Source organism: Bactrocera neohumeralis, unplaced genomic scaffold (genome assembly GCF_024586455.1).
Source record: "Bactrocera neohumeralis isolate Rockhampton unplaced genomic scaffold, APGP_CSIRO_Bneo_wtdbg2-racon-allhic-juicebox.fasta_v2 ctg1420, whole genome shotgun sequence".
Classification (NCBI taxonomy): Eukaryota; Metazoa; Arthropoda; class Insecta; order Diptera; family Tephritidae; genus Bactrocera; species Bactrocera neohumeralis.
In genome coordinates this window covers 70723-135245 of record NW_026089717.1, presented here as the reverse complement: position 1 = coordinate 135245, position 64523 = coordinate 70723, and the positions used below count along the sequence as shown (strand labels likewise).

At 38.9% G+C, this 64523-nt stretch overlaps 2 pseudogenes; one reads left to right on the top strand and one right to left on the bottom strand.

Annotated features, from left to right (window-relative positions):
- The first annotated feature begins 4211 nt into the window (after positions 1-4211).
- On the top strand, positions 4212-4879 carry LOC126766498 (uncharacterized; annotated as a pseudogene).
- A 10771-nt stretch (positions 4880-15650) lies between these two features.
- On the bottom strand, positions 15651-30223 carry LOC126766497 (uncharacterized; annotated as a pseudogene).
- Between the last annotated feature and the right edge of the window lie 34300 nt (positions 30224-64523).

The window sequence follows — 64523 nt, the reverse complement described above, 5'->3', positions numbered from 1 at the left end:
AAAAGAAATTAAATTAAAAAACTTAAAAAAATATAATTTTTTCATCGCATGCCAGTCTCTTACATTTCGAGCTCATTTTGTAAAGCTCACTATTTTTTAATTGATTTATCAATTGCTGAATTTGTTTTGTTTCTAATTTTTAATACTTTTGATTAATAACATGTCTTCAACTTATTTCCAAATAAAAAATTTCTATACCGCTATAAAGTGTAGTCAAATATGCACAATACTTGAAAATTTTTAGTGGTAAGGTTTGCGTGGTCACGGGTGTAGATACTTCCGCATTAAACAAGAGGATGGATATTTAAACTTCTAACTGATAGATGCGGTTGTTTCACAGGATAGCGTGTTCGGGCCAATGCCTAATTTGCTTTTTACCAATGACCTCCCATCTGACTCAAGTTATATAACAATGAGATTTGCGGATGACACAGCTTTGTTAGCAGCTGGAGAGTCAACTTCAGTATCTACTCGACGAGTGCAGACAGCAGTCAACGCAATTACTAGGTGGGCATCTAAGTGTCGCATCAAATTAAACGACACCAAGTCAATTCATTCCACTTTATCTCGAAAAAGTCGACATATCGTCCGATTTATATAAATAGTATTCCTATACCATTTCATAACAGTGCTAAGTACCTAGTTATCACCTTATATGCTAAGCTACGCTGGAAAGAGATGTCAAAAAAAGAGTGAGCTTGATACTTTACCAAGTTGGCAGGAAATCCACTCTATCAATTCAAAACAAACTGTTGGTATACAATCAAGTTTTTTAGCCAGTTTGGGCCTACGGAACTCAACTACGGGGTTGCTCAAGTCAAAGCTGTATTGTCAGCATTCAGCGCTTTCAAAGTAAGGTACTAAGGACTTTAGTTAATGCTCCTTAGTACGTTAGATCTGCTGACCTGTGTACTGGGTGTGAATTCTGTGGTAAATGAAATCTCCAAAATTGCAAAATCTCACGAACTGAGGCTTAGACAGCACGTTAATGAGGAAGCCTCCAGACTCATCGAAATTGCTGGAAGAGAAGCCGGTTGAAACGAAAGAAACCTTCCGACCTAGTAAGACAACAGTAGCAGCAAATGTTTATCTTAACATTTAGCTTTTAAGTATTTCTCCTAATTAATAAGAATAGAATTGTTTGTTAGTATTTTTTTAAATACTAGGTACAATTGTAAAGTAATAAAAAAAAATTGATGCCCAGGACTCAAGTATTGTGCCCGACAGGAACTTTTCAGAATACATAAATTTTGTGCAGCTCTATAAAATATAAGTGTTCGTTGTGGCTGCTTTTGGTTGAGAAATCGAAAAATATCATAACGTAGACTTTCTTTATCTAGTTTTCGAATTCTCATTCATTATAGTCTGTATAAGTTCAATAGATTCCAGACTTGAAGGGTTTTTAATTTTACTATTACGGGTCTAATGTTTCTTGGTCGTAACAGTTATTTTCAACCGCAAAGTATTTAGTTCGATAATCATTTTATTTAAAACAAGATATGTAATACTCGTAATTAATGAATGTTTTGTGTGTAAAAAATAAGGCGTAAAACATATTAGGGGTATTTTCTTGCTCTTGCAAAACCCTTGCACGGTGCACGAATTGCAGAATTTTCCACTTGGTGCAACGGCACAACAACAAGCACACGCAGACCAAAACCCATGTTTATTTTCGTGCAATGACACGTAAAAATATAATTGCAACCCTGTGCTAGCTGTAATTTTACCTAAAAACATGTTATGCCGTTAAATTGTTGAGGAAGGTAAGTTTAAAATAGGTTTTATAATTCCTATTTATATTATAAAGATTTGTTACAGCATTTTGTTAAGAATGAATGCAGAATGTGCGCCAATTCACAATAGTCATTGACAATAAATTGACGAATCAGCCGTTCATATTCTTATCACTAGATTCTGCAATGGGTGCTCTCGTGCCCTTGCATATTTCGGTATAGGATTTTTGCAGTTTGTGTTATCGTGTAATCTTCCAAGAGAATCCCACTATTGATATTGAATATACATATCCTGATAGTTTAGGAAATTCCTTAGGCCTTGAATATATTAATACCGCGTATTTAATAAATGCTGATTAATTAGGGCATTCCAATATGCAAATACTTTATTTTAAAACGTTTGTATTGTGAGAGTTCAATTTTGCGTCTAATATTCTTTATTGAATGTTCTTCTTTTTCTAATTAAAATTTTTTAACTCTGTATATACGTGGCTACATGCACATTTTTAATTGAGTTCATTAATATCAGTTTATTTAAGGGTTAAGATATCCTACATTCTACTTTCCGCCGCAGTTACACGTTCAAGAAGTTGATTACAACAACAAATTTAGAAAACTGACTTAATTGACAGCTGGCTGCACGCAAATTGATAATCAATAATAGTTGCAAGAATCCATCGTCAAGGAAGCCGATTAAAATTCTTCACAAAAATTTTACGAAATTAATAAGTTATTGATTGATATACTTATATTTTAATATTAACCCATAAATATAACGAAATTTTATTAATCCCGACATTTGCATGTCCTTCGTTTCAAAAATTATTTGGCCAGCTGCTTTAGCTTGATTATCAGCTTGTCACACAACTTGTATCGAAAAATTTATTTCAAGGTGCTTCAAGTTCAAAAAGTAAAAGTATTATACGAAAAAACTGTGATTTCAACTTGAAAACCTCACAACTGGTTTGCGATTCACCACATACAAATTATAAGTGTGTTTCATGAGAGGACTCATAGCAGAATATAGCAGTTTCAGTGCTAAAGTAGAAAAATAATGATAATCACAGTGTTTCGAAATGTTCGCTTACAGATTCGCTTAATTACTATGCGCAAATGACTCTGCATTTAATTTATAGATGATGGGTATATATTTGGAACCACAGCATATACTTAAGTATACATACATGTCTGTTAAAATTGGCAAATTTTATGATGATTTCGTAGAACCATTTAAAATATATTACAAAGTAATTTTCGTATTATTACCTTAATTGAAATTAATATAAGCTTATAGTAATTAGCTATTAATTTATACATTTTAAAGTTTTGATATCATCTTAAAAGACCAAGTGGTCGCACATATGCTCATATATAATTATTTGTGAATGTAAACAAATATGTTGGTAGAAAATCCGAGCTGTGTCGAAAAAATAAGCCAACGATCGCCGATTGTCACCGCTTCCCTTGCTTCCCTAACAGCTTTTCCGCCAAACCATTGTTAATATGTATGCTTATGTATGAACTTGTATATATATCGACGCAGATTTTTGCGAGCCGCTGAAAAATATTTTAAAATTGACAAATATTTGAGATGAACAAGGACTATGTTGCCACTTTTCTTACTTCTATCTGTGTTTTGCGAGTTTGCGGGGTTGTCAGTTTTCCGTTCTAGAAGAAACATCAGAAAGTTGTTCAATTTATGATTTTTATCATTTTCCGTCGCCACGAAAAAACGCTTGAGACAAAGGCATGCTCGGCTCGGCGACGTTGACTTTTTTATGAATGAATGATTTACTATAACTTTGGTCTTCGGATATTTGGCTGCCATATTGAGTAGTGACGCCACTGATGCTATTTTGGACAATGGTTGTAGTTTTCACTGGAGACATATTTACATGTGTATGTAGGTTTATGTTTGCATTATTTGTGCGCCAATGCCATACGCACATATTTATGTACATATTAGCAGCGCGCACATGTATTATTATATTGTAGTGATAATATAATTTCAATTCGCGAAAGCGAACATAAACGCATATGGTCATGATATACGTGAATATAATACCATCTTCAGACCGACACTTAATCTGTTGAATGGATTATCCCACTAATCTTTAAATTTATCAAGATTTCGCCATACAAAAATGACAGTTCGAAATCACTTCATCAGAATGATTTGAAACTGATTTTGCGCCATCTGTTGGTCAAATTTGTTTAATCGCAGCTGATTTTGACACTATAAACTGTCAGAATTTAAAACTAACAGACAAAGAAGACAAAAAAATAAAACCAAAAATTGTCGTTGATTACAAATCAAAGTACAAAATAAAAAAAAATATGGAAAAAACTCAAAAAATGAAACGAGTTATGTGGAGTGAGGCTGCCGAGACCGACCTAATAGAGGTATGGCAACAAAAAATGCCAGAGCTGCGATCAACGCGAAAAAATAACCACATATACGAGGAAATGTCGTGTACGATGCTTTTGGCTGGACACGAATATACGTCCACTGAGATTAAAATTAAAGTGCACAATTTTACCAACAAATACCGGTAAGTAATATATTATGAGGTCAACATATAAATTAAATATTTTTTTTTATTTTTAGACAAGAAAAGCAGAAAATTGGCCCATCGGGTGGCTCCCCTAGTCGGTGGAAATATTATGAGGCGTGCATCAAGCAGTAGGCGGTTTCAAAAGTTTTTTTTCCGCCGAACTTGCGGAGGATAGCATTGTTGGTAAGTTTTAAGCGCATTGGAATAGATCCCAATATTCATAATAAAATGAAAAGCGGTTATGGAATGTTTCTTTATACTTTTATTTGTTTCTTCTATTTTCAGTTGACATGGAACCAATTTACGTAGATGCCGATACCGAAGGAGAGTCGCCGCTCCCAAGCCCAGGCGATGGACCTTCTACGTCACGTGGTTGCGCTCGGCCATCATCAAGCGATGCTGTAAAAAAGAAAAAATCAGGGTTAACAATAATGGAGGAAATTAAGGATGACTTATTAAAGGCGACTAAGGCGATGAAGGAAGCCGATGAAAAGGGTCTTTCTCTCCTACAAGAATACATAAACGATTCAAAAGAAGTAACAAGAAGAAGATTTAAAATTTTTTTTAAGTCTTAGTTTAAGATAAATGATGTTTCCATTCATGAATTTAAATATGTAAATGAAAATAAAAATATACATGTAATGTATAAAATATATATATAAATGAATACGAAAATATATATGTAACATATATAAAATATAGAAATATCTGTTTTTTTTGTACTGGAATTGCATTATGAGAAATGTAAGTATAGATCGGGTGAGATTTAATAATATTTCAAAGTTGAATGTAATAACGCACCGAAATAAGAAACGAACGCTTGTCTTATTTCCTCTGCTCTTGGGTTGACATTTCTACAAATGTTAGAGACGTGTTCTGGCAACTGCCGAGATTCGTTTGGCTGTGTTGTGCTGCAATCCACTTTTCATTGATTTCATCATTTTCCTCATTTAAAAAGTTGTGCAAAACGCAACACGCTTTTATGACGATTTTCGTGTTGGCCATGTGGTTATCCAACCCATCTACACCTTCCCTTTAAGTGACCGACCACCACTATTCGGCATTCGGTACATAGTTGATTTTTTTTTTATCCAAAGGTTGGTTTACACAAAATGGGTACGGTTTCATCAAATGTTCATCAAATTTGAACGCAGAGTCGCCCAACAAAACGACTGGAACATTAACTGACGATATTTGTCTACTCATGTCTTTAAATATAGTAGATTGCGCCAACTCGCTTTTTAAAGATGATCTCTCAAATATTAAAGAGTCATTTCAATGGCCTGGACTACCAACGTTGATGTACATATATTTAGCGACATCTATAACATTAAAGAAATACATTAGGTGTTTAAACGAGCTTCATGAAAAAAAATTACCTTGCATCTACTAAAACCAAAAGAACTGCCAGCCTTTGTAATTGTAGTAGTCAACAGTATCTTCTGCAGCTGGACGAACTTCTATATGACAACCATCTAAAACTTAAAAATATATAAAAACTCTAGTGTAAAAACTTTAACTTATTACCTATAGCTCCTAACACTTGAGGGAAACCCAATGACTCAAAACCATTTAAATACTCGCGCAATTAAATTTCTTTCATTTGGAATTTCTTCAAATACAAAGGCCACAAACAACGCCAGACTTTATGACAGAAATCAATTAGAATGGAGCAGACAGTGCTTTTACCAATTCCGAACATATTTCCAATTGTTCGGTATTCTGCAGAAGAGCCAAGCGCATATAAAGCAATAGCAATGCGTTTCTCTAATTGAATTGCTTTGCGGTAGTTAGTGTTTTTCTTCTCCAAACCTTTCAACATAATACATAATTTTATGAAAGAATTGCGCTTCATTCGGAAGTTGTTTTTAAAAAATGCGTCTGAATTCACCTGGCAGTCGACTTCCCAAAACATTTGGCCACGAGTCTGAATTATATACACATTATAATTAAACGAAGTTATAATATCAATATTTATAATGTACTTGCCTTTATCCAAATAGACCTTATTGAATTTGCTCCATATAGACTACACATTTTTAGTGCTACATGTTCATACAGCAAACGTTTCATTGCTAAGCGGTTAGAATCAAACAATTCCCAAATTATTTCCATTGAGCGGAGATAATTTAGAAAAAAGAAGAAAATTTTTATAACAAGCTACGATATTACAATGTTTTCCTTTAATAAATACTTTGATGTTTATGGCTGAATGTCAAAAACATCTGATTTATAAATCACTAACGGCAGTAAGAACACTGTTGGGTTATAAAATGCTTAAATGTAATCTAATCTTTTAAATTTTCGGTCTGAACATGGTATAAGTTTTGAATGATAAAACATCCGATTTACATACATTTATCACTATTGTAATATATTTATTTTTATACTCTCGCAACAATGTTGCTAAGGAGAGTATTATAGTTTTGTTCACATAACGGTTGTTTGTAAGTCCTAAAACTAAAAGAGTCAGATATAGGGTTATATATACCAAAGTGATCAGGGTGACGAGTAGAGTCGAAATCCGGATGTCTGTCTGTCCGGCCGTCCGTCTGTCCGTCCGTCCGTGCAAGCTGTAACTTGAGTAAAAATTGAGATATCATGATGAAACTTGGTACACGTATTTCTTGGCTCCATAAGACGGTTAAGTTCGAAGATGGGCAAAATCGGCCTACTGCCACGCCCACAAAATGGCGGAAACCGAAAACTTATAAAGTGTTTTAACTAAGCCATAAATAAAGATATTAAAGTTAAATTTGGCGCTAAGGATTGCATTAGGGAGGGGCATATTTGGACGTAATGTTTTTGGAAAAGTGGGCGTGGCCCCGCCCCCTACTAAGTTTTTTGTACGTATCTCGGAAACTACTATAGCTATGTCAACCAAACTCTACAGAGTCGTTTTCTTCAGGCATTTCAATATACAGTTCAAAAATAGAAGAAATCGGATAATAACCACGCCCACCTCCCATACAAAGGTTATGTTGAAAATCACTAAAAGTGCGTTAACGGACTAACAAAAAACGTCAGAAACACTAAATTTTTCGGAAGAAATTGCAGAAGGAAGCTGCACCCAGACTTTTTTTAAAAATTGAAAATGGGCGCGGCCTCGCCCACTTATGGACCAAAAACCATATCTCAGGAACTACTAGACCGATTTCAATGAAATTCGGTATATAATATTTTCTTAACACCCTGATGACATGTACGAAATATAGATGAAATCGGTTCACAACCACGCCTTCTTCCAATATAACGCTATTTTGAATTCCATCTGATGCCTTCTCTGTATAATATATAGTACATTAGGAACCAATGATGATAGCGGAATAAAACTTTACAAAAATACGGTATTTGAAAAATATGTAAATTACGTATAATGAAATCTCGATTATCTCCTTATAATGCGAGAGTATAAAATGTTCGGTGACACCCGAACTTAGCCCTTCCTTACTTGTTTTTAATATATTATGATAATTTGTTATATATGTACATATATAAGGTAGCATAGAAGGCGAAACATCCCCTACATAGGGTTGTGAGCTGGGTTTGGGACCCGCCACGTAAAAATCAGTACCAATGAAAAAGAAAAAACAGCCTCGGATGAGAGACCCCCCTTTTGATGACGACCATGGCAAACGAAATAAGGACTACGATTTGAGGGCATGCACCTGGAATGTCCGGACCCTTAATTGGGAAGGTGCCGCTGCCCAGCTGGTTGATGTCCTCGCTAAAATAAAGGCTGACATCACCGCCGTCCAAGAAATGCGATGGACGGGACAAGGACAGAGACGAGGAGGTCCTTGTGACATTTACTACAGTGGCCATATAAAGGAGCGCAAGTTTGGTGTTGGATTCGTGGCGGGAGAGAGACTCCGTCGTCGAGTACTATCATTCAATGCGGTGAATGAACGTCTAGCCACAATCCGCATCAAAGCGAGGTTCTTCAACATATCGCTAATTTGCGCCCACCTCCCGACGGAAGAGAAGGACGATGTGACCAAAGATGTCTTTTATGAGTGCTTGGAGCGCACTATGAGTGCTTGGCGACTTTAACGCCAGGGTGGGTATGGAAGGTATCTTTGGCACTACGGTCGGTCGGTACATCCAGCCTCCACGACGAAACATCCCCAAATGGGTTGAGGCTGATCGACTTCGCCGGGGCCCGAAGTATGGTTATCTGTAGTACTAGATTCCAGCATAAAAAGATTCATCAAGCTACCTGGCTGTATCCGGATCGAAAAACTACCAACCAGATCGATCATGTTGAGATAGACGGAAGACTCGTCTCCAGTGTTTTAGATGTGCATGCGCTCCGAGGTCCTAACATCGACTCGGACCACTATCTTGTTGCAGCCAAGATTCGCACCCGCCTCTGTGCAGCAAAAAACGTACGCCAACAAACACAAGGAAGGTTCGACGTCGAGAAGCTGCAGTCACAACAGACAGCCGAACGATTTTCTACTCGGCTTGCACTCCTGCTCTCTGAGAGCACTCGTCAACAACTCGGTATAAGGGAACTGTGGGACGGCACTTCAAATTGCTTACGTACAGCTGCAACCGAAACCATTGGTTTTCGGAAAGTGCTAAAGAACAGCTGGTACGACGAGGAGTGCCGCGTCGTAGCGGAGAGAAAACAGGCTGCCTACCTCGCAACGTTACGATCGACCACTACACGTGCGGGATGGGATAGATACCGAGAGTTGAAGAGGGAAGCGAGACGCATTTGTAGACAGAAGAAGAAAGTGGCCGAAATGCGTGAGTATGAAGAGCTTGATAAGCTGGCCGACAGGGGTAATGCTCGAAAATTCTACGAAAAAATGCGGCGGCTTACAGAAAGTTTCAAGACCGGAGCATACTCTTGTAGAACCTCCAAAGGTGATCTAGTGACCGATGCCCAGAGCATACTTAAATTATGGAGGGAACACTTCTCCAGCCTGCTGAATGGCAATGAACGCACAACGCTAGGGGAAGGCGAACCAGAGTCCCCAATCGACGACGATGAGCAGACGTTCCATTGCCCGACCATGAAGAAGTTCGAATAGCAATTGCCCGCCTGAAGAACACAAAATGGTAGGGGCCGACGGATTGCTGGCCGAACTATTCAAACACGGCGGCGAAGAACTGATAAGGAGCATGCATCAGCTTCTTTGTAAAATATGGTCGGACGAAAGCATGCCCACCGATTGGAATTTAAGTGTGCTATGCCCAATCCATAAAAAAGGAGACCCTACAATCTGCGCCAACTACCGTGGGATTAGCCTCCTCAACATCGCATATAAGGTTCTATCGAGCGTACTGCGTCAACAAACTGATTGCACCTTATCAGTGTGGCTTCAGCCCTGGAAAATCAACAACCGACCAGATATTCACCATGCGCCAAATCTTGGAAAAGACCCGTGAAGGAAGAATCGACACACACCACCTCTTCGTCGATTTCAAAGCTGCTTTCGACAGCACGAAAAGGAGCTGCCTTTATGCCGCGATGTCTGAATTTGGTATCCCCGCAAAACTAATATGGCTGTGTAAACTGACGTTGAGTAACACCAAATGCTCCGTAGGATCGGGAAGGACCTCTTCGAGCCGTTCGATACCAAACGAGGTTTCAGACAAGGCGACTCCTAATAGTACGACTTCTTCAACCTGCTTCTGGAGAAAATAGTTCGAGCTGCAGAACTAAATAGAGAAGGTACTATCTTCTATAAGAGTGTACAGCTGCTGGCGTATGCCGATGATATTAATATAATCAGCCTCAACACCCGCGCCGTTAGTTCTGCTTTCTCCAGGCTGGACAAGGAAGCACAAAAAATGGGTCTGGCAGTGAACGAGGGCAAAACGAAATATCTCCTGTCATTAAACAAACAGTCGTCGCACTCGCGACTTGGCTCTCACGTCACTGTTGACAGTCATAACTTTGAAGTTGTAGATAATTTCGTCTATTTAGGAACCAGCATTAACGCCACCAACAATGTCAGCATGGAAAACCAACGCATAATTGCTCTTGCCAACAGGTGCTACTTCGGACTGAGTAGGCAATTGAAAAGTAAAGTCCTCTCTCGACGAACAAAAGCTAAACTCTATAAGTCGCTCATAATTCCCGTCCTGCTGTATGGTGCATAGGCTTGGGCGATGACAACCACCGATGAGTCGACGTTACGAGTTTTCGAGAGAAAAAATCTGCGAAAGATTTATGGTCCTTTGCGCATTGGCCACGGCATATATCGCATTCGATGGAACGATGAGCTGTACGAGATATACGACGACATCGACATAGTTCAGCGAATTAAAAGACAGCGGCTACGCTGGCTAGGTCATGTTGTCCGGATGGTTGAAAACACTCCAGCTCTGAAAGTATTCGACGCAGTACCCGCCGGCGGAAGCAGAGGAAGAAGAAGACCTCCACTCCGTTGGAAGGACCAATTGGAGAAGGACCTGGCTTCGCTTGGAATATCCAATTGGCATGTAGTGAAAAGAAGAAACGACTGGCGCGCTGTTGTTAACTCGGCTATAATCGCATAAGCGGTGTCTACGCCAAATAAGAAGAAGAAGGTAGAATAGACATAAGTATGTATGTATATATCAATTATAGGAAATAATTAAAATTATTTTTACATTAACTACAAATATTGCTTTGAAAAAGTAAATTAATTAAATTGTATTCAATTGCACTTGTAATCATAAATATGCACAAAACTAATTTATTTGAATACGTACACCCTGTCAAGAAAGTATCGGAAATTATGCATTCGCCCCTTTCATTTCGCGCTTATATGGAATACAGGTAAATTTATTTTTCTTGGTTGGGAAAAGTGTCCTTAATTATGATGCCTAAAACTAGCGCGATCTGTAAAACCAGTGTGTTTACAGCAGCGGTTTGATTTAAAATTTAAATCAACGTATTTGTGTTAAATTTTGGCCAAACACTGTACAAATAGCAAGCACCGTATTCACCTGGTATGGCTCCCTGTGACTTTTAACTTTGTCCACTCTGAAATATCCACTTTGGGGAGCACGCTTCGACTCATTTGAAGACATCAAAGCAAATTTGACGCAAGAGCTGAAGGCTATCCCGGAAAGTGGTTATAAAAAATGTTTTGACGATTGAAAGAAGCGTTGGCACATGTGCAGCCCTTGAAAAGGTTAGAAAGTATCTATAATCAGGAATATCGGAATATTAACATATTAAAACAGGAAAGGCAAATAAAAAATTTTCAACAAAAATAGAGTTAACAATAGCATAGTACCCTATAAGAAGGCTACCTGTTAGCAAAAGTGTAAGACTTGGGATTGTTCACTATCGCCAGAGAAAGTTTATGATAGAGAACGTTCATGGTGCGCCCATTGTACAAAAATTTTATTTTGCGAAGGGGTACTGTTTTGGATGAGTGTGTTTCAACATAGAAAATTATGGGCATGTTTCACCACAGATTATATCAGACACAGATAATTTCAGTGTTAAATGAGAAAAATTATGCTAATTTCAATGTTTGGAAATGAACGCTTACAGATTCGCATATGTATTTATAATGCGCAATAGACTCAGCATATCTTCTTCTTCTTAATTGGCGTAGACACCGCTTACGCGATTATAGCCGAGTTAACATCCGCGCGCCAGTCGGACCTTCTTTTCGCTACGTGGCGCCAATTGGATATTCCAAGCGAAGCCAGGTCCTTCTCCAGTTGGTACTTCCAACGGAGTGGAGGTCTTCCTCTTCCTCTGCTTCGCCCGGCGGGTACTGCGTGGAATACTTTCAGAGATGGAGTGTTTTCATCCATCCGGACAACATGACCTAGCCAGCGTAGCCGCTGTCTTTTAATTCGCTGAGCTATGTCAGTGGCGTCGTATATCTCGTACAGCTCATCGTTCCATCGAATGCGATATTCGCCGTGGCCAATGCGCAAAGGACCATAAATCTTTCGCATAATTTTTCTCTCGAAAACTCGTAACGTCGACTCATCGGTTGCTGTCATCGCCCAAGCCTCTGCACCATATAGCAGGACGGGAAGTATGAGCGACTTATAGAGTTTAGCTTTTGTTCGTCGAGAGAGGACTTTACTTTTCAATTGCCTACTCAGTCCGAAGTAGCACCTGTTGGCAAGAGCAATCCTGCGTTGGATTTCCAGGCTGACATTGTTGGTGGCGTTAATGCTGGTTCCTAAATAGACGAAATTATCTACAACTTCAAAGTTATGACTGTCAACAGTGACGTGAGAGCCAAATCGCGAGTGCGACGTCTGTTTGTTTGATGACAGCAGATATTTCGTTTTGCCCTCGTTCTCTGCAAGACCCATTTTCTGTGCTTCCATGTCCAGCCTGGAGAAAGCAGAACTAACGGCGCGGGTGTTGAGGCTGATGATATCAATATCATCGGCATACGCCAGCAGCTGTACACTCTTATAGAAGATAGTACCTTCTCTATTTAGTTCTGCAGCTCGAACTATTTTCTCCAGAAGCAGGTTGAAGAAGTCGCACGATCGGTAGTCGCCTTGTCTGAAGCCTTGTTTGGTATCGAACGTCTCGGAGAGGTCCTTCCCGATCCTGACGGAGCTTTTGGTGTTGCTCAACGTCAGTTTACACTGCCGTATTAGTTTTGCGGGGGATAACTATTTAAATAGATTTTTATTATATTGTATACCATCTGAAAACAAACAATAAATTATTACTTATCCAATAATACGTTTACAATAAAACCAATTATATTAAATAAAAGAACATGAAGTTATTAAGTTGTTAAACGAATTTTAATTAGTATTTTAAAACAAGGATGGAGTCATGTCTAGAAATTCACGCAAATGAGGAAAGTTTTTTGATCGCCATTCACTTGGGAGAGGCAAGAAACGATTCTTTTACATGTGGCTCCACCAGCTCACGACTTCCAACCTTTGACCAAGTATCCTCTGTGTAGTTTAAGAACATCCGTTTGAAGGCGAACTAAAGTGAGATAAAACTTACCCAAAGAAAAATAGCAACCAGCCTCGGATGAGAGACCCCTCTTTTGACGACGACGACAGCAAACGAAACAAGGATTATGATTTGAAGGCATGAACCTGGAATGCCCCATCCCTTAATTGGGAAGATGTCGCTGCCCAGCTGGTTGATGTTCTAGTTAGAGTGAGAGATGACATCACCGCCGTCCAAGACATGCGAGGCGAGAAAATAAGGCGAGTAGGTTCTTGTATCTAGCCACAATCTGCATCAAAGCGAAGTTCTTCAACAAATCGCTGATTTGCGGCCACGCACCGACGGAAGCGAAGGATGATGTGACCAAAGATGCCTTCTATGAGCGCTAGGAGCGCACCTATAAGTGCTGCCCCCGCCGCGATACCAAAATCGTGCTTGGCGACTTTAACGACAGGGTAGGAAAAGAAAGTATCTTTGGAACTACGGTCGGCAAATTCAGCATCCACGGCGAAACAACCCCAAATGAATTGAGGTTGGATTGGACTTCGCCGGGGCCCGAAATATGCCACTAGATTCCACCATATGAAAATTCATCAAGCTACCTGGCTGTCTCCGGAAAAACCACCAACAAGATGGATCATGTTGTGAAAGGCGGAAGACACGTTCCCAGTGTTTTAGATGGGCGTGCGCTCCGAGGTCCCAACATTGACTCGGATCACCATCTTGTTGCAGCCAAGATTCGCACTCGTTCTGTGCAGCAAAAAACACGTCAAGAAGCACAAGGAAGGTTCGACGTCGAGAAGCTGCAATCACAACAGACAGCCGAACGATTTTCTACTCGGCTTGCACTCCTGCTCTCTGAGAGCACTCATCAACAACTTGGTATAAGGGATGTAGGGTAATGCTCGAAAATTCTACGAAAACGCGGCGACAAACAGAAGGTTTCAAGACCGGAGCACACTCTTGTAGAACTCCCACAGGTGATCTAGCGACCAATGCCCAAAGCATACAAAAATTATGGAGAGAACACTCTCTATCCTGCTGAATGGCAGTGAACGTACAACGCCAAATCTGTTTTCGACAGCACGAAAAGGAGCTGCTTTCATGCCGCAATGCCACGATATCGTTCGATAACAAACGATGTTTTAGACAAGGCGACTCCCTATCGTGTGACTTCTTCAACCTTCTTCTGAAGAAAATAATTCGAGCTACAGAACTAAATAGAGAAGGTACTATCTTCTATAAGAGTGTACAGCTGCTGGCGTATGCCGATGATATTGCCATCATTGGCCTTAACAACCGTGCCGTTAGTTCTGCTTTCTCCAGAATGGATAAAGCAGCGACGGAAATGGGTATAGCGGTGAACGAAGATAAGACGAAATATCTCCTGTCATCAAACAAACAGTCGTCGCACTAGAGGCTTGGCTCTCACGTCACTGTAGACAGTCATATTTTATGAAGTCGTAGATAATTTGGTCTATCTTTGTGCTTACACTGAACACCATCAACAATGTCAGCCTAGAAATCCAACGCAGGATATCTCTTGCCAACAGGTGCTAATTCGGACTAAGTAGGCAATTGAGAAGTAAGGTCTTCTCTCGACGAACAAAAGCAAAACTCTACAAGTCACTCATTTTTCCCGTCCTGCTATATGGTGCAGAGGCTTGGACGATGACAACAACGAGTTTTAGGGATAAAGGTTCTGCGAAAGATTTATGGTCCTTTCCGCGTTGGCGACGGCGAATATCGATTTCGATGGAACGATGAGCTGTACGAGATATATGACAACATTGACATACATAGTTCAGCGAATTAAAAGACAACGGCTACGCTGGCTAGGTCATGTTGTTCGAAAGGACGAAAACACTCCAGCTCTGAAAGTATTCGACGCAGAACCCGCCGGGGGAAGCAAAGGAAAAGGAAGACCTCCACTCCGTTGGAAGGACCAAGTGGAGAAGGACCTGGCTTCGCTTGGAATATCCAATTGGCGCCACGTAGCGAAAAGAAGAAACGACTGGCGCGCTGTTGTTAACTCGGCTATAATCGCGTAAGCGGTGGCTAGGCCAATAAAGAAGAAGAAGAAGAAGAAGATTTTAAAACATCATTTTCTTAGTCATAAATTCAAATATGCACAGATATAAAGAGAATCGCCACAATAAACAATCATAAAGAAAAATCATATATATATATATATGTAAATATGTAGTAGTCTAAAAATAATTAAGCAAAGTTTTAAATACATGCTTTAATTTTTTTTAGTTTCTTATTTACATAAAAGAAAATTTGTGATAAGAATAAATATTATTGGAATATTAATGAATAGTTTTAATATTGGTTAAAATAAATTGACTCACAACTATATTCAATTTTTAATTTTAGAATTCATTCTTTTATTATTATATTAAATAACATTACTAACTAATAGTAATGCAATAAAAAAATTCAAATTAAATTTAAAAAAATCGATTTTCTTATAATACGCCTAATTTGCTTATAACGATTGTGGCTTAAACTAACAGCTTATAGCTAAAATTATGGTAATGTGTATTCATGCAAATGCAGCTATTTTATGTACATATGTATATAAAACAGTCATAATTAAAAAGGTGAACGAATCTAAATATTTTTATATTTATCGAGAGTGAGATTTTGATATTGCGTTTTTGACCGCTTTTCAATCATAGCTGTATGGCCACACCAACTCGTCGCTAAATAGTGACTGCAACACCTTTTCAATCCACCCCTTGGTACATTTTAGGTTGAGGATGATGGCCGCCTATAAATGTTTAATTGTCAATATACATTACATATATTTATATATATATGGAAAGAAAGATAAACTGACCTCAGCGTCAACGTGACCTTTGTGTGCAAGGTGCTCCTCCACCTTCAACACTGGTTCCTCTGACGACATGGGGAGTAAGCTTTGCAATAGAAAATGCTCCTCACTCACCACGTCGCCAACGATGCGGCTTACACTGCGGTGGGTTTTTACTGAGAGCACCTTACACTCCCGCAATAATTGGCCTTGCGCTTGCATCTCAGCACGTTCGGGCATCAGTTATTTAAAATAAGTATTAAATAATTTTAAAATATAATAATTTTATTTCAATAAATACCTTATCAGCAAGAGCACTTTCTACAGCTGAAAGCCGTTTTATTATTTCCTCTGTCGAGATTCCATCTTACCAAGGGTGTCCAAAATATCCAGTACCATCGCAGTATCTGCACTGTTATTGGGTTCGATTTGATACAAAAGCGGCTCATTTATCTTGCATCAATATTCTCCGAGGAGGAAGAGTCCGCCAAAAATGAGGAATCTATTTATCTATGTAAATTTATAAAATAAATTATGTAATAGAGGAATTAAAATAATTGTATTCCTTATTGGAAGAGAAAAATACTTAAATTCTAAATATACGTTTTTAATATTTCGAATGTCCTCATCTATAATTTGACATACTAGAATACATAAACCAGACGAGGACACCAAAGAAACATCACAACCAAAAGTATCTGGTGGGTTTTGTTGGATGGCAATTTTCAAAGACTCTGTTTTATTGCTAAAAAACTATCTTAACTATTTTTATAATTAATAATAAACTTATCTATTTGAGGAATTTTGTTAGAATCCGTAAAATTTCTCCTTTCTTCTATTCTCAAATATATTTGCTACAAAATCTTATTGGGATTACTAATAGATCGGGGCGGCTTTAGTGTACCATCCCACGATTTCAGGGCTAAAAGTGGTATGGTTGGATAGAACTGGTGATCCAGATTAAGAATATAAGTTATAGTCGCCGCAAACTTATAGTTTTCGAGATATTTGCATTTAAGGTTGAAAATTTGGCAATTTCTAGATTTATAGTAACTCTTTCTTTCATATTATGCGCTTTTTATACACTTCCACTTCACTACATTGTTTCTTCATATTTTTTTTACAGTAATTATTTAGATATGTGCTTAAAATAAGCATTTTATATTTTAGACAAATTTTAATATATGCACAATAGCATAAGTGTTCCGTGTTGTCAAATAATTAGTATTGTCATATCTACTCATTTACTAAACGAATAAAAAATAGGATTATACCCCAAATACATAAATCATTACCCCTTTTCTTGATATACAAGGTCTGTCGCAAAAGAAACAGAACTTTTTAAATATAACTGTTTCTGGTGGCGCCACCTATTAGTTGGTATATGAAATAAAAAGTTTGATCTCTTGTTGACATTTCGTAAAAATTTTAAGACAATTGGATAACTACAATCGATGTTATCGATCAAAAAGTGACAGCAGCTTTTGGTCATCGGTCGTAAAATGCAAAGAGCAAATATTAAATTTTTTTAAACTTGAGAAAACGTTTACTGAAACATTTCAAATGATGAAAAAAGCTTATGGTGATCAGTGCCTATTCCGTAGTAATGTGCATGAGTGGTTTAAGCGATTCCAAGAAGGTCGTGAGGACCTCAGTGACGATCAGAAGTCGGTCGTCTTCAGAAGTCAAAAATAAAGACAATGCTGATTTGTTTTTACGATTCCGATGCTGTGTTTTACCTTGGTGTTATGAAGCGTCTTTTGTCACGCATTCGTCGTGCTCGACCACAATACCGTGAGGCAGGGTCCTGGCGCCTGTTGCACGATAATGCGCCGTGTCATCAGTCGACGCTTGTCACTAATTTTTTGACAAAAAACTCCATATTAACCATTAATCACTCACCCTACTCACCTAATCTGGCACCCTGTGATTTTTACCTATTTGGAAAACTTCATTTGCCCATGAAAGGACACTGGTTTCAGGACATTTCAGCTATCTAAAAGGCGACGACCGATATTCTCAAGAGCGTTCCGAAAAATGACCTTAAACACTCATTTGAAATGCTAATTGACCGGGCTAAACGCTGTATCGAAGCAAAAGGAAACTGCTTTGAATAAAAAATATAACTTTTGAAAAATATTAATTTTTTGTTGTTTTTTTTTAACAGTCCTGTTTCTTTGCGACAGACCTTGTATCATGATTTTTGATTGGCTATTGTTATTTTTTGAAGCGTTTTAGCTATTTGCCAACGCAAAAAGAAGTTTTACTCGAACAAAACTTGACACACCCTGGTGTTGGATCGGCCAGGATTATTTCTTTTGAAGCGCGGCCGAAGACCACCATTGCTAAAAGAAGAAGTCGTTCGCGAATGGACTAATGTTTATCCTGGTGTGGGATCAGCCAAGGTTTTTCTTTTAAGCGCGGCCGAAGGCTGCCAATGCTCAAAAGAAATCCAATAGTTATGTTATATAACAGTGGCACTGTTGGGGTCCATCGATGCCGGAAAGGTGCTTGTCGCAACCGAACTGCGTTGGCAAGATCAAGCGATACCTGGTTCGACAACGTTGAAATACCACTTCCTAAAGTGTTTTATTTAATGTATACGTATGCATCCCACTCTTCGGGCAGAGGTGAGGAAGAACAGTTTTATCAGGGAACCAGTTTTATCTAGCGCTACCATATGTGACTGGTATATTTATTGCCGCGAAGCCGTAGTATTACACCAGGTTGATCATCAGGTAACGGTAGGTAAAATTCGCGGCCCTGGTAAAACTGTTCAAATAGACGAGAGCAAATTTGGAAAGCAAATTTGGAGAGCAAATTTGTAGGACAGAGAGTCGAAGGCTATTGGGTTCTTGCGATGGTTAAGGATGGGAGGAGGTATGTCCCCGCAATGTGAGGTCTGCTGGGGTGTTCATACCTTTGATAGAGAAGCACATGGCAAAAGGTAGTGTTATATGTACCGACTGTTGGAGGGCGTACGACTGTCTGTCCAGTCACGGGTATGAGCACCGACGGGCAAATCACAGCAACCTGGATAATCCGCAGAGGACGGAACCTACACTCAACGCATCGAGTCCCAGTGGCGGGTAATTAAACGTTTTTTTAACAAAGATAATTATTATAATTATGAAGATTTTTCAAATTAAATATATGAGTATACTGGGAGAAAGAATATAGCGAATAATACTTATGATCTTTTTGTAAAATTATTACATACAATAAAACATATATATAAGCACTAAAACCTTTTTTTTATTACAATGGAGAATTTATTTCAGAAGATGGTATAACATAAAACAATAAGTTTTTATTTACAGCATTATGTGCTTACTTTGAGCTTTATTTCAAAACTGAGTACTAAATTCTATTGTTAGTTATTATTAAGCTAAGCTCGAGCCCTATAAGTGCCTAGTCATCAAAATTAGGTTTGCTAATTTTTTTTATATTTTTAATATTAAGCTATCTCATAAACTTTAGAGATAGTACATACTTATTCGTACTCGGATCGAGAATTTGAATTATGGATTAATGCTGGCTACGGTCTCAGGCTGTGAGCTTCTAAGGCAGTAAAGTTTAAATTCTTAATTTTTATTGTTTCATTAAAAAATTTTTTTAAAAATTATCCATTTAAATGTCTCGTTACATTATTACTTATAGTTAAATTTCTTTGAAAGTTATTTAGTAAAATTAATCCTGCTTTTAGTTCTTCAATGTTTCTTACATACTCAGTATTTGTAATAATACAATCATAAGGTTTGTTTCCTATCAAATTTTTAATACAATTTTCGTTTTGTAAATCGTCAATTTGGTCTTGTTTGCATATTTTTACATTATTTATTTGTTTACAATCATTTTCTAATCCATAGTAATTTTCATTACATTTCAAAACGTTTTCAAATTTTAATTCCAAAATTGTTCCATTTTTGCTTATTGGTTTTATTAAAATGCAATTACAGATTTCATTCCTTGTTTTTTGGTACTTTTATTACATAAATTAGTAAATTTTGTTTCATAGCGATTTGAATATTTGCAAAGTTTAATGATTCTTCTAATGAATCAAACGGAATGTTTTTTTCAATAAATATGTCATTTATCTTGTGAGCCTCTTCATTCGATATTATGAAACTGTTTATTATCTTTGCTTTGGTAACATGTATTGCTCTGTTAATGTTTTCAATTTCTTCTGTTATTATATCAATTTTAAATTTATACTGAATTATTAGTGAGGTTCGAAATTCATTACTATTTTGTAGTGTTTTTAATAGGCTGTTGCTTACTTGGGTAATATTTTTAATTCTTTCAAAAGCGTTTCTATTAACTACTAGCTGTTGATTATTGTTTTCTATGATTTCTTCGAATTTACTATTGATCGCTACAAGGTCATCATGGTCGTGATTTCCCGCAATCCATTTCCATGCTGATCCTATAAAATTTAATGACCTCTTTACTCTATATTTTGGTGTTATATTGTTGATAGTAATATTAGTTATTTTAATTTCTTCTGCAATGAATGGGTGAAAGGGATGGGAAGGTGGGATATTTTTTGTAAAGTGGGTATTTATGTCATCTAGAATTTTGGAGTATTCGGTAAGGTTGATGAAGTGAAGGATCCTGTAAGTTCCAGACTGCACTTTCCTGATGCCATTTTCGATGGTAACGATTTCGGATTGAGAGTAATCGAGTACTTCAACTGAAGCATACATAGCAAAGGATGTGAAGGGTTACGGAAATTAGTGATCTAAAAGAAGATATGATTATATTAGTTTCTTATACGATCTTTGTGGACTATTTTGCCTGATTCTGTTTTTACTGTGGAATGTCTCTTTTCCTTAACTATTTCCTCTTTGTACATTTTTGAAAGTTTTGTTCCTAATCTTTTATTCTGTTTAACAAAAATTTTGTCTTCTGTTCTATAGTCAATAGTTTCCTTTCTATGTTTGTTATGATATTGCAGGTCCTTTCTCTGTTTCTCTTTTAATTTTTCTAGAACCTTCTTCATAGTTTTTTCTCTATTAGTGGCATTTGGGGTAGGCCTACCGAAGAATATGTCAACGGGTATTTTTCTGTAACAGAGTGAACAGAATGGTTGTATTCGTTTACAGACCATTCCATTAATTCGTCGAAATTTTTATCAGGGTGTTCCTGTTTTAAGCATCTCATAATTTCTGATATTGTTGAATGGAACCGTTCTATTTGTCTATTCACCTCGCTTTTATAGGGTGGTGCAGTGAATATTTTCAAATTGAATTCATTTTCTAACATGAATTTTATTGGTTGAGAATTAAATATCTCGAAAACTAAAGCCTTCGGAACTCCAAAGTAAAATATTATTTCTCTTAAGAGTTTTTTTATACTAACTATACTTTTCCCGTCTATTTTCTTTATAATGGCTAATTTGGAAAACTTGTCAATAGAAGTCGGTACTTTATGTTTGTCTGTTGAGAAAATGTCTATGTTAATAGTATGGCCTGGATATTCTGGTAAGGGTGTAGCTCCCAAATTTTGCATTGTTTGGGTGACGATCATATTTATTTTCTTTACAAACTTTGCATAATTTTGTGTTTTTTTTTTAATTTTTTTTCGACATAGCGGGGAAATAATATTTTTCCAAAATCTGTAGCTTATTTTCTTTTTCATTTCTGTGAGCAAGATTATGTTCCTCGATTACTATTTTGTCTTGGGCCTCGGTATTAGTAATATCTTCGACTACAAATTGTGTGAAACGAATTTTGTAATTTGCGAAATGTAGAAGGTTGATTGATTGGATTTTTAGCATAATGGGCTCTGTTGTTTTTATACCACTGATTACCGATGAATTAAGATATTCATTTAAAAGCGATTTTAGCGATTCTTCATTGTAGGTTGTTTCAGTTATTAGGTGCCTATGGTACGTAGGGAAAACTATTTCGAATTTGTATGCATTTTTGGAATCTTCTGATGTGAAAATTTGGTTTTTGGAGACGTTAATGGGTATTTCTACTGAAGAAATAAAATTTTCGGAAGAGCTGTCACTACTGGGGACAGTCATTGAATTTAAATTAGCGATTGGTGGTCGTGAGAGTAGACCTGCGACGATGTTTGTGCTGCCTGGTTTATAAATGATTTCGTGAATATATTATTCCAATTGTACCTTCCATCTTTTAATTTTTATACTCTCGCAACAAAGTTGCTAAGGAGAGTATTATAGTTCTGTTCACATAACGGTTGTTTGTAAGTCCTTAAACTAAAAGAGTCAGATATAGGGTTATATATACCAAAGTGATCAGGGTGTCTGTCTGTCTGTCCGTCCGTCCGTCCGTGCAAGCTGTAACTTGAGTAAAAATTGAGATATCATGATGAAACTTGGTACACGTATTTCTTGGCTCCATAAGAAGGTTAAGTTCGAAGATGGGCAAAATCGGCCAACTGCCACGCATACAAAATGGCGAAAAGCGAAAACCTATAAAGTGTCATAACTAAGCCATAAATAAAGATATTAAAGCGAAATTTGGCACAAAGGATCGCATTAGGGAGGGGCATATTTGGACGTAATTTTTTGGAAAAGTGGGCGTGGCCCCGCCCCTCACTAAGTTTTTTGTACATATCTCGGAAACTGCCATAGCTATGTCAACCAAACTGTATAGGGTCGTTTCCTTCAGGCATTTCCATATACAGTTTAAAAATGGAAGAAATCGGATAATAACCACGCCCACCTCCCATACAAAGGTTATGTTGAAAATCACTAAAAGTGCGTTAACCGACTAACAAAAAACGTCAAAAACACGAAATTTTACGGAAGAAATGGCAGAAGGAAGCTGCACCCAGGCTTTTTTTAAAAATTGAAAATGGGCGTGGCATCGCCCACTTATGGACCAAAAACCATATCTCAGGAATTGCTCCACCGATTTCAATGAAATTCGGTATATAATATTTGTTGAACACCCTGATGATATGTACGAAATACGGATGAAATCGGTTCACAACCACGCCTTCTTCCAATATAATGCTATTTTGAATTCCATCTGATGTCTTTTCTGTATAATATATACATTAGGAACCAATGATGATAGCGGAATAAAACTTTACACAAATACGGTATTTGAAAAATATGTAAATGACGGATAATGAAATCTCGATTATCACTTTATCACGCGAGAGTATAAAATGTTCGGTTCCTTACTTGTTGCATTTGTATTTTTGCTGCTGAGAGCAAAGGTCAATAGTTGGTGATCAGTGTAAATCTTAACCTTTCTGGACCCGTATAGAAAGCATTTCAGGGACTGTGGAGCCCAAATTATTGCCAACATTTCTTTTTGATTGGCGGCAAAAGTTTCCTCTGCTCTGCTTAGAGTTCTTAACAGAAAGGATATTGACCTACCGTCTTTGGAGAGTACGGCTACGAATTTGAAGCATCCATGGTAAGCTCAAAATTTTCGAAATTTGGATAGTGAAGTATAACATCGTCTGATGTCAAGCAATTTTCAGGTCTTTAAAAGCCTCTAGTTGTTGTGCTGTTAAATTTAAAAGTGTCTTTTTAGACTGATTTTTGGAAACTCTTCCCAGCAACTATAAATCTGCGATAATGTCAGGTCATTCCTAAAAAGGAGCGTAAATCATGAACAATTTGGGCCGTGGAAAATTTATTATAGCTTCTATCTTTTTTTGTGTAGTGCGAATTCGATTTCCTTTTTGATAAGTTCACTTTTATCGAACTGTACCTTTAAATGCGCTCTTTCGAGAGTGTCAAATATAATTGTAAGACTTCTAAAATGATCTTCTTAACTTTTGCTAAAGATAATTATGTCATCGACATAAACGTAGCACCGAACGCCGATGTGTTTTCGTGCGTTGGAAAATGGCAGGCGCATTTCTTAAGCCGAATGGAAGTCGAGTAAATTCGAATTTGCCATTGGCAATGGAGAAGGCGGTCTTCTCAATATCTACTTCGTTAAGAGCAATCTGATGGAATCCACTCTTAAGGTCAATTGTAGAAAAACATTTATTTGATCCTAGATTAGTTAGAATAGTGGTAATATCGGGAATGGGATATTTATCTGCTATGGTATCCTCGTTCAATTTACGATAGTCGATTACCATACGGAATTTTTTTCAATCCTGAGGCGTCTGCTTTCTTCGGTACGACCCATACCGGAGAATTGTAGGGAGATTTCGATGGTCGAATAATGCCACCTTTAAGTAATTCCTCAATTTGTTTGTCTATTTCTTTTTTTAAAGGCATTGGATACGGGTAAGTTTTGGAATATATTGGCCTATCGCTTTCAGTCTTAATTTCGGCTCTAACGTTCGTGACATATGTTAATTTTTTATCTGATTCAGCAAATAGTGTTGGGCAGGAGTTAAAGAGTTGTTTTAATTTTTCGTTATCTTCGGGACTGAAATGATTTAGCCTTAATGTAGTGTGCGCAATAGAATTAATTGCTAACTGGTGGATGGGGTATTCGTATTTATTGAGTAATGTAAAATAGTTCTCCTTAGTAAAATTACTACGTTTAAACTTTTCATTGTATCGTTACCTATCATGGCATCAAAGGGCCTTAACTTGAGCAAAATGTGAAATTTTAAATTGCCTATTTCATCACCGAAAACACTGATATTAGCGTGATGAGTAATTTTGACGGGTCCACCAGCAGAATTTGCAATGAAGAGTTTATTCGGAATGAGGTTCCTAATATAAGCTGGACTAATATAATTTTTATTCGATCCGGTAAATAAAAATTTTAGTTCATTGCCATTTTTCATTTTAGTCTAAAAAATTGATATTGTCACTAGTAGTTGCTTCGATCTCTTCTTGTTCTTCGTTGTATTCGGGTTGGTAGTCCTGCGAGGGCTCGTAGTCTGCTCTAGTTCATTACTAAATGCCCGTGATTTGTTACTGAATGTTTGCTTCTTATTATTGTGTAGGAGGTTTTGGAGGAAAAGGTGATCTAAAGTTTGGTTGCACTGTGACGTAGTGTCGGTTTTGTCCGTAATGTTGATACGAACTTGGTTGTGAACATTTGTAAGTTCTGGGTAAAAGGGTCTTACTTAGGGTTTGAATGAGTATGACCTTGGTTGATTGTGGCTAATAGGTTTGATATTGGTCGGCAAGCGACTGATACTATTGGCATGGTTAGTCCTGTAATTCATGTTGCCTAGTTTGGGACACATGTGGAGAGCCTGTGGTAAACTGGTTGGTTCCTTTACACTTAACAGACTGGGTAAGGCACCATTCAGACCCCTTATAAATGTGTCAAGTGCCTTTTCTCTACATGTCGTTGTCATGGCATACAAAGCTTCTTCGCTTTACTCCAGGCAATCGATTTTGTCTAAGATAAGCGAGAGATATTGATAAACTTGTTGGTAAAATTCTGCTACCCTGTGCTCTCTCTCTCTTGTCTTCTTCTTCTTCTTAATTGGCGTAGACACCGCTTACGCGATTATAGCCGAGTTAACAACAGCGCGCCAGTCGTTTCTCCTTTTCGCTACGTTACGCCAATTGGATATTCCAAGCGAATCCAGGTCCTTCTCCACTTGATCCTTCCAACGGAGTGGAGGTCTTCCTCTTCCTCTGCTTCCCCCGGCGGGTACTGCGTCGAACACTTTCAGCCGTAGCCGCTGTCTTTTAATTCGCTGAACTATGTCAATGTCGTCGTATATCTCGTACAGCTCATCGTTCCATCGAATGCGATATTCGCCGTGGCCAATGCGCAAAGGACCATAAATCTTTCGCATAATTTTTCTCTCGAAAACTCGTAACGTCGACTCATCGGTTGTTGTCAACGCCCAAGCCTCTGAACCATATAGCAGGACGGGAATTATGAGCGACTTATAGAGTTAAGCTTTTGTTCGTCGAGAGAGGACTTTACTTTTCAATTGCCTACCCAGTCCGTTATGACTGTCAACAGTGACGTGAGAGCGAAGTCGCGAGTGCGACGACTGTTTGTTTGATGACAGGAGATATTTTGTTTTGCCCTCGTTCACTGCCAGACCCATTTTCTGTGCTTCCTTGTCCAGCCTGGAGAAAGCAGAACTAACGGCGCGGGTGTTGAGGCCGATGATATCAATATCATCGGCATACGCCAACAGCTGTACACTCTTATAGAAGATGGTACCTTTCCTATAGCTGGAACTATTTTCTCCAGAAGCAGGTTGAAGAAGTCGCACGATAGGGAGTCGCCCTGTCCTGTCACAGCCGTATTAGTTTTGCGGGGATACCAAATTAAGACATCGCGTCATAAAGGCAGCTCTTTTTCTTGCTGTCGAAATCAGCTTTGAAATCGACGAAGAGGTGGTGTGTGTCGATTCTTCTTTCACGGGTCTTTTCCAAGATTTGGCGCATGGTGAATATCTGGTCGGTTGTTGATTTTCCAGGTCTGAAGCCACACTGATAATGTCCAATCAGTTTGTTGACGGTGGGCTCTAATCTTTCACACAATACGCTCGATAGAACCTTATATGCGATGTTGAGGAGGCTAATCCCACGGTAGTTGGCGCAGATTGTGTGGTCTCCTTTTTTATGGATTGGGCATAGCACACTTAAATTCCAATCGTTGGGCATGCCTTCGTCCGACCATATTTTACAAAGAAGCTGATGCATGCTCCCTATCAGTTCTTCGCCGCCGTGTTTGAATAGCTCGGCCGGCAATCCGTCGGCCGCTACCGCTTTGTTGTTCTTCAGGCGGGCAATTGCTATTCGAACTTCTTCATGGTCGGGCAATGGAACGTCTGCTCCATCGTCATCGATTGGGGAATCGGGTTCGCCTTCTCCTGGCGTTGTGCGTTCACTGCCATTCAGCAGGCTGGAGAAGTGTTCCCTCCATAATTTAAGTATGCCTGGGCATTGGTCACAAGATCACCTTTGGGGGTTCTACAAGAGTATGCTCCGGTCTATAAACCTTCTGTAAGCCGCCGCAATTTTTCGTAGAATTTTCGAGCATTACCCCTGTCGGCCAGCTTATTAAGCTCTTCGTACTCACGCATTCCAGCCCCTTTCTTTTTCTGTCTACAAATGCGTCTCGCTTCCCTCTTCAACTCTCGGTATCTATCCCATCCCGCACGTGTAGTGGTCGATCGTAACGTTGCGAGGTAGGCGGCCTGTATTCTCTCCGCTGCGACACGGCACTCCTCGTCGTACCAGCTGTTCTTTAGCACTTTCCGAAAACCAATGGTTTCGGTTGCAGCTGTACGTAAGCAGTTTGAAGTGCCGTCCCACAGTTCCCTTATACCGAGTTGTTGACGAGTGCTCTCAGAGAGCAGGAGTGCAAGCCGAATAGAAAATCGTTCGGCAGTCTGTTGTGATTTCAGCTTCACGACGTCGAACCTTCCTTTGTTTGTTGGCGTGCGTTTCTTGCTGCACAGAGGCGGGCGCGAATCTTGGCTGCAACAAGATAGTGGTCCGAGTCGATGTTAGGACCTCGGAGCGCACGCACATCTAAAACACTGGAGACGTATCTTCCGTCTATCACAACATGATCGATCTGGTTGGTAGTTTTTCGATCCGGAGACGGCCAGGTAGCTTGATGAATCTTTTTATGCTGGAATCTAGTACTACAGATAACCATACTTCGGGCCCCGGCGAAGTCGATCAGCCTCAACCCATTTGGGGATGTTTCGTCGTGGAGGCTGGATGTACCGACCGACCGTAGTGCCAAAGATACCTTCTTTACTCACCCTGGCGTTAAAGTCACCAAGCACGATTTTGACATCGTGGCGTGGGCAGCTCTCATAAGTTCGCTCCAAGCACTCATAAAAGACATCTTTGGTCACATCGTCCTTCTCTTCCGTCGGGAGGTGGGCGCAAATCAGCGATATGTTGAAGAACCTCGCTTTGATGCGGGTTGTGGCTAGACGTTCATTCACCGCAGTGAATGATAGTACTCGACGACGGAGTCTCTCTCCCACCACGAATCCAACACCAAACTTGCGCTCCTTTATATGGCCACTGTAGTAAATGTCACAAGGACCTACTCGTCTCTGTCCTTGTCCCGTCCATCGCATTTCTTGGACGGCGGTGATGTCAGCCTTTATTTTAGCGAGGACATCAACCAGCTGGGCAGCGGCACCTTCCCAATTAAGGGTCCGGACATTCCAGGTGCATGCCCTCAAATCGTAGTCCTTATTTCGTTTGCCATGGTCGTCATCAAAAGGGGGGTCTCTCATCCGAGGCTGCTTTTTCTTTTTCATTGGTACTGATTTTTACGTGGCGGGTCCCAAACCCAGCTCACAACCCTATGTAGGGGATGTTTCGCCTTCTCACATTAGCTCGTCTTCGAACGGATGTTTTTAGGCTACCCAGAAGTTACTTGGTCAAAGACCGGAAGTCATGAGCTGCTTGAGCCATGTGTAAAAGATTCGTTTCTGGCCACTCCCAAGTGAATGGCGATCAGAGAACTTTCCTCACTAGCGTTAACTCTGACACATGACTCCATCCTCTATCTTGTCTTAATAATATTCTATCTACCGATTTCCACCATGAACTGAATTCTCCGTTTTTACCCGAAAATTCTCTTAAAAATTTTACCACATCCGGAACTCTTTCGGATGCGTCCACGTTGACGCTAAAATCTACAGGATGTTCAACTTCTTCTTCGGTTTGTGGGTGTACGCCGAAACTGTTTCCGATATTAACGATACGAGTTCTCTTTTGTGATTAGGAGTGAAAGTGGACGGGATGTTAGGAAGGGAAACGTTAGTGCTGGATGAGTGCAGATTTAATCTCGACAATGTCGATGCTATTTGTTCTTACTGACTCATTTTTGATTCACCACCTTTCTTTTGTAATGGGATTTCGTCCATAGCTGAGGTATGCTCAGCCGCTCCAGGGTCAGCCTTGGGACCCACGAACCCTTAGCAAAGAAACGAGTTTACTTTCGTCAAGATGTGACTCACATAGTAATGGTGCACTAGTGTGCAGGCAGCGGTAGTGACGCTGCTTGAGGCAGCGCAGCTGTGATGTCGCTGTATCACAACGCAACTGCGGTCGAGCCTTTGCGCGTACCGATATCACACGAAAGCTAACAAAACGGCAAAGTCATTGCGAGCACTGGTGTTAATACCTTTTCAACACAACGCCTGCGAAAACTGCCTAATTCGATTGTTTCCCCACCTGGAGCAGAGCCCACGATGGTTTGGCTGGAGGCTGTCCTGGTTGGTATGTGCCGTGAACGGGGAGCGGGTGTGAAAATCTTTATTTAGCAGCAATTTCTTAGCCTATGGTACAAGGTGTCATATATCCTACGATTATGCGTACTTACAACTAGTAACACCAATTTTTAATTTTAGTTGTACAAATGCGCAAATCAGTACTTAGCAAAATAAATTTTAATATCTGGCCTTGTCGTACAAATTAATAAATTGATACTTAAAACTAGTACAATTAAAGTTAATTGATTTAGTCGTACAGGTGTAGCACGCATCGTCCACTGCCGTAACGCACCAATACTCGGTCTCCTTCTAACTTCTGTAGGGCCAAACGTCGGCCTCGGAAAAATAGCGTTCGCTTGCAGCGCTTAACGAAATGCTGCCGTGTCATGGTCAGCCCTTCCAGGAACCCTGGAATTTCGTTCGCTGGAGTTATTTCTTCGGGCGACGTGATAAGCGGGGCTGGTCGTGCGCTGGTCTCGGCCATGGGACTTTGTGTCGCCGTCGTGGTCGTCGGGGCCTATGGGTGAATCGGTGTTGGTGTTTGGCCCTCGTCGGTCGGTTGGGTCTTTGGGCGAACCGGTGTCGTTTCGACGTGGGCCGTTGCCGTCGTTTGGGCAGGCGCCCCATCGTCGGTCGGTTGGGCCTTTAGGCGAACCGGTGTCGTCTCGACGTGGGCCGTGACCGTCGTTTGGGCAGCGCGCAGCCCTGTGATGGCACAGGCTTCGGGACTTAGTTCACCTGCTGATAGGACTCGTCTGGTGGTCGGGAGTTTACGAGCGTTCGTGCTGAGCGGCGTCTGTCGCGGCAATGCTTCTAATTCTGGTGGTTTTATGCACGGCCGCGGTTGCTGTTTGCCGACGCTGTGCTCCTAGGGCTGCTTGGGTGCCCTCGGGCGAGTTCGGGCAGCTGACCCTGCGACGTCTACGCTAATTGCGTGCAACTGGTGCACCTCGGTTGCATTCGTGTACACCCGAGGTCGTGCTTCCGGTGGTGGACGAAACGGTTGTGGCTTTTGAGGCTCATTTGGTGGCTGTGGTTGGCGCTTGGTATGGCGGCCCGATGCGTGTGGCCTTCCGCTGATCACGGGTTTCATTTTGATTATCTGGAAAGAGATGAGTAAACGGACGCTTCGATTAGTGTTGGCAGCGTGTATTGTTGCGTTACATTCGTGCTAAGTGGCTCGGAGCTAGAGTCCGTAAGATCGGTAGAGAGTGCAGCTACTCAAGTTTAGTATTCGGTCGGCAACTGTTTTAGATCTTGCAGATGCACATGGATGGTACGCCCTTCTGGTGAGTTAGGTTTCACGAGTTCGACTGTATTGGTCGACTTGAACTTTCTGACGATATATGGGCCAGAATATTTCGGAGCAAGCTTCTGTACAAAGCTGTTTACTGCGGAAGAGAGCGGATGATCTCTTTTGAGTACTTTCTCGCCGATAAGTGGCTTCCATGGTCGTCTGCGCAAATCGAAGTATTTCTTCTGGCGTTTTGCTGCAGTAGACAAGTTGTGAGAAATGTCTTGCCTAAGCTCGGTGAGTGTCGGCACGGTGGTGGCTTCTTCGTCAGGCACGTGTGTACCCGAAGTTTATCTCAGCTGCTGATGTTTTTGTCGAGTCGTGTTGTGATGTATTTATTGCGAAAGCTATTTCGGCTAGTTGGTGGTCCCAGGTCCGATGATCGGCCTTTGTTCGTTGTGCGATCATAGTTTTCACGATTCTGTTTATGCGCTTGGTTGGGTTCTCCTGTTGGGCGTAAATGGCGGTGAAACAATGTTTGATTCCGTGGCTCTCCAGGAAATGTGCAAGCGGCTTGCCGGTGAATTGCTTCCCGTTGTCGGTGAGGAATATGTCAGGGCAACCAAACGCGCTCTCGTAGCGCCTTTATAACACTGGCGGTGGTTGCATTCCGGACTGGCATGAGCTCCACCCACTTGGAGAACTAGTCCGTGAGCACTAGCAAGCATGTGTTGCCATTTGTTGAACGTGGTAGTGGACCTACAAAGTCCGCCGTTACAACTTCCCACGGTCGTGAGCATTGCATGGTGGCCATCATCCCGGCAGGTTGGCGCTGGTCTACGTTATATTCGGCACATTGTTGGCATCGACGAACATATCTGAGTGCATCCCTATGCATCCCAGGCCAATAATACCCTTCTTGTGTGCGTTTGAGTGTTTTGTGTACACCCATGTGACCGCCGGTACTAGCGTCGTGATTTTCTCTTTGGACTTCAAGTCGGCGGTGTTCTGGTACGCATAGTTTCCAGCATGGTGAACTGGATAGCTTATTGCGTGGGACGACGTGCCGAAAGAGCCGGCCATCGATAAGCTGGTAATCGGGATGTTCCTTCGGTTGATCGTGTACCTGGCGCGTACGTCTTTCATACCATATATCCGGTTGATCATGGATGGCATGCAGAAGTTCCGCATCGACTTCTTGGTCTTTCAGTGGGCATCTGGACAGCGCATCGGCGACTACGTTGAGGGTACCTTTGCGATACTCTATTTCGAAGTCAAACTGTTGTAGCTCTAGCGCCCACCTTGGAAGTCTTCCGGATGGGTTCTGCAGGGTGTGAAGCCATTTAAGTGAATGATGGTCGGTGATTACGGTGAAATGATAGCCCTCCAGGTATGGTCGCATCTTTCTTATACCCCACAATACGGCTAGGCACTCCTGTTCGGTGGCAGAGTATCGCTTCTCCAACTCTGTCAAGCTGCGACTGGCGTATGCTACGACCCGTTTTTGGTCAGAATGGCGCTGAAAGGACTACGCCTAGTCTTCTCCGCTGGCGTCAGTCTGCAGACAGAAAGGCCACTCGAAGTCAGGGCAGCCCAGGATGGGTGCACTAGTTAGTCTTTCCTTTAACACCTGGAATGCTTCTTCTTGTTCGGAACACCATGTCCAGCGCTGGTTTTTCTTTAATAAGCGGTTCAGCGGTGCTGATATTTTGGCAAAGTCTGCTACGAAGCGTCGGTACCACGAGGCTGCTCCTAGAAAACGGCGTAGTTCTCTGATGGTGGTAGGTGCTGCCATATCGCTAATGGCTGCGACTTTAGCCGGGTCGGTGTGAATACCCTCGGTGCTGACTACATGGCCCAAGTAATGAAGGCGTTGCTGCACAAACTTACACTTCTCAAAGTTGATCTGCATCTGGTTTTGCTGAAGGCGCGTGAACACCGTTTGCAAGTAATCTAAGTGCTCTTCAAACGTGTTTCCCAATACGATGATGTCGTCCAGATAGGCAAAGACCTTTGGCTGTAGTTCTGATCCCAGAACGGTGTCTAAGGTTCGCTGGAATGTCAATGCCCAAAAGGCATTACTCGCCACTGAAATAAACCTCTCCCCGGTACGGTAAATGCGGTGTACTGGCGTGAGTGGGGGTGTAGCGGAATTTGCCAGTAGCCGTTCTTCAGGTCGATGGTCGAAATGAACCGAGCTTTCTTGAGTTGGTCGAGGATTGCGTTTATTTGGGGAAGTGGGTATGCGTCTGGTATGCTTGCTGCGTTAAGTTGCCGGTAATCTATACACATTCACCAACTTCCTTGTTTGTTTCGCACTAGGACAATGGGCGAGCTATAGGCGCTGTTAGAGGCTTCGATGCGGCCTGTTGTAATCAATTCGTTCACCTCTTGATTGATTACTTCTTGCATCGCTGGGTTGCGTGGATAATATCTCTGCTTCAGTGGACGGTCGTGTTTAAGGCGAACTATGTGTTCGGCGGCTGTGCTGGGGCCGGTGATCGTCGAGAATACTGCCGCGTTCTCAGTGAGGAGAGTATTCAATTGGTGATTCTCCTTTTCTGTAAGATGTTGTCTCTCGGTTAGCACAGCAAGATGATCGGCGGGTGCCTGTGTGCTTAGGCGTGTAGCGGTTAGGGGTTGGCCATCGATGGTGATAGCCAGGTCTCGCTTCCTTAAGAAATCCATGCCTAAGATGACATGTTCCGAAAGCGTCGGTAGGGCTGATACAAGCAGGTGCATGGACTTGTTACCCAGCTCTATAGTAACCGGATACATTTTCGTGCTAGGTATATATGTCCGGTTAGCTAGCTGAATACGACGGGTCTGGCGTCTGGCTTTAATTTGGTGTTTATCCTGATGACGTTGAAGTTCCTTACCGATATATGTGAGTGTGGCTCCGGTGTCCACCAGGGCTTCGATCTGCATGCCTGCGACAGTAATGAGCAAATAATAACGGCCATCTTGTTTCCCTTTTGGGTACGGAAGCGTTGCTTTGAGTGCTGTTTTACTGGGTTTGGACGGAGTAGCTCGCACTGTCGCATGTGTGGGACAATTGCAGTATCGCGATATGATTCCGTCGCGTCCACAGCAGGAGCAAAATATTCGCTGCTGGTTGCGACATTGGCGCCTTCGGTGTCCCGGCTGCTTACATTGCAAACAAACTTTCTCGCTGCAATATTTAGTCCTTACCGCCGTCAAACAGTGATTGGTGTTTCTTGCTTGCCTGGTCTCCTCGCCTTTTAACAATTCGAATTCTTCCGTTAATTCGAGTAGTTCGTCTACGCTGTTGAAATCGCTCCGACGGACATATAAGCGATATTCCACCCTTAGACCGTCATATATACGCTCGGTGTGAACTTCATCGCGAAGTTTCGGGTGCTGGCGAATAAGCGTTTGGATAGCCAGCACATAATCCTTTGCCTTCTCTCTGGGAAATTGCTTGCGTTGATGGATAGTTTCTTCCAGATGTGGAAGGTGTCGTTTCGGTAAAAAGAACCGTTCAGCCTCGTAACGAATGTCGTCTCAAGTGTTTATGACGTTGCGTTTTACACGAAACCATTGCAGCGCTTTGTCTTGCAAAATTTCCGGCATAGTAGCAAGAAGCTGGTTATTTGCTATAGAGTAGCACTCGGCGAGTTCCTCGCATCGCTCTAAAAAGTCATGTAAATTTTCGCGACCGCTGTAGCGTATGTTCCATCGCCGCACGGAGTTCATAACCTCCAAATCTGGCAATTTTGCAGCCGATGTGATGTTGTCACGTGTTGCTATCGCTTTGCTGGGGATTCTTACTGTGGTGGTTGGAACAAGTATGGTGGCGTTACCTTCTTCCTTCATTTCCCTATCCAAAGCTTTTACTAGGTCCTCCGTGGATTTATTGTGGCGCTTTGCACGGATGCAAGCGCTCAGCTCGCTACGGAGATCTGCTACGGTGCGCCCTTCGACAGCAATCGGTGTCGTCTGCACTCGGTGACTAATCGGTCCTTCTTTAGCCAATAAATCCAACTGGTCGTGTCCGTCTCAAGCGTTAGAGCCTTATTCGCTGCGAAGCTTATGATTGTGTGGGGGGCGCGGCGAACCTGATTCATGAGTGTTGGTGACCGTTTCATGTTTTTCACTGTCACTCACAAAGTCAGGTCCCCGCTCGGGCGCCATTTGTAATGGGGTTTCGTCCATAGCTGAGGTATGCTCAGCCGCTCCAGGGGACCCACGAACCCTTAGCAAAGAAACGAGTTTACTCTCGTTAAGATTTATCCACACTAAAGTACCAATGCCTGCGAAGTACCAAATTCTACGGTATAAGGTAGAGTCATTGCGAGCACTGGCATCACACCAAGGCGTGATCCTTTACTAGCTAACTAGCTACTCCACTTATCCCTGCCTATTGCTACTGCTTGCGACCGTCCTCGCTGGCGAGCTGGAACAAATGATCGCATTCGGTGTGAAGTGCTTATTTATATAGCAGCATAGCGCAGCTTTCGTCACCGTAGTGAGGTAACTTGTGTGCGTAGTCAATGCGGTGAGGTGAAGTTTAGTACGTATGGTGGAAAGCTCTATGTTGAGGTATGGTGAGGGTAAATGATGTACTGTGGAGTGAAGTTGAAGTAAATTATTGTAAGGTGGTAAAAGCCACGTTAAACTTTTACGTTTGAAAGATGAAAAATATGAACCTCTTCTTTATAATTTATTCATATTATTTCTTCTAAAGTTTATCACTTGTTACGAACTTAAATAAGCCTTATTATATAAAAATTTTATTTTTAATAATTTTTTCTTATTTTATCTACTTAGTAAAAAATAATTTTATTGAACACTGACTTACATTAATCCTAGCCGCTGCATTTTGTCCTTAAATTTCTGAGTTTGATTGCTGGTTAACAATGCTGTTGAGGCTGATAAGTAGTAAATTTGTTGTCAGCACTGGGTCGATGAATGTTGATTGGTGGTTAACAACTCTGATGTGGCTGATAAGTAGTAAATGGATTGATGATGTTGTTGTTTATTCGTTGCTCTTTAGTTTTATATTTTAATTTTTTTTAACTTATTTGCCTTATTTACTCTTGGCACTTATTTGTTTGGTAGTCTATTTAAATTGTTAGTCCGAAATTTGCAGTCTTAGAAATATTTTATTATTCTTTTATGGTCTAATTTCATTGTAATTTTATTTGTTGCTCTTATTTATTTAAAAACTTTTTTTCACACGATTTTGATGTAGAATTTAAATTTTTTTTTTAATTTTTGTTATTTTCCACTTTAAACTTTTTAAGTTCATTTAATTCTTATTGATTCTGTTAGTATTCTGGTTGGCGGGTCCATACGGACCGTCCTTTTCATAAACAAGGATTATGTTATTACTAAGAGGCCAACTACCAGAAGTTTTTAATAGAAAACGCGAATTTATTAATTAATTCAATTCGGTCCCTGCTCGGGCGCCACATAAAATAAAACAATAAGTTTTTATTTACAGCACTATGTGCTTACTTTGAGCTTTATTTCAAAACTGAGTACTTAATTCTATTGTTAGTTATGTATTATTAAGCTAAGCTCGAGCCCTATAATTGCCTAGTCATCAAAATTAGGTTTGCGCGTGTTTCGCTCAACTACCTAAAAATTGGGAGAGCGGATGCGCACGTAGCGCATTCCATTAAGCTAAGAGTGCAATAGGGGTCTCAATTGTAAGTTGACTCCTAATTATGCAAACATTGTTGTCAGCGAATTTATGTTGTGTTAACTTACATGTTTCCTGCGTTTGAGTTTTTTTATTTATTTTTAAAGTGAAAACTTCTTATGGCGCGTTGGGCACTTTTGTGGATGAGCATTTTCAGCCATTCTCGCGACAGATGAGATTTTACACAGATATACTCCGCGTGTATTCTTATAATATATGTATACTATACGCGCTCTTTGCATGGGCATTCGTTCGTGCTCTCGCGACAGACGAGATTACATACCTATATGTATACTAAGACAGAGAACATAAAGACATAGAGAAGGTGCAAATTGAATTCTGTATGATGTTCGATTGGACGGCTAACAGAACTTATGAGATTGAAATGCAGAATTTTGCAATTCTCGCTGCTATTTTGCAGAAATGAGCACGTTCTTTGGCAGAAATATATGTAAAACGACTGAATTCATGTGAGAATGAATAAAGAGAAATGCTTTGAAGAAAACTACCCAAAGTCACACAAAGAATGTAAAGAAGCATTCTCTGAGTGACATATGCGTGATTTATCTTGTATCATATGAACCATTTTTTTCAGAAAAATGATAAAAATTTTAATTTTTTTACAAAATCGTGAAAAATTAGGTACAAAATATTTTTTTAATTATTTCAAAAAAGTTATATTTATATATAATTTCTTCAAAGAAAATTGATGAGATTCATGAAATATGCATATTCGCATTATTTCGTTATCATTTCCATATTTGCACCAATAGAATTTCTATGGCATATAAGTATGTACATAAAATGTACTACATATATTATTTCTTTGGCATATTTGTCTGTATGTTTACGAAAGCAAACGCGAGCCACATACATATGTACATACATTCATCTATCTATATATCTTCTATCTTCTATCTATCTATATAAATCTATCTATCTATCTATCAATCTATATAAATAAAAATGAATTGTTGTTCGTTAGTCTGATTAAAACTCGAGAACGGCTGGGCCGATTGTGCTGACTTTGGTTTAAAAATGTTTGTCGTAGTCCAGGGTAGGTCTAAACGGTGAGCAAATAAGGAAAAATTACGAGTAAGATAGAGTAAAACGACAATTCCATTTTCCCATATAAAAGTTGACCACTTACTTGCTGTCAAACATTTGACGGTATTTGTACTCTCAGTCCCACTCGAATTGAAGAACGCATTAAAACAAGACCTTTGAATCGACAACATAATATCAACTTTGCTCATAACATCGTGTATTTAAATTTCAATTTCAAATTTCAAAATATATAAATATAATTAATGTGTTGACATGTTTGATGGTGCCAACCTTACAGTGTTACCAACTCTCAAAAATACTTTTATTATAATAACGGGGCATCTCTGCCTGTGCAGACTCCACATTGCTCATTGTTTACTAGATATAGAATACTACATAGTTTGCCATATATGGTAAGCTAGAAGCTGTCTCTTCAGCAGTTTAACAGCGCAGTTTTCATTTATATAAAAATTTCGAAGAGACAACATATTCCATTTCCACATATGCCGACGGCATTTTAATTTCGGTAATATGAAAATTAGAAGAGCGAGTTAAGACGGTTGTGTTATATTATAAAAAAAAGTACACTTTTAAAATAACATTTAATAATATTGTTAATTTATAGAAATATTATGGAAATTGGGTTGTGAAGTCTTAAACTTAATAAACTTATACAAGCATAAATCAAAATATCATTTCTCATTTTAAATTTATTATTTTAATTTCAAAATATATATATAATTAATGTGTTGACATGTTTGATGGTGCCAACCTTACAGTGTTACCAACTCTCAAAAATACTTTTATTATAATAACGGGGCATCTCTGCCTGTGCAGACTCCACATTGCTCATTGCTTACTAGATATAGAATACTACATAGTTTGCCATATATCGTAAGTTGAAGCTGTCTCTTAAGCAGTTTAACAGCGCAGTTAAATTTCGAAGAGGCAACATATTCGGCATTTTAATTTCGGTAATATGAAAATTAGAAGAGCGAGTTAAGACGGTTGTGTTATATTATAAAAGTAAAGTACATTTTCAAAATAACATTTAATATTTAGTTTAATATAAATTTAATATTTAGTTTAATATTGTTAATATCAAATATTATGGAAATATTTAAACATTTATAAATTTATTATCTTAATTTCAAAATATATATATAATTAATGTGTTGACATGTTTGATGGTGCCAACCTTACAGTGTTCCCAACTCTCACAAATACTTTTATTATAATAACGGGGCATCTCTGCCTGTGCAGACTCCACATTGCTCATTGCTGATATAGAATATATAGTAGATATACAAAAAGCTGTCTCTTAAGCAGTTTAACAGCGCATTTTCATTTATATGAAAATTTCGAAGACGTCATAACATATGTGGCATTGTAATATGAAAATTAGAAGAGCGAGTTAAGACGGTTAATAAAACTTTTTATATAAGCATAAATCAATATTTCTCATTTTAAATTTATTATATTGTATTTATAAATATAATTTTGTGTTGAATGGTGGGTTACCAACTTTATACTGCATAACGGGACATCTTGCCAATGCAGACTCCACATTCCTCATTGCTTACTAATAAGAACTATCATATTTGGATATATCTTTGAAGCTGTCTCTTAAGCAGTTTCAAATGGAGTTTTCTTGTGTTATATAAATTTCGAAGTGGCAACATATATTATAATTTCGGTAAATGAAAATTAGAATCAGCGAGTTAAGATTAAAAAATAAAGTACATTTGATAAAATAACATGAAATATTTAGTTTAATATTGTTAATATATCGTATTTTGGAAATGTGTGAAGTCCAAACTTAATAAACTTATACAATCGCATTAGCCCACTAATTTACCAATTTCAGATGCTATAAATATAATTAATGTGTTGACATGTTTGATGGTGCCAACCTTACATGTTACCAATTAAAATATCAATAGCTTGTGCAGACTCATTATTACCAACTATATAGAATACAAGTGGATAGGAACATGGAACGATTTCCACATCATGCCGACGGCATTTTATCGAATCACAAAATTAGAAGCGAGTATACGGGATATTATAAAATCGCAATTTAATAACATTTAATATTTAGTATAATATTGTTAATTTATAGAAATATTATTCAAATAATATGGGAAGTCTTATATTTAATAAACTTATACAAGCATAAATCAAAATATCATTTCTCATTTTAAATTTATTACTTTAATTGGTATGCATTTTCCTTATTTTTCGATCCAAAAGGAATTTGATTATACACAAAAGTGCCACAAATCTGTGACGATTTTTTCAAGGAGAAATTTCAATCATTGCCAACATTGTTTGAAGCATTAAAAATTCTATACAGTAGTGAACCTACATCATTCTTGTATTGATGAATACTACATTGTTTTGTCCTGGTACTTTAACATCCTTGGTTTTGTCATCTCGTAATCAAAGCATTTAATTGAGAGTAACAATTGTATCTTCAGCAGTTCCACCATCTGAACCGTTACACTCATTAGTTAATGGGATGGAAAGTGAGTCTAAACACTTCTTGGCTAACATCCAAAAATATAATAATTGCTTCCAAATGACATCGTTTGGTGCAACGCATATAGTCCAAGACGGGTTCATGCCTACTTTCAAGGTAGTATACCATAATTATTTTAGTGAAATTCGAATTTGTATTTGTATCACAAGTAATTTAACCATTTCTTAAACAATTACAGATATAAGGACAAATTCATCACCTACTGGGGGCAATGCTGCCAGTGCCAGATGCAGATCATAAATTTTTGCAAATTTATTTTATGGGCAATCAAGATGTGGAAGTTGATACACGTTGTGGTCATAATCCAACCGTCAAGCAAATCATTGTCCAACAACTGCAAACATTTCTTCACGAGAATAATGAATTAGTGAAGATGTTCAAAATGGCACTGGATCAGACGCCATCAGACAGCCATAATATTGTAATAAGAGCCGACAAAACACCTGCTGGAGAGCATGCAAGGAGGTTTAATTCACCGACAATAGATGAAGTGGCTATTGTCGTTGTTGGAGAGAATTTGCAATCAAGAGATATTGTACTTCATCGCCGGAACAATGAATTGAAACGTGTATATGAAACGCATAGAGCTTATGATGCTTTACAATACCCATTAATTTTCTGGCAGGGAGAAGATGGGTACCATTTTAATATCAAAGTGGTTAATCCAACAACAGGTAATTAGATTATACAAAATAAAATATTTTATATGTTCAATATATAAATGTATTTTTTTATCATATGTACTTCCAGGTGCTGATACACACAAAAAAGTCAGTGCCATGAATTATTATGCATACAGACTCATGATCCGTGAAGGTGAAGTAAATCACATTTTGATGTGTCAACGGCTCTTTCATCAGTATGCAGTGGACATGTACGGCAAAATTGATACTGAAAGATTGACATACATCCGTCTTAACAGCAGCAGCTTCGATCTGAAGAGTACATTCCTCTTCGCGATGCAATCAATGCTGACGGCAATGTAAATAATGTAGGAAGAATGACAATTTTATCGGCCACTTACATCGGAAGCCCGCGCCACATGCACGAGTACGCTCAAGATGCGATGTCTTATGTTCGAAAGTATGGCCGTCCAGACCTATTTATTACATTCACCTGTAACCCACAATGAATTTAAATAAAAAAAGAACTGCTACACTACCAAACACCACTCGATAGGCATGACATCACAGCCAGAGTTTACAAGCAAAAATTAAAATCTTTAATGAATTTCATTACAAAGCATCGTGTGTATGGCCAAGTACGTTGTTGGATGTACTCTGTTGAGTGGCAAAAGCGTGGTTTGCCACATGCTCATATATTAGTCTGGTTGGTTGACAAAATAAGGCCAGAAGAAATTGGTTCCATTATTTCAGCCGAAATTCCTGATGAAACGGTTGACCCAAAATTGCATACGATAGTAACTAAACACATGATACATGGACCTTGCGGAGTTTTCAACAACAGCTCTCCCTGTATGATCGACGGCAAGTGCTCCAAACGGTACCCGAGAAATTTGCTTGCTGAAACCATCTCGGGAATCGATGGTTACCCATTGTATCGTCGGCGATCAGTTGAGGACGGTGGACGATCTGTAGATGTCAAGATAAAAGGACAAGATTTTCATGTAAACAATCGTTGGAGAATGGAGTCATGTGTAGAAGTGGAGGATGGAGTCATGTGTAGAAGTTCACGCAACTGAGGAAAGTTCTCTGATCGCCATTCACTTGGGAGTGACCAGAAACGATTCTTTTACACATGGCTCAAGCAGCTCACTACTTCCGGTCTTTGACCAAGTATCCTCTGGGTAGCCTAAGAACATCCGTGCGAAGGCGAGCTAAAGTGAGGAGGCGAAACATTCCCTACAAGGTCTGTGCGCTGGCTGGAACCCGCCACGTAAAAAAACACCCCCAGTGAAGAGCTATAACCAGCCTCGGATGAGAGACCCCCCTTTTGATGACGACCATGGCAAACGAAATAAGGACTACGAATTGAGGGCATGCACCTGAAATGTCCGGTCCCTTAATTGGGAGGTGCCGCTGCCCAGCTGGTTGATGTCCTCGTAAAAACAAAGGCTGACATCACCGCCGTCCAAGAAATGCGATGGACGGGACAAGGACAGAGACGAGTAGGTCCTTGTGACATTTACTACAGTGGCCATATAAAGGAGCGCAAGTTTGGTGTTGGATTCGTGGTGGGAGAGAGACTCCGTCGCCGAGTACTATCATTCACTAGGGTGAATGAACGTCTAGCCACAATCCGCATCAAAGCGAGGTTCTTCAACATATCGCTGATTTGCGCCCACGCCCCGACGGAAGAGAAGGACGATGTGACCAAAGATGCCTTTTATGAGTGCTTGGATCGCACTTATGAACGCCATGTCAAACTCGTGCTTGGCGACTTTAACGCCAGGGTGGGCAAAGAAGGTGTCTTTGGCACTACGGTCGGTAAATTCGGCCTCCACGACGAAACATCCCCTAATGGGTTGAGGCTGATTGACTTCGCCGGGGGCCGAAATATGGTTATCTGTAGTACTAGATTCCAGCATAAGAAGATTCATCAAGCTACCTGGCTGTCTCCGGATCGAAAAACTACCAACCAGATCGATCATGTTGTGATAGACGGAAGACACGTCTCCAGTGTTTTAGATGTGCGTGCGCTCCGAGGTCCTAACATCGACTCGGACCACTATCTTGTTGCAGCTAAGATTCGCACCCGCCTCTGTGCAGCAAAAAACGCGCGCCACCAAACACAAGGAAGGTTCGACGTCGATAAGCTGCAATCACAACAGACAGCCGAGCGACTTTCTACTCGGCTTGCACTCCTGGTCTCTGAGAGCACTCGTCAACAACTCGGTATAAGGGAACTGTGGGGCGGCATTTCAAACTCCTTACGTACAGCTGCAACCGAAACCATTGGTTTTCGGAAAGTGCAAAAGAACATATGTTACGACGAGGAGTGCCGTGTCGCAGCGGAGAGAAAACAGGCTGCCTACCTCGCAACGTTACGATCGACCACAACACGTGCGGGAAGGGATAGATACCGAGAGTTGAAGAGGGAAGCGAGACGTATTTGTAGACAGAAGAAGAAAGAGGCTGAAATGCGTGAGTACGAAGAGCTTGATAAGCTGGCCGACGGCGGCTCGAAATATTACAGAAGGTTTCAAGACCGGAGCATACTCCTTGTAGAACCCCCAAAGGTGAGCTAGTCACTGATGCCCAGAGCATACTTAAATTATGGAGGGAACACTTCTCCAGCCTGCTGAATGGCAGTGAGCGCACAACACCAGGAGAAGGAGAACCCGATTCCCGAATCGATGACGATGGAGCAGACGTTCCATTACCCGACCATGAAGAAGTTCGAATAGCAATTGCCCGCCTGAGCTATTCAAACACGGCAGCGAAGAACTGATAAGGTGCATGCATCAGCTTCTTTGTAAAATATGGTCGGACAAAGCATGCCCAACGATTGGAATTTAAGTGTGCTATGCCCAATCCATAAAAAAGGAGACCCCACAATCTGCGCCAACTACCGTGGGATTAGCCTCCTCAATATCGCATATAAGGTTCTATCGAGCGTATTGTGTGAAAGATTAAAGCCCACCGTCAACAAACTGATTGTACCTAACCAGTGTGGCTTTAGACCTGGCAAATCAACAACCGACCAGATATTCATCATGCGCCAAATCTTGGAAAAGACCCGTGAAAGGAGAATCGACACACACCACCTCTTCTTTCAAAGCTGCTTTCGACAGCACGAAAAGGAGCTGCCTTTATGCCGCGATGTCTGAATTTGGTATCCCCGCAAAACTAATACGGCTGTGTAAACTGACGTTGAGCCACACCGAAAGATCCGTCAGAATCGGGTGGGACCTCTCCGAGCCGTTCGATACCGAACGAGGTTTCAGACAAGGCGACTCCCTATCATGCGACTTCTTCAACCTGCTTCTGGAGAAGATAGTTGGAGCTGCAGAACTAAATAAAGAAGGTACCATTTTCTATAAAAGTGTACAGCTGCTGGCGTATGGCGATGATATTGATATCATCGGCCTCAACACCCGCGCCGTTAGTTCTGCTTTCTCCAGGTTGGACAAGGAAGCACTGAAAATTGGTCTGGCAGTGAACGAGGGCAAGACGAAATATGTCCTGTCATCAAACAAACAGTCGTCGCATTCGCGACTTGGCTCTCACGTCACTGTTGACAGTCATAACTTTGAAGTCGTAGATAATTTCGTCTATCTTGGAACCAGCGTAAACACCACCAACAATGTCAGCCTAGAAATCCAACGCAGGACAACTCTTACCAACAGGTGCTACTTCGGACTGAGTAGGCAATTGAGAAGCAAAGTCCTCTCTCGACAAACAAAAACCAAACTCTATAAGTCACTCAAAATTCCCGTCCTGCTGTATGGTGCAGAGTCTTGGACGATGTCAACAACGGATGAGTCGACGTTGCGAGTTTTCGAGAGAAAAGTTCTGCGAAAGATTTATAGTCCTTTGCGCGTTAGCCACGGCGAATACCGCATTCGATGGAACGATGAGCTGTACGAGACCCGCCGGGGGAAGCAGAGGAAGAGGAAGACCTCCACTCCGTTGGAAGGACCAAGCGGAGAAGGACCTGGCTTCGCTTGGAATATCCAATTGGCGCCACGTAGCGAAAAGAAGAAACGACTGGCGCGCTGTTGTTAACTCGGCTATAATCGCTTAAGCGGTTTCTACGCCAATTAAGAAGAAGAAGAATCGTTGGATTGTGCCGTTCTCGCCCATATTGTCCAAAACTTTTGAAGCTCACATCAACGTGGAATTTTGTAACTCTGTGAAATCCATAAAGTACATATGTAAATATGTTAACAAATAAAGGTAGCGACATGGCAATGTTCGCAGTAACAAACACAAATGATGAAGTGTCTCACTATCAGATGGGTCGCTATGTAAGCAGCAATGAGGCTATTTGGCGCATATTTTCGTTTTCAATTCATGAAAGACATCCCACTGTATTGCATTTGGCAGTTCATTTAGAAAATGGACAACGAGTGTATTTCAACCCAAACAACGCTGTGGATAGAGCGGCACGTCCACCTGTGACCACATTGACAGGTTTCTTCTCAATTTGTGCAACTGATCAATTCGCTCGCACTTTGCTGTATGCTGATATGCCGCGCTACTACACATGGACCGCACCATCAAAGTCTTTTCAGCGTCGTAAACAAGGAACACCACTTGAAGGATATGAAAATGTATTTGCCACAGATGCTATAGGCCGTATATATACAGTACATCCTAATAACGATGAATGCTATTATCTTAGATAGTTATTGGTGAATGTTTCTGGTCCGACATCTTTTCAACAATTGTGAACAGTTGATGGACATCTGTGTGCGACTTACCGTGAGGCGTGTCAATTATTACGGTTGCTCGAAAGCGATTCGCATTGGGATGATACGCTCAAGGATTCCGTGATATCTTCATCGCCGCATCAAATTCTCACACTGTTTGCGATTATAATATCGACATGTTTCCCCTCAAATCCGAATTATTTGTGGATGAAATATAGGGATGATATGTCTGAGGATGTATTGCATCGCGTGCGTTGTGAAACTTTGAATCCTACATTGGAAATTACGGCAGAGATTTACAATGACCCATTGATCATAATAGAAGATATGTGTTTGTTGATGGCAAATAAAGTATTGTCGTGTTTGGGCCTGACAGCACCCAATCGTGCTATGCAAGATGCATTAAACCATGAGTTGCAAAGAGAACTCCAGTAGGATACTCAAGCTATGACCGAGGAAGTTCGCACAACTGTTCCGCAATTGAACGAAGAATAAAGGATTGCGTACGATCGTTTAACACAAGCTGTAAACAGTGGGTCTGGGGGGATTTACTTTCTTGATTCTCCTGGAGGTACTGGGAAAACGTTCCTAATTTCATTGCTATTAGCAAAGATCCGATCGCAAAATGAGGTAGCCCTAGCGTTGGCTTCATCTGGAATAGCAGCAACTTTATTAGAAGGCGGACAAACTGCACATTCAGCCTTAAAATTACCATTAAACATGCATATCAACGAAACGCCAGTTTGCAACATTGCCAAAAATAGCGCTATGGCGAAGACTCTCCAAGTATGCAAATTGATAATTTGGGACGAATGCACAATGGCCTACAAGAGGTCGCTGGAGGCACTAGATAGAACGTTAAAAGATTTACGTGATAACCAAAACATTTTTGGTGGAGCTATGATACTGTTGTCAGGTGATTTTCGTCAGACTCTTCCAGTAATTCCTCGATCGACTGTTGCTGACGAAATAAACGCATGTCTAAAATCATCAAATTTGTGGCGGCACGTAAAGACACTACAGTTAACTACTAACATGCGAGTGTTTTTGCAACAAGATCAAACTGCGACTGTGTTTTCGAAGCAGTTGCTGGATATTGGCAATGGTAAGGTCGCAGTTGACAGCTCGACCGGATTAATGACTTTTCCCACAGATTTCTGTCACTTCACAGAATCGAAAAAGGAGCTTATTCAGCGTGTTTTTCCGGACATTAAGCAACAATATAATAACCACGATTGGCTAAGTGAACGAGCAATATTGGCAGCAAAAAACAAAAATGTCGATGATCTCAATGCTACCATTCAGAATTTCCTTCCAGGAGAGTTGTTTACGTACAAATCAGTTGACACGGCCACAAACCAGGATGACGTAGTCAACTATCCTACAGAATTTTTAAATTCATTGGACTTGCCTGGACTACCACCATATAATTTGAAATTAAAAGTAGGGTCAGTTGTCATCATACTGCGTAATATTAATCAACCTCGACTTTGCAATGGAAAGAGATTGGTTGTGAGAATAACATCATCGAAGCTAAAATAATCAAAGGAAAATACAAACACATTCCAACGGATTTGCCATTTGATTTTAAGAGGTTGCAATTTCCCGTGCGTCTGGCGTTTGCGATGACCGTAAATAAATTGTAAGGCCAATCTTTGCAAGTTTTCGGAATAAACTTAGAGTTTCCCTGTTCCGCACATGGACAATTTTACGTTGCGTATTCGCGTGTCGGAAAACCAACATCCTTATTTATTTACGCACCGCAAAAAAAACAAAAAATATTGTCTACCAGAAAGCACTATATTAATTAACTGTATGTGATCATGACTGTGTTGTATTTAATTTAAGCAAAGATTTGTTTATCATGTTCACAGTCCAGAAACGAGCACATCCTAGAAAATTTTAAATTTTTGTATATGAAGTGTATAAATATAAATAAATGACTTAATATGTATATAATATGTGCATTTGGATACTTAATGTCAGCGTGTATTAGTAACTCTTTATTTCCATTAACTTGGCTCAATCTACTTGGGAACCACTTGGCTCGTCAGGACATGATAATATGGTGGAAGTACTAGGCGACTCGGACAAATCTGATTCGATCAGAACATTATCAATGTTGAGCTGCTGGCTGTCTTCAATAAAATCAATATCTACCAAAACATTCTTGATGTTGGGCTTTTGGCTGTCTTCAATAACTTGAAAGTCCTGTATGTCTTCGGCCGATAAATTTAATTCACAGAATGTCTACATTCTTACCACACTTGGTACAAAATCTGAAGGTAACAGCGATTATGTTGTAGCATTCGTCGCATCTTAATAATAATTTAATACAATCTGGACAGTTATTATTTTTTTTCTGCCGTTCCATCCACTTTTTACAAAACGGACAATGCATTTTAAGGAGTTGAGGGATATATAGCTTCACTATAACTATATTATAGTTGTTTGAATTCTTTATTTTCTCGATGACAGATGTAGTTCTTCTTCTTTTCCTAACCATAGCCATCGTCAAGAAAAAAACGACAGATGTAGTTTGATAGTTATAGTGTAAATATTTGTCAGTATTCACTCAAAGAAAATTGTCTATGGTAAAATATCACTTGAAATGTTAACTTCTCTTTGCTGTGCATCTATACTATAATTCTTTAATATTCCTAAAAATCTAAAAGCAGCAAATTTCAATAAAAAAAGTATTGTGTCGTGTGGTTGTGACTTACTAAATATGCATCCAATAATTGGGCGGTGCGAAGTTCGACGGGTCAGCTAGTATGTAATAACAAGATTCCATTTTTTAACAATTATAGACAAATTTTCCATATATGGAGTAGCATATCCTTTAACTGATAGAAATCACATTACATTCATCGAACAATTAGAAGACTATTTTACCAAAATTGGAAAACCAAAGAAAATAGTAGCTGACAATGAATTTAATGCTACAAGAATTAGGGAATTTTTAAATAATGAAAATATAGAACTCCATTTAACCAAACCCAACAGTCATACGGGCAATGCAGACATTGAAAGATTTCATAATACAATTTCTGAAAAATTTAGAATGTTATATAAATTAAATAAAATGTATCAGTTAAGCAGCTAATTCAAAAAGCTATTAGGAATTATAATGATAGATTTCATTCTACAATAAAATTCACACCCAACGAGGTGCATAACAATAAAGTAGATAAAGAGATAGTAAGAAAAAATTTAGAACAACAAAAAGGAAAGACAATCAACAAACTAAGTAGGAACAGGGAAGACTATACAGAACAAAGAACGGAAGGATTTATAAAAAATTATAAAGCAGTTAGGCACAAGGAACAGCCTAAATATAGCAAACAAAACTTAGAAAAAATCCATACTAGTAATATAAAAAGACCCTTAAACTTCACGGATTTGGATGATGTTGACGGTAACAATTTTAATGACGCATCATTGTGACGGAACAATGGACGAAGACGACATACAAAATATACAAACATGTCTTTTACAAACAAATAACTCATTTAACGAACAAATTAAAATTAACTAGTATTTCACATCAGCTATTGAACACTAAAAAAAAACTTGTAAAATATAATATTGATTATAATAAACTGAAATACATACAACTAGGAAGAGTAATTGTTAATAATACATTTCTAGTATTTGGAATAAAAATATCAAAAATTTTTGAAAATGCAAAAATACGAAAAATTATTCCAATACCTAACAGACAAAATAATGAAATAGATGCAAAAATAGAAGAAATATTTACCTACAAAAATAAAACATTAATGTTTGAAGATATTAAATCATTAGAACAAATGAAAAAAAGCAAACACTGTATTTTAAGAAATAATTGTAATCTTATAAAATATAAAGAACTCGAAATAATACAATTAAATATAAAAACAGTTCTTATTAAAAATGCAAATACTTTAAAAACTAATAATACATGTAATCAAGAATTACCATTAATAAGTGGAAACTATGTAATAAGGTTTAATAATTATTCAATTAAAATTAATGATTATTATTTTTCAAATTTTGTTGAAGATATAAAAGAAAATATTGTAACTTTAAAATATAAAGACAGTCAGAATTTTAACGAAAAAAATCACTTTTGACGAAATAGTAGAAGAACATAAATCAAATATAGAAAATATTGTTAAATTGAAAATACATACGAAAATATCTCATATTTGCAATATATTAAGCATAATTACAATTATATTAGTAGCTACTGCCATTATCAAAAAACACAAATATATAAAAATAATATTAAATAAAAGAATTCAGGAGAATTCTACTATAAAGGGGGGAGTAATTACATGTACGACTACGTATGTAAAAACACCTTTCAAGGCAGTTGATAAATACGACGAACTGTTAAAGCAAATTGCAACATAACACCATTTCCGGCTTTTGCAATTTGCTTAAACAAATAAAGTAATAAAAAATTAATTTAAAAAGTAAATTTCGTAAGAATTATTTGAATTAATAAAAGAATGCTTATTCAGCAATAATATGTTAAAAAGAAGTGAATATTATTAATAAGCAATTTGTAATTAGAATAAGCTTCATTTCAAGTAAATTTTATCAAATAAAGTAGTCTGTTCTGGATGTCCAACACCGTCACCTCGTTGCAATCTAATTTGATTTTTTGACTTTTTTAAAAACCCGTTTACCGCGACTAAACATGTAATTCGCGCTCTTTTATTCCGGCTTCAAAAAAAAAAGTTTTGAAAATTATTCAGTGAAAATTTTATGTGCGTTTCAAACGAAGTGATCAATTACAGATTGAAATTTGTTACGAAGCCACGAAGAGGTCCCGCTAATATCGGTCGGTGTTCTTTTTGCCATCAACGCCAAGGCACATGAACGAGTACTCCCAGGATGCGATGGCATACGTGTGGAATTATGGATCGGGGTCAATCAGCAAGCGATCGTCACGTTGTCACAGCACGACTTTTCAAACAACAGTTGCGATGTTTTTTTTTTGGATGGTGGATAGTGGTTCCAACAGATCAAATTGATGAAATCACGAAGTGATGAAAACCAATATGGTTCATGGACCTTGCGGACACCACAATCCCACTTCGGTTTGTATGTCTAACACTAAATGCTCGAAACACTATCCACATGCTTTTCTTTCGGAATCGCAAACTGGAAATGATAGATGTCCACTCTATCGTTGTAGCTCATCAGACGACCATACAACTTAGATTAGTGAATATCGAAGTTGACAACATATGGGTCGTACTATATTCGCCACTGTTGTCTAATTCACATTCAAATCTCATGTCAATGTTTGATATTGTAGTTTGGTGAAATCGATCAAATATCTTTGCAAGTAAGTCACCAAAGGATGCAACGTTGCGGTTATTGGTCTTGAACGATACGGTCGAACTGCAATAAAGCGCTTTGTAGGATATTTACTTTTGCAATTCATGAAGGTTTTCCGACTGTTGTGCGTCTCGCAGTTAGTTTGGAGAATGGCCAGAGAGTGTACTTCAACACAGAGAATATAGTGCAGCCAGTGGAGACACCGCCAGCAACAAAATTACGCAGAAAGGAAGGCCAACCAGTAGATTGACATCCAGGTGTGTTCTCAAATAATGCATTTCGATGAATTTACACAATCCACCGGAAAAACGACCTTCGGTTCATATTGGATAACACTGTGATAGCTTTTTTCAAAAAAAAAAAAAGACAAGACCAACTTCGACGGTTTCCCCCTATTTCGGATCCTACGAATCGAACTGCATCATTACTTTTTTGAGTTACAATCATGGTTTCATACAAAATTTTTTGTTGAAGTTTTTCATCAAAGTGGCCCATTGTAAGAGAAAGGCACATTTTTCTTCGGTCTCTAACTTTTTTAACGTTAACTTTTTTGGTAAACTTTCTTTGGCAAAGCTTCTCAGAATAAGTCCGTCTTTAAGTTCTTAGATGACTGTAAACCCCAAAATCAATGTTTTTTAGGTCCTTATAGCCAATATGTCGAAAAAACTGAAATTTAATCCATTTTTTTTAATGTTTTTTCCCTCACGTTTCGTCAATATTTTAATTTACCCTTTGATACTTATACATTAAGTGACATCTTGTAATAGTAAGAAACTTAAGCAAAGACAATGATCTGAGCAAACTAACCATTAGAAAAAAACTTAACAAACTTTAAGCATAGATTGCAGTTGTTAATTTGACTTTGACTTCGCGGAAAGAACATTGTTTTAGTGCCTTGTATATTAAGAAAATAAATTAAAATGAATAAGTGTCCAATTGGCCTATCGTTGTTCTGCTACGTACTTATGTGGAAAATTTACAAGCCCTCGGAGTAGACGCAAAATATCTTCGGGAACTGCCGGCATCTACGAGAAATGTTTCGATTTGCCCGTTATAAGAGACGTAGATTGGGTGCCAAATACCATTTGCACGCAATGCAACAACAACCTGCATAACTGGTCAAAAAGACTGTGCCTAAAAACGGGGTTCGGCATCCCAGTGATTTGGATAGATCCACAAGGGCATCATACTGGTAACTGCTACGCGTGCAAGAACAAATTTGCAGGACTCAACAAAAAAAACACAGTTTACAAAAGTGTTCAATCTGCACAGCTACCAGTATCTCACTCAGAAAATGCTCCGATAACAAGATGTCCAAGTCCAACTGACAGATATATTTCGCCAACATTTTCCACCGAGCCTACAAATCTACCCAACCGAAGTTGAAAGCCCATGTCGTCACTTGGAGATTTCCCAAGCCCGTTTGAATACGATGGTACGACAGCTGAAATTATCGCAAAGACAAGCGATTTGCCGATCACATCATCTTCGATCGGTAAATATATAGTCTAAAGATGTAAAGGTGTATGGATACCGCAAAAGACAGAAGGAACTTTTAGATTTCTTTGAGGTTAATGGCGATAATACTTTTTCGTATTGTAAAAATATTCCTGGTCTTATGCAAATCATGAACTGTGCGTACAAACCAGAGCAATAGCGCTTGTTTATTGACTCGTCGAAAAATAGTTTAAAAGCAGTATTGCTGTATGTGGATAACACAAATATTAATATAAAATATATATATAATATTGTGTAAAAATTTATGATACTTATTGATAACACTTGTGTATAAGATACAAAAAATAAAACAGCACACAAACATAGTTAGTGTAGCTTTTTTAAAAAATACAAATTTTATTAAGTTTTTTTCTAATGGTTAGTTTGCTCAGAACGTTGTCTTTGCTTAAGTTTCTTACTATTACAAGATGTCACTTAATGTATAAGTATCAAAGGGTAAATTAAAATATTGACGAAACGTGAGGGAAAAAACATTAAAAAAATGGATTAAATTTCAGTTTTTTCGACATATTGGCTATAAGGACCTAAAAAACATTGATTTTGGGGTTTACAGTCATCTAAGAACTTAAAGACGGACTTATTCTGAGAAGCTTTGCCAAAGAAAGTTTATCAAAAAAGTTAACATTAAAAAAGTTAGAGACCGAAGAAAAATGTGCCTTTCTCTTACAATGGGCCACTTTGATGAAAAACTTCAACAAAAAATTTTGTATGAAACCATGATTGTAACTCAAAAAAGTAATGATGCAGTTCGATTCGTAGGACCTGAAATAGGGGGAAACCGTCGAATTTGGTCTTGTCTTTTTTTTTGACTATCACAGTGTAATGTACGTATTTCAACTTCCTTTGAGTCATTGCGAACTGTAAATGGTACGGTGTGTACAATTTTTTTAGAAGCAAGCCAACAAAATATGTATGATGCGGTGCAAATGAAGTTCGCACACTTTTCGGGAAGATCATTTCGATATATCAACCTTCAAATCCGCTTCAGTTATGGTATACGAACAAATATTACATTGTCGAAGACATTTTACATCGTATTCGCTAAGAATTGGAAATGTGTCAATTCTGATTGATACTTCCGGTGGTTTAATATCAATTCCATCTGCCGTTTATCAATTCATGAAAGATGAACTCATAAATAATATTCGGACATTGGCCAGACTATCGTAACTACGATTTCTTGAGTGCACGCACAATTTTAGCTGCCAAAAATACAGATGTTGTTGACTTAAACTGGAAGATTTAAAGTCAAATTCCGGGAGACTTGCGCTCATACAAATCGATCGATCGATGCTTTGGAGAGGCTTGGTATGACACCGCATTATTTGCGCCTCAAAGTTGGATCTGTCGTTATTATGTTTTGCAATCTTCAAGCACCGAAACTGTGTAATGCAACCCGACTGATTGTAACGTAGCTATCTTATAGAATGGGGCAGAATGCTTGACTCTACGAATTCCTCTGAGCTCCAACGATTTGCCATTTCAGCACAAACCTTTTCTGTTTTCAAAGAGTTCTACAATTTTCCATATTAGTTCCAACGCATTCCGTTTCGAGTGAAAATTTTAAATGCAATCAATAGGACACAAGGATAGTCACTAGAAATGTGTGGCATAAATTTGGAAATGATATATCTTTCACACGTCCGGATATACGTGGCGTGCTCACGAGTTGGAAAACCATCTTCTCTGTCCATTTACGCACCGAAACAGAAACCAAAAAATATTGTTTAACAACTTCGTTCCATTGAAAAAATTTGGAAAAATCGAAAATAAATGATTTTCAACACAATATAAATTCAACTTTCTTTTCATTTCAAAACACATAATTTCAGGCAGGATAACGGCTGCCGGGTCAGCAAGTTTGTATTAAAAAAAATCAAACATTTATTGTCGCAAACCTTTTTGAGACTTGCCAACGCCTTCGGATAGATTTCATACGACATGCGAAATGCTTTTACCGTGCACAGAGCCTATCCAGATAGAATTAACCAGATGGTTAAATTTTTCAATATCCGGGATGTTTGGATCATTGTGCACCAAACTCTCAAACAAACTCATGAAATTTTTAAATTCCGAATATTCTCCCTTCAATTTCGGCAAATTCATTTTTGGGAGCCTCGAGCTGTGAGACGTTACGAATGATGTTTCAGGAATAGACGTTCTGTTTTTGGCCAAAATTGTGTTAATTATACATTTTGTTCTACAATTATGACCTCTAACTCCCCTCAGGCCATGTCGCCTTCATCAATCTCTTCAATTTTAGATTGGAATTTTATAGTATATCAAGACATTCCAATTCGATTGGATCTAATGACTTAGTCTTTCCTAGAATACCCGTTTTTATGCGCAAAATGCTACTTTTCACCACCGCTTGACGCTTGAATGACTTTAAGTCGATCAACTCCGTACTTAGAGAAAGAATGGCGATAGTTGGCTTTGGCTTGCTCATTTTTGCTTGTTTAAATTAAATTAAAGGTTGGCAACAGATATATTAAGAATCGACAACGAAAACGAAAATATATATATATATATATATATCGATTCCCAAATGCACGAAAGCCAAAGATATGAGAAATGAACAATAGCAATAAAAGTTGACAACAAATATATGTGGAATCGGTTGAACGTTCTTGAAGATTTTTCTTTTTTTTTAACGAGAAAATTTTTCAAAGAACTGCATTGTAAAGCTTTATTTCTTTTAAAATTTTTTGTCTGCAAGATATAAAAATGTCGCACCTTAATGTATGATCAAGGATGCTACCCCAAATCCGACAATCCCCCTTTCACTTAGATACATAGATTCATATGTATGTATATATATGTACGAATGTGAATTTTAAGATATGATTAACGCGTCGACGTTAGCGCCGACGGTGTTGGCGTTGACTTAGCAGCGGGGAGAAATTCGGCGTTGACGCAGTAGAGATGGTATTGAAGCAAGCCCGTTCGGTACCGAGTTGGTGTTACCCCAAAATCGCGTTATGATTAGCAGTTGTGTTTACGGGCCAAAATTGCCGGTTTTCGTTTTAACGGCTCTTTTTTCTTCTAACGGTTTGTACCTCTTTTACGGCACTTTTTTGCGGCACTCGCGACACTTTTTGTTTTTTTTTTTTGCAACGCCACTTTATGTTCTTGGCGGTAGTTTTTAGTAAATTTGCTTTGCCGAAATAACTGTGAAACCACCTTCAGCAGAAAAAATATAAATGCTTTTCTTTTAACACTGATTTTATTTTAACACTCCACTGTAACCGAATGGTCCACCTTTTGGTTTTGGTTTCTCTCTCTGTTTTTTTGTTTGCGCACTAGTAGGTCATGTACATACATATCGTCACCTAAAATGGAAAATAACGTAAAAACATTTTTGAAAATTTATAGTGGCGTGAATGAAACACTCAATAAAATAGAACAACAGTGAAAAAAAATTTTAATATTGGTTAAAACTGGTTCATATATGAGCATAGAACCTGCAAATGTCGTGAATCGTAATCAATAAGACACTCAATTTCAAATTTTTTGATGATACGTTATTTTGCATTTTAGGTGAGACAATATGTACTATTTTTTCACCTCACACTTTACAAAACATTTCTGTCAATTTTTATACTCTCGCAACAATGTTGCTAAGGAGAGTATTATAGTTTTGTTCACATAACGGTTGTTTGTAAGTCCTAAAACTAAACGAGTCAGATATAGGGTTATATATACCAAAGTGATCAGGGTGACGAGTAGAGTTGAAATTCGGATGTCTGTCTGTCCGTCCGTCCGTCTGTCCGTCCGTCTGTCCGCCCGTCTGTCCGTCCGTCTGTCCGTCCGTCCGTGCAAGCTGTAACTTGAGCAAAAATTGAGATATCATGATGAAACTTGGTACACGTATTCCTTGGCTCCATAAGAAGGTTAAGTTCGAAGATGGGCAAAATCGGCCAACTGCCACGCCCACAAAATGGCGGAAACCGAAAACCTATAAAGTGTCTTAACTAAGCCATAAATAAAGATAATAAAGTGAAATTTGGCAAAAGGGATCGCATTAGGGAGGGGCATATTTGGACGTAATTTTTTTGGAAAAGTGGGCGTGGCCCCGCCCCCTACTAAGTTTTTTGTACGTATCTCGGAAACTACTATAGCTATGTCAACCAAACTCTACAGAGTCGTTTTTTTCAGGTATTTCCATATACAGTTCAAAAATAGAAGAAATCGGATAATAACCACGCCCACCTCCCATACAAAGGTTATGATGAAAATCACTAAAAGTGCGTTCAATGAAATTCAGTATGTAATATTTTCTTATTTCAATGAAATTCGGTATATAATATTTTCTTAACACCCTGATGACATGTACGAAATATAGGTGAAATCGGTTCACAACCACGCCTTCTTCCAATATAACGCTATTTTGAATTCCATCTGTTGCCTTCTCTGTATAATATATAGTACATTAGGAACCAATGATGACAGCGGAATAAAACTTTACAAAAATACGGTATTTGAAAAATATATAAATGACGTATAATGAAATCTCGATTATCACTTTATCATGCGAGAGTATAAAATGTTCGGTGACACCCGAACTTAGCCCTTCCTTACTTGTTAGCATTAGGTTAACTTGTATTTTTATACTCTCGCAACAATGTTGCTAAGGAGAGTATTATAGTTTTGTTCACATAACGGTTGTTTGTAAGTCCTAAAACTAAAAGAGTCAGATATAGGGTTATATATACCAAAGTGATCAGGGTGATGAGTAGAGTCGAAATCCGGATGTCTGTCTGTCCGTCCGTCCGTCTGTCCGTCCGTCCGTCCATGCAAGCTGTAACTTGAGTAAAAATTGAGATATCATGATGAAACTTGGTACACATATTCCTTGGCTCCATAAGAAGGTTAAGTTCGAAGATGGGCAAAATCGGCCCACTGCCACGCCCACAAAATGGCGGAAACCGAAAACCTATAAAGTGTCATAACTAAGCCATAAATAAAGATATTAAAGTGAAATTTGACACAAAGAATCGCATTAGGGAGGGGCATATTTGGACATAATTTTTTTGGAAAAGTGGGTGTGGCCCCGCCCCCTACTAAGTTTTTTGTACATATCTTGGAAACTACTATAGCTATGTCAACCAAACTCTACACAGTCGTTTTCTTCAGGCATTTCCATATACAGTTCATAAATTAAAGAGACCGGATAATAACCACGCCCACCTCCCATACAAAGGTTATGTTGAAAATCACTAACAGTGCGTTAACCGACTAACAAAAAACGTCAGAAACATTAAATTTTACGGAAGAAATTGTAGAAGGAAGCTGCACCCAGGCTTTTTTTAAAAAATTGAAAATGGGCGTGGCCTCGCCCACTTATGGACCAAAAACCATATCACAGGAACTACTAGACCGATTTCAATGAAATTCAGTATGTAATATTTTCTTAACACCCTGATGACATGTACGAAATGTGGGTGAAATCGGTTCACAGCCACGCCTTCTTCCAATATAACGCTATTTTGAATTCCATCTGATGTCTTCTCTGTATAATATATACATTAGGAACCAATGATGATAGCGGAATAAAACTTTACACAAATACGGTATTTGAAAAATATGTAAATGACGGATAATGAAATCTCGATTATCACTTTATCATGCGAGAGTATAAAATGTTCGGTGACACCCGAACTTAGAACTTCCTTACTTGTGTTTTCTTTATGTTTGATTTTACCACTTCGTTTTTATTCACTTGAGTGTATGTCGCATGTGTACACTTTCCAATTGATTTTATGTATATAAATATACAAATTGTTATATTTTTTTTTTTAAAGCCACTGCAGTTATTTCAAATGTATTTATTTTTTTATCTATATTTATATTTTTCTTTTTGAATTTTTTTTTTTAATATCTTGTCTAGACATTTATTTTTAGTATTTGTCACTTTAATCACTTGCACTCGACCGAAACCGGAAAAAATGGAAATGAACAGGCAATTGCCCTCGATTCAGAAATTAAATTAACACACTAAGTATTACTTTCTTTTAAATTAAATGCACTTTTATCCACGCACTGAGACCCTGCTCAGACCCCATGAAAAAATCTTAACCGCTTTTAAGATTGAAGTTATAAGCTAATGGCCTGTGCTTTGCTCGAATTTAAGAATTCCGGTTAACAAAATAAGCGTCCATTCGCTGGTATAATCTTTATACAGTAGATTCTTTATTACATTAGTTTCATTAGTTAGCCTAAACCTTAACCAAACGGCTTAGACTAGTGGTAAGTATGTATACAAAACAAGTAAGGAAGGGCTAAGTTCGGGTGTCGCGGAACATTTTATACTCTCGCATGATAAAGTGATAATCGAGATTTCATTATTCGATATTTACATATTTTTTTATCTTGCTGTAAAATTAATTAGATTAGATCAATTTGTGTACTTTGAGTATTGAATTGTATTTTCATTTCCTAATGTATGTATATATTATACAGAGAAGGCATCAGATGGAATTCAAAATAGCGTTATATTGGGAGAAGGAGTGGTTCTGAACCGATTTCACCCACATTTCGTACATGTCATCAGGGTGTTAAGAAAATATTACATACTGAATTTCATTGAAATCGGTCTAGTAGTTCCTGTGATATGATTTTTGGTCCATAAGTGGGCGAGGCCACGCCCATTTTCAATTTTTAAAAAAGCCTGGGTGCAGTTTCCTTCTGCAGTTCGTTCCGTAAAATTTAGGGTTTCTGACGTTTTTTGTTAGTCGGTTAACGCACTTTTAGTGATTTTCAACATAACCTTTGTGCGGGAGGTGGGCGTGGTTATTATCCGATCTCTTTCGTTTTTGAACTGTATATGGAAATGCCTGAAAGAAACGACTCTATAGAGTTTGGTTGACATAGCTATACTAGTTTCCGAGATATGTACAAAAAACATAGTAGGGGGCGGGGCCACACCCACTTTTCCAAAAAAATTACGTCCGAATATGCCCCTTCCTAATGCGATCCTTTGTGCCAAATTTCACTTTATGTAATATCTTTATTTGTGGCTTAGTTATGACACTTTATAGGTTTTCGGTTACCGCCATTTTGTGGGCGTGGCAGTTGGCCGATTTTACCCATCTTCGAACTTAACCCTCTTATGGATCCTAGAAATACGTGTACCAAGTTTCATCATGATATCTCAATTTTTACTCAAGTTACAGCTTGCACCGACGGACAGACGGACGGACAAACGGACAGACAGACATCCGGATTTCAACTCTACTCGTCACCCTGATCACTTTGGTATATATAACCCTGTATCTGACTCTTTTAGTTTTAGGACTTACAAACAACCGTTATGTGAACAAAACTATAATACTCTCCTTAGCAACTTTGTTGCGAGAGTATAAAAAGGGGTAAGTATATGTAGTTATAATTCAATTCAGCAATATCATAATTCATGGTAATAGATTATTCTAATACATTGGTAGTAGCAAGTATTGCAAGTATTTTACATGATATAAAACATTTTATAATATATTCAAATATTATTCAATTAATTTGACAAATTTATTTCTTAAACATTATGTTTAGATGTATAAAGTCGGTTGACGCATATTGTGATTTCGTTTAGTCTTCTATAATCAATTACAATACGGAACTTTTTCTGTCCGGAAGTGTCTGTCTTTTTGGGTACATCCCAGATGGCGCTACTATTTGGTGCGTTTTTCTCTTGTATAATTCCTTATTCTAACATATCTTGAATATACGGGGCGTTATGTGTAGTGTTAATAGTGTTTTTTTCTTGGTGTTCTAAAAATATAGGGTATATATTTTTGTATATGATTCTATTCTATGGTGCTACTTGTATTGATCAGTTATGTTCTTTATTAAATAGGTTAACTTTTCCGTTTTGATAGTCTATTATGGCGTTAGCTCTTGATAACAAATTACGTCCTATCAACATATCGTCTGAGAAATGGTGAACTAAAAGTTCTTGGGCAATAGGGAAATAGTTGTTCGGTGGTAGGGTTGTAGTTTCATGTATTGTAAAAGGGCCATTACTAGTGTGAATTAAATGTTTAGTTTGTTGGATTGGTGTTTTGAAATTATTTTTGGTCAACATACTTATTTATTGTGGAATCGGTGTCAATATTGCATCTTAGATTGTTATTATTGTTTTTAATTACTATGTGTTGGCTTGATCCGGAGCTCCTAGCCGAAAATTTTCTGCTCGTTCCATGTCATGTGGTTCGTTGCCGTTTGGTTCCGGTGTTTTTCTTCCGTTTGGTTTGTGTTATCAAGTCCTTTTTCAGGAGTATCATAGGATGGGATAGGAGTGTCGTAAGCTTCATAATAATGAGGGTCAATTTGAGGATACTACGGATAATAGGGGTAAGCTTGGTTTTATGGGTATTCAGACGGACATGGTGTTTCTTCCTGGTATCTCAGTTCTTCTATACTCATTCTTGACTGTCCGCTATCTGATGTTCTCTGTGTCTTAACGGTGTTATTAGTTGTCATATTTTCCCTTGGTTGGAAATTAGTCGGTGTACCAACGTAATTGGGTCCAAAGTGATTCTGGTCAAATATACAATGCCCCTTAAATGGTGGGTTTGATCTGGGTGGCTGCAACATTTGATGCACTTGGTTGGGAGTGAGTATAAGAAGGGGAAAATACATGGGGGTATTTGTGGGTATTGGTGGTGGTGGTTGAATAAATGGCCGGTAATATTTTTGATAAGTTGTGTTTTATGATGGTTGGAAAGGAGTAATTGGTTTACCTTGATTATTTTATTGTCTGTTATGTAAATTATTTTGAGGGTCGTTTTGATTCCAGACTGGCTTTATATTACTTAATTGGGGTTGGTGTTTCATTAATTTTTCTTGCAAAATATTTATAAGTGATTTTAAGTTTGAAATGTTACAATTAACAATTCTAAGATAAATGTGAGTGGATAATTTTTGAATTAATGTTTCAATGCTTGTTTGGATTAGTCTAGTGTACAAAATAGTTTCTGACGTATCGTTTTCTAATTCTAATTTACTTGTTAGTATTTGCTTTATTTTTTCGGCTTCTTCTAAAACTTGGCGGATGTGACCTTTGTATGGTGTATTCCTGAATTTCTCTTGTAGTTAAGGATGAGCTGTATTCTCAGTTCGTTCCAAGTGAGGTTGGTTACTCTAAGGGAGCAGATGTCGTCGTCGCTGATGTTGCGTTCTATATGTCCAACAATGATGAGTTTTTGTTGTTCGTCCGTTGTTTGATACAAGACCAAGATGAAAACGATACGGCTAATGAATGTGTATAGCGTGCTTGGGTCATCTAGGAAACTCTCTACGGCGGATATTTGCCTTTCTACTTGAATCATATTCGAGTCAGAGAGAGAGATCGGCACTGGTGCTGCTACTGCAATTGGGTGTATTTATGGGTTCAGGTTGATTAGTTTGGGCATTCGCTTATATTATTCGTTTAGCTGCACTTCTCGGGTTGAAGATTAAATGGTGTCTTCTTTTAGGCTAGCGTTTTAATTGTGTCTTTGTTGGTTTTATTTACTTATTATTTATTTATATAAATGTTTTTTCACATAGTTTATAATTTTGTGTTAGTTTAGTTAGATTTGTTTCACTTAATTCTCTATTGGAATGTTTTTGTTTGCGCACTTAGCTTTTCCGCCTGCGTTAAAACAACCTTTATGGATTCATCACTCTGGCGAATTCTAAGGCGTCTTCTTAAACTTCAGTTTAAGTTTTAGCCCAATCACTTTCACAGTCACAGTTCACTGTCGAATTGTATACTTTAGACTTGAACCTATTACCGCTTAGGTTTCGCGTAAGTTCTTTTACGGATAATAAGTTAGAGAATTGAATAGTCCAGCTATTGCATCAATAATTATTCTCCTAATGACTGCGCCACTTACGTATTGTCAACACTTGAGTCCAATAAATGACCCGGCTAGGTAGCCTAAGGTCAACGCTGTATATGTTTTCTATAAAACCCAAGAATTTACTGAAGACTCGTACGTTTATTTCATTCATCAGCTTAAGACTAAATTGTACAAAAATATTTAAGATGAAGAATGGAAAGCTTTGATTTGACAGCGATCATGCACGCGTTTCATATTGCAGGGTGCACTTATAAAGGAATTTGTATACTAAGCAGATATTGTTTAGTCAGCGGGTTTTGCAGTTTACAGTGGCATGATATGCTTATTATACTACTATCCGTGCGATTCTGTACTGTGATACAGTCTCAAGTCTCTAAATTTGAGATTTTATGTTAGAGACAATTTTTGTGAATTGAGACGATTTTGCTATTCTGTAAGTGACAGTCACAAAATCTATTGCATTTCATTATTCAGGGACGTTTTTAAACTTGAATGAAAATAAATATGTCGATGACAAATATTAAATTTTCTATAACATAGTCAAAAAACATAATTACCAATAAAAATAAAAGTATATGTTGACCCTGTTTCACAATATTTACGAAGTTTCTATAAGATTTATTTAGTTTTAACCTTTTCGTGTTTGAGTTGCTTACAAAATATAAAAATCGAATAATATCTATGACGATCTCTATTCAGTATATTCAAAATGGCAAACATAATTTCTTTTTAGTTTTTGACCTGCTAATTATCAGGTCTCAAATTTGAGTCAATAAGTATTTTGAGTCTAACGGTAGAGACTCTTTAGTGAATAGTAACTACTCGCAAATTGAGACTTTACCTCAAAAATGCTTACAGAATTCCATCATATCTTTTTCTTAATTGGCGTAGACACCGCTTAAGCGATTATAGCCGAGTTAACAACAGCGCGCCAGTCGTTTCTTCATATCGCTACGTGGCGCCAATTGGATATTCCAAGCGTAGCCAGGTCCTTCTCCACCTGGTCCTTAGAACGCAGTGGAGGTCTTCCTCTTCCTCTGCTTCCCCCGGCGGTGTTGTGTTTTCATCCATTCGGACAACATGACCTAGCCAGCGTAGCCGCTGTCTTCTAATTCGCTGAACTATGTCAATGTCGTCATATATCTCGTACAGCTCATCGTTCCATCGAATGCGATATTCGCCGTGGCCAACGCGCAAAGGACCATAAATCTTTCGCAGAACTTTTCTCTCGAAAACTCGCAACGTCGACTCATCAGTTGCTGTTATCAAACAAGCCTTTGCACCATATAGCAGGATGGGGATTATGAGTGACTTTTGGAGTTTGGTTTTTGTTCGTCGAGAGAGGACTTTGCTTCTCAATTACCTACTCAGTCCGAAGTAGCTCCTGTTGGCAAGAGTTATCCTGCGTTGGATTTCCAGGCTGACAAAGTTGGTGGTGTTTATGCTGGTTCCAAGATAGACGAAATTATCTACGACTTCAAAGTTATGACTGTCAACTGTCAACAGTGACGTCAGAGCGAAGTCGCGAGTGCGACGACTGTTTGTTTGATGACAGGAGATATTTCGTCTTGCCCTCGTTCACTGCCAGACCAATTTTCAGTGCTTCCTTGTCCAACCTGGAGAAAGCAGAACTAACGGCGCGGGTGTTGAGGCCGATGATATCAATATCATCGCCATACGCCAGCAGCTGTACACTTTTATAGAAAATGGTACCTTCTTTATTTAGTTCTGCAGCTCGAACTATTTTCTCCAGAAGCAGGTTGAAGAAGTCGCATGATAGGGAGTCGCCTTGTCTGAAACCTCGTTCGGTATCGAACGGCTCGGAGAGGTCCCTCCCGATTCTGACGGATCTTTCGGTGTTGCTCAACGTCCGTTTACACAGCCGTATTAGTTTTGCGGGGATACCAAATTCAGACATCGCAGCAAAAAGCCAGCTCCTTTTCGTGCTGTCGAAAGCAGCTTCGAAATCGACGAGAAGGTGGTGTGTGTCGATTCTCATTTCACGGGTCTTTTCCAAGATTTGGCGCATGTGAATATCTGGTCGGTTGTTGATATTCCAGGTCTAAAGCCACACTGATAAGGTCCAATCAGTTTGTTGACGGTGGGGTTTAAGCTTTCACACAATACGCTCGATAGAACCTTATACGCGATGTTGAGGAGGCTTATCCCACGGTAGTTGGCGCAGATTGTGGAGTCTCCCTTTTAATGGATTGGGCACAGCACACTTAAATTCCAATCGTCGGTCATGCTTTCGTCCGACCATATTTTACAAAGAAGCTGATGCTTGCTCCTTATCAGTTCTTCGCGGCCGTGTTTGAATAGCTCGGCCGGCTATCCATAGGCCCGCCGCTTTGTTGTTCTTCAGACGGGTAATTGCTATTTGAACTTCTTCTTGGTTGGGCAATGGAACGTCTGCTTTATCCTCATCTATTGGGGAATCGGGTTCGCCTTCTCGTGGCGTTTTGCGTTCACTGCCATTCAGCAGGCTGGAAAAGTGTTCCATAATTTAAGCATGCTCTGGGCAGCGGTGACTAGATCACCTTTGGGGGTTCTACAAAAATATGCTCCGGTCTTGAATCCTTCTGTAAGCCGCCTCGTTTTGTCACAGAATTTTCAAGCACTACCTCTGTCGGCGAGCTTATCAAGCTCTTCGTACTCGCGTACTTCGGTATCTTTCTTTTTCTGTCTGAAAATGCGTCTCGCTTCCCTCTTCAACTCTCGGTATCTATCCCATCCCGCACGTGTTGTGGTCGAGCGTAACGTTGTGACGTAAGCAGCCTGTCTTCACTCCACTGCGACAGGGCACTCCTCGTCGTACCAGCTGTTCTTTTGCACTTTCCGAAAACCAATGGTTTCGATTGCAGCTGTAAGTT